Raw genomic sequence first — 72,089 nt, 5'->3', positions numbered from 1 at the left:
ACCTCAGATTGTTTGTCAGTGTCAGCCATGTGGATGAGTCACGGCCATTGCTTGGCCAATGTGCTCTCTGTGAAAGCCTGAGAGAGTGTTTTCTCCCCATGTGACTCTCTTTATTTATTTTTTTTGTGACTCTCTTTAGGAACACTCTACGTCATTGATAACTTTTCTCTTTGGCCCCATAATCTTCTTGATCAGAAAATTTGGGACACTACCGAGGTACATGTCATATCTCTTTTGGGTCTTGTTGTAGAACTGATAGTTTTCAAGGAGGCTGCCTCTGAGTTGAAGTTCGGCCCAACCGGAAAGTTGGGTGAAAGACCTTGGAGGGGGAGCCTCATCCCCTTTGTGGGGGAGCCTATTACATAGGTTCTTGGGATCTGGCTCAGAGTTGAGGGAGAATGAGTGGGAGCAGGGAAATCCAGTCTTCATGAGGCTAGAACATGAGCTTAGTGAGATAGGCCTTGAGAAGGCTATTATTTTTTTTCTACTTTTGTGGACAGTCAAGGCTACTAGTGGGTGTGGATATTTTATTGGACCCCAAGCAACTTAGACACCTCCTGAGTAATTTGACCAATGAAATCTCAATCACTGTTTTATTCAATAGAGGTGGAGAGGTGAGGTCTTTTCTCAGCCAATAGGAAAGGTTCATATACATCCAGTAAAAGTATCGACCCAGACCAGAAGACACCTTAAATTTTGCATCCACAGCATACAGGTGAAATCAACTTGCCATCCTTTGATTGAGGGAGGTGGAAGGAAGGCCTCACTCTTGATGTATAGAAAAGGGAGGATTAGAGTTAGGAGGTGGCATCTGATTTGATTGGAAGAAGGCTCTGGGGAAAGGGAGATGTGACTGTAGTGGCCACAACAGGAGGATTGGCAGGGGATCCCTGGAGAGAGCGAGGTCAGTTGGGTCTATCTTCAGGGAGAAGTCAGCATTGGGTGGAGGGAGCACAGATAGGAGGGAAAGAAGAAGGATTTGATAGAGAGGAGTTACAGGAGTAGCATGGGGTGGGAAGGTTGTGGACTGTGAAGAACACATGGACATAGGGTATCTCAGCAGATCAGGGGAGGGACAGAGAGCTTTTAGGCTTTTGAGGAGACAAGCTAGAGGGAAGGATGAAGAAATAGAAGGAAGGTTTCCTATGGAGAGCTGAGAGAGATAGTTGTCATACCTGGCTTATCAAAATAAGAGTGACAACAAGGTCCACAATGGATGTCTCCAGCTGGGACTCAGGGCTGTAATGAACTGTAGGTGAGTGGCCAAGGTAGGTGTCTTGTGATTAATCAAACACCAAGGAAAGATAGTTCTTCCCAAAGTGTGCTTCTTGAGCAGTGCTGGGTTTGAACAGCAAAGAAAGTAGGGCAAGCCTCTCTCTGTCCCAGGGGGTAGAAGGATGGAGAGTGTGATAAGTAGGAGGAAGACAGGAGTCCCTGAAGATTATGGGATGAGTAGAGGGTCGGTGGGGGCATGTCTAGTGATTTTGTTTCTAGAAATAACAGGGCATCTTTTTTAAATTTTAAAAAATGAATGAAGAAAGGTCTTGTGATCTAAAGGCTCAGTGTAGTCCCCTTTTACGAGCTTGTAAAGGAGTTTAGTGAGGAGAGCAAGGACAGGAACCCAGCAGAAGTATTTCATTACACAAAGAAAGGAGATGACAGTGAAGGTCAGGCCCTGTAGGCTATCTGGGAAGAACAATTTGGATAGTGAGGAGACCTGTACCAACCTGTTAGAGTCATCCACCTCTTGTACTAGGAGCATGGAGGTGTTGTAAGGGGAGTTGTTGGGGATGCAAAGACTGTGTCACAATAGGTAAGAAATAATAGGTTGTAGTCCCCATCAGGCAGGGTTGGGGTGTGGCATTGTCATGAGGCAGGATAGGAGTGGTTAGGCTTAAGAAAAATGGTAAGTGATTGTTGGAGTGAAGCCAGAGAGGGGGTAGAAGTGTCCCAGATTCTTCTGTGGTTGGAGTGAGGGGAAATGATAGAAGCCTCAATGGGGCAGGGACAGAAGGAGTCATTAGGGTGACTATAAGCAGCTAACAATTTGGTTAAGATGTCTTACCCTGAAAGGGGAATGGGGAAGGTAGGGAGGACTAAAAATCAGTGTGGCAACTGGCACCAGATTGGGGAAGTTTTTAAGGATCTGGAGACTTTACTGTCAATGCTCACAAAAGTAATTGGCACCAATGAGGTTGGTCCTTGGAATGAAGGCAAATTGAAGTGGCAGGCACTTATTTTGATTAAAAATGGGATGGGCTTACACTGCACTGTAAGAGTTACCCAGAGTTTGGTGTCTGAGATGTTCCAGGGACCTCCACAGCCTTTGGGCAGCTTCAGTCTTCAGTGGCCAGCCAAGAAGGTCTGGGAAGAATCCAGGGGTCTCTGAGTCTCCAGCATAAGCAATAATTGATTTGAGCTGTAATGGTCATTTTTAAAGAGAAAGAATTGGTAATAGTAAGGAGAAATCAACCATTGTTTTTATTTTTGTGTGAGAGAGAATGGGAAAATATCAAAGAGCAAGTTGGAAATACTTGGAGCACTTTTTACCCTATAGATGAAGTCACCTCTAGAGGTAGAAAGAAGCAAATTAATAGCTCCAAAGAATTCTTATCTGGGCCTGAGGGTGAAGAAGCTTCCAAAACATCTGTATTATATATCTAACCATCTCAGCAAACCTTTTTGCAGCAAGACAGATTATGTTTGTTTAAAGTCTGATCTAAAATTTCTGTGTTTCTGAAGCTCACACATTCAATTTATACTCACTGCTTAGCAACTACAATTTATAAATCAGTAAAATCACATCAGTTTCTACATGCACATGGAAGGAGAGAAAGGCTGAGCTGACAGAAGGGATTCTGTGATTTATTAATAGGCATGTATATTTTAAAAATATCAACTAGATTTAAGAAGAAGATCCATTTCACGGCATTTTCTAAAGTTAGAATCAAAGTCTACCAGATGGTATTTTTAAAGGAAGTTTAAATGTAGCATATATAAAGCAGGAGTATAAGACTTTGCCTGCAAAATGTTTACATTCTCTCTTGAGGAATATGTAGACCTGGCCCTTTTGTTGTCATCTTGAGGCTGGACTCTAATGCATCTCTGGCTGCAGTCGAGGTGTTTTCACCTTTTGTATTGACTTTCTGGAGGGCCTAGTCCCTCCTGACTGGCTATAATATGCTGCCTAATTTAGCTGCCTGTAATATTTCCCTTTCTGAAGAAGTTTCTCAAGCTGATCTCTCTAGTTCTGATCCCCTCTTTGACCATGAAGACAAGGCAAAAGAAACATTTAAATAAGCATGGGCTGAACAATAAGATCAACAGGCTATTATGAATAGAACCAAAACATATTTTTACCAGGAAGAACTAGTAATAGCTTCCCACAAAGAGGGTAAAAAGAAGGCGCAGGGAGTCTTATATTCTGATATTGCATTAACTTGTTGTTTTATATCTCAAATAGTCATCAAGATAATAGCAAAAGTATCAGGAATGTACATAAAATATTTAGCCTTTATAATTGTACAAGTGTCCCTTTGTCCTGCTGTTAGACTATCTAAGGCCATATGATTTTGGAAGATGGCTTGTCTCATTAATTCTTTTTTTTTGCAGAGAGAGAGAGAGAGAGAGAGAGAGAGAGAGAGAGAGAGAGAGAGAGATATTTATGTGTTCTCTACAGGGAATACCAACTCCTTTGGATGGCACATAGACCAATATTACAATTTTATCTAGCTCTTTTGATTATACTTTTCTTATGAGTGTTTAAGAGCATGTTAAAATGAGACCCAGGTTAATTAAAGTTGACCTCTTGCTATCAAGGTTAGGGATGCTTCTTCAGGCATTATTCTTAGAACCACAAACAGAACCTCTAATCTCCACCACTATTGTCAGTTGCTAGATGGGTTACAGTCTTGCTTGACCATGTTGCTTTCTCTTAAAATAAGGGAAATGTTTCTCTCTTGGTCACCCTCCTGTGGCACAGTGTACATTTGTTGATCTCTGTCCTCTAGAGTCCATCAATCTCCCTGCTCAGGAAATTGGGTGGCTCACCAAAGTTGTAGGATTCTTTCTTTTCTTTTTTTGTATTTAGTACAGGGTCTACAGGGTCTCACTAAGCAGATAGGACTCATAGTGTTTCTCCTGTTTGCAGCCTCCCAAGTGCTGGGATTACAGGCATGCACCACCATGCCTTAGTATTTGCAAAACACAAGTGTAAATTCCTTTTTGATAGCTTTTGTTCCCTGTTAAAGGCAAAACATTGTAAGCTTTGTTAATTTAATCTCCTGAAGGAAAGGGTGGTCTCCAATCAAGAGTTATAAAGTTAACTTTTGGCAAGTTAGAGAAAAACTGGAGTTTTAAGAGTCTGAAGAGAAAGAGTTTCAATGACCTGAAAGAATTATGACTGAGAAGAATATGGACTTTGAAACTTTGGATCAGATATGTTGCAAGGTGGGCATTGGGAGAGCACAGGGTAGAGGGCCAGAAGAGCAGTGTGCAGTGCATGTGGCCTGAGCCCATGGCCTGGGCCTGCAGTGCTATGAGCGGTGGCAGGCCCGTGGAAGGCAGTGCTGCATGGGCTCAAGACAGGGAGAAACCCAGCTCATTCAAAGAGCGAGGCAGACACAGTGTGCTAATAGCAGGGGTGGGGCAGCATGATGTGGGCTGGATGGGAGAGGTGTCATGGTAGGGGATACAGTGGGCATGGCCAGGTGTGAGGCACTGCACATGTGTGTGGGGTGTCTGATGGTGCAGAGCACTTGTGCGGAAGGAGAGTTGTAAGTGCAGGCACTATGGTCCTGCTGTGTGCACGAGTGCTGTGACCTCAGCTTCTATGGTGGTGTTCTGCACCAGCTGTGCACTGCTCGTAGGGCCATGAGGCAGCAAGCAGACTCAGGGGTGGGCAGATTGGGCCAGACAGGCTGGGCCAGGTGAGCACAAGCAGTTGGTGACAGGGCCACATGGCCTGGGACTCTTAGCCCAGGACTGGCAGACAGGAAGTGTGGCTGGACCCCAGGGGTATTCCTCTAGGTGAATTGCAGTGGTGGGAAAGAGGGAGTCACACAAGGGAAAAGTCTCTCAAGTCATTGCTACACAACCTGGACTCACACTGGGCTCTATACTCTCCACCTCTATGAGATAGAGGACTCAGGGGTGGTGGTACAGGGAAGAGAGAGACAGAGAGAAAAGTCTTAATGTCACAAAGTTTTGCTCAATCTGAAGCTGATGGAGAATCTATGGGGTAGGGTCTGAGAATCAAAGTCACAGGGTGTCCTCTGTAAGACACCAGGGGCTTGAGACAGGGCTGGAAGTCACTCTGCAGAGGGACTAAAGCTATCCCAGATTTTTGGCACTGCATATGTTAAGGGTGTAGAGGAGAGAGTGACCACCTGAGAAATCTCCGTAAAAGCAATTGTGGTGACTTATCACTGCCATGGGAATAGGCTGAATTTGGGGAGCAGAAGTAGCAATAAGCAATGGTAGAACAAAAGATTTAAAGGGAAGAGGAAAAGATTGCTTCCTTGAGAAATTTGAGGCCAGAGGCAGTATGGTTGTACTTCTCTGAATGGTCATGGCTGACGCAAATGGTGTGGTCACTTTTATGATGGATGATGCAGAGGGACATGGCTTTGTTCTTGTTTTGTGGTTTCCCATCATGCCTGCCTTAATGCCTGTCAGTTGTGGCAGTAGCTAGAGGCAAATCGGAAGAGAACCAGGCCTCAGGATGGAAAAGTCATAGCAAGCCCTACATACTTCCCTAGAAATAAACAGCCACTTTAGATTACATTGTAATTAACAACACCTGGTCTAATGGGCCCAGCTAGGCACCAAACACATAGGCTGTGTGACCAGAACATCTGGATCTATATTCCCCTCCTTTTCTAAGAATTCCTTTGGTTGGTTCATGTGCCCTTGCTTTGTGACTCATTTCCCTATTGGACCAATATTAGCCGAGCAACTATATTTGTAATCCTGTAGGTTGATTGTAGTCTGGCCCACATTGTATCCCCATCATGATTTTGCTATATAAATTACCCCTGACAAAAAGTCTCAGTAGCCACTCAGTTGGGACCCCTTCTGGAGATCCAGGAGGTATTCCCTTATCCCTATTTGCAGTTAAACTCTCCTTCTTCCTTTGATTCACAGCCTCATTCCTCAGTGTTGTGAGACCATGGTCTCAGCACATTTGACCTCTGAAAGGTTAGGACTAGTATTTTTTCCTACATCAGTACTAGATCACACATCTTAAGACAGCCCTTTAAATATATCCAGCTCTGGCTCAAAATGCATCTCCTTTCTCTGAGCACCTGCACTCTGTATCTCTAAGAAACCCTCTTACTGGTCTGTCCTAAAACGTTTTTCAATGATGGGAGTCAAATTTATTCTACAAGCTTATATTAGTTATACTATACTACAGACTTATACGGAGTTAAACTCCCTATGTCAAGCCTCAGAGACCCTCAGACCCAATCCAGTGATAGTTCTAGGATCTTACAAAATCAAGAAATAATGTCTTTTTTAATAGTTTTTAATAAGTTAAGCTTTAAGTTAAGCACAGTTTCTTTCAACTAGTGCTTTAGTGCACATGTAGGAGCTCTTACCAATTAACTGGCCCAGTTAGCTTTAAGGGAAATCCCCATATTTCCTTTATTCTTTGAGAGAATTTGACTTCTGCTCCTGACCCTAGACAAATGGCTTGTCCTCTTTAAGCTAAAGTGTCCTCACCTGGTCCAGCTGATCTTCAAATTTTCTTTAAGCTCTTATGTTCTTAAATCTATGGTTCCTTACTAGCTGATGGAACTGAAGTACTTCTCTAAGAAAACATGGTTCTGTGATGCTAACTTTGGTCTGTCACTGAGGAAATTCCTGTTCAGACACTAATTTCTAGAGCAACCCCTCAAACCCTCATTCAGGCATAGGGCTTTTTCAGAGGTGACTGAGTCTAAAATATGTGATTGATTCATACAGTGCTGGGATTAAGGGTAGATAACTGCTAGATAAATCCATTGATTGGATTGTCACCACCTTAATCCCAGTAGTCTGGATAAGATAAAAGGGGCAGAAAGAGGCTTGTTTCCTCCTTTTGCTCTTGTTGCTTTTGCTGTCTTCCATCACCATGAATGGTTGTCCCTCTGCCATGCACCCTACCTTGAAGCTAGACAATTAAGAAGTAAAACCTCAAACTGTGAGCTAAATAAACCTTTCACCCTTTAACTTTGAGTGTTGGATATTTTGTTTCAGTAATGAAAGAAGTAACTAAGGCAGAAAAAAGGTTTTTTTTTTTTGTTTGTTTTTGTTTTTGTCTGAGAAAAGACTCAGTAATGACCATCTCAGAGTGCAGATGTGTCTAAATAAAAACCATCAACTGGATTATCACATAAGACAGATCAGTGTCTCAGGAATGAACAGGAATCTCTTTGCCACTCTCAGGCATTCTCTCACTTCCATGACTCACCTCCTCTCATTCCAGAAAGTCAGGCACAGGAATTAATTTATGAGTCTCGTCCAGAGGTCTTTAAGTAAACAGTGCTAACAGTCCTTTCAGCTACCCAGGCCAACTTGATTTCAGGCCCCAGAGAGGAAGCCAATGACTTGTAGTTACTTCACTATTGTTTTCCGAAAACAATTTGACTTCCTTTTCAGATAGCCTCGGAATTCCTTCTTTACAAATTGAAGCACTGGCACTGAGCTAGCCAGCTCAGGAGCACAATGCTCTCAAGGCAAAAAAGAATACCTTTATTAAGAGGTTGAAGAGAAACCTAAAAAGATGGTGGGCAAGCAGCTATAGGGGGTTTTCATAACCCTGTATGAAAGAAAAGAACTATCTCTGATAGTCTCATTACCAGGAAGCCCAGTTCTGATGAAATGAGGAATTGGCCCCTCACTTCCTTGGTCTTCAGTTCTTTGTATCCTTGATGAAAGAATTTAGTCAAGACACAAAGACCATGCAAAAGTATAGTATAAGTAAAGTTGATATAAACAGAGTGTTTCACTTAACCAGGAAGGCATGAGGGCATTTGCATTGAGCACAAGTTTGGATACATGTTTAAATTTAGAATTAAAAAAAAAAATATTAGTACAGTAAAACCTTGGATTGCAAGTTACTTGTTTTGCGAGTGTCATGCAAGACGAGCAAACATTTCTAATAAATTTTAACTCGATAATAGAGCACTGTCTTGCAATACCAGTACGTGTGATAGAATGTCATATGATCACAACCGGGCCAAAGGTTCTCTCTCTCTCTGTGGGATTGTAAGTGATTGTTTTCCAGCAGAAGAGGTTGTAGAGGAGTTCTTATCTGCAGAGGAGGAGGAGGAGAAAAGAGTGGAGGAATATCACTTCAAATGAGATTAGGGAACTGTCTAAAATGTGGGAAATGGTGCAACATTTTGTATAAATTCACCACTTCAACAAGGTTGCAGCAGTGCAAGCAAAGAGTTTGCTTAATGATAAGAAATATCACAATTCTGTGAAATCCTCAACAGGAGGCTAATGTGTCACTAGATAGGTTCCTTGTTAAAGTCACATGAAAGGAAAGAATCCATGGAGCCAGTAGGTAAGGGATCCCCTTAGTTACAGTGAAAGTCATTTCACACAGTGCCTCTCCTTCTCTTGTTTCCCTTGGAGGTACGGAGGGTTTCAAAGGTAAATATAGGCTAATGAGTTTTTCTTTACATTTTGTATTTTCCTTATTATTTTGTGTGATATTACAGCATTGTAATCATTTTTATATGAGTATTTGTAAGCTTGCGGACTGAGTGATCTGAGTTTCCATTATTTCTTATGGGGAAATTCACTTTGATATACAAGTGCTTTGGCTTACAAGCTTGCTTCTGGAATGAATGATGCTCACAAATCAAGGTTTTACTGTACATGTTTGCAGTACATAATGTTTACTTCCCTTGTGCATTCGTACATATACATAACTCATCTGAATTCCTTTTTCTCATCCCTTTTCTCTTCTTGCTCCCTCTTCCTCCACTTCTTCTGGATTCCTTTCCATCTGAGAAAGATGTAACTCCCTACATCGTATTATTTTCTTTTTGGGGTCTTTATAATTTGAATTTCTTATAGAAGAGAAACTATGTGATATTTAGCTTGTGTGTCTGGTTTATTTCTCAACATGATGGTCTCAAAGTGTGTCTATTTTCTTAATTTCAGTTAATCTTTCTTTATGGAAGGACAGTACTCCACTGTGTATAAATACCACAACTTTTAAGCCATTTATGTTTTAATGGAAGTATAGGCTGCTCTCTCTTTTTTTTCTTCCTTCTTTTTTTTTTTTTTTTTTTTGAGACAGGATCTTTTTGTGTAGTCAAGGCTTGTCTTGAACACACTGTACCATTCGGGCTGGCCTTGAACTCATGGCAATCCTCATGCCTCAACCTCATGAGTTCTGGGATTATAGGCAAGGGTTACCACAGCCAGTGATTTCCACAATTTAGCTATTATGAATTTTGCTGACTTTTTTTTTTACATACAAAAGTTACTTCTAGGGTTCTAGGAACTAAGATAATTATTCTTTTCAACAACATTAATTAGAACTTCTTTTAGAACTGTAAAATGTCTTGTCTTTTTTTGATAGTCAGTGTTTCCTTGGGAGCTTTAATCAAGTAAAGAGTTATGAAAGAGAATCTGAGAAAGATAAGCGGTTAATTTAAACCAGGTCCCAGCCCAAAGCAGGAGGGAGTTAAACAACATTTGCCTCCCTGGTATCGTTGGGAGGTAGGCACATAGGTATGCTGTATGTCTTACTCTGGAGTTAGATAGCTAGGTAGCCAGATGGCAGAAGGAATGTGCAAAACAAATATAACTTTACAATGTTGTTGTGCTCAGTGGGATTGCCTTGAGTCCGATACCTGACAACTGATTATAAATGTGTTATATGACATTGTCTTTCTTTACTTAACTGGCAACATGTGCTATGTGGACCATTCCTCACCACACCTTGTCCCTCAGGCCTACTTAGGTCTAACTACCTGTCTGTCTGTCTCACCTGAGATCTCCTCTGCTTAGATCTCTGTACTGTCTTAGAGCACATAATAACAACTAAGGAGCATGGTGTACAAAGGTTAAATCTGTCAAGATGGTGTTATTATCACCATATTGTGGTCAAAAAAGGGTGAGGTTTAGTGACTTGCCAGAATCACATAATAAGTAGAGAATATGGTTGGGATTTCCTCTCAGACCTTCTAAATTAAGAGAAGAGGCTATCTAGATACCATGAGAGGTCACCTGTTCCTGAACTAGCAAACTTGGGTCTATCCCCAAGAAATGAGTCTTTTCCTTAAGAATCTGCACTTGAAATTCACTGGATGTAGATTTTTAAGTGAAAAATCTCTGTCCGTTTTCTCTCCCTTTTCCATACTCCAAAGCTGGGGTTGGATTAGGACTAGTAGTGGGAAGTTATCTCTAAATATTCCTTCTGTCAGAAACTCTTCTCTTAGAGGTTCTTGGAAGAGATGGCAGTCTCTTTTTGTTTCAAGAAAAGACTCTTTAGGGCTTTCCTTGGAAGCAGATTTAATCTTATGGACTTTTTCAAAATGATGTTAATGTTTCCTAGGCTGGCCTTGAACTCATGGTGATCCACCTGCTTCAGCCTCCCAAGTGCTGGGCTTTTAGGCATGCACCACTCCAGTCAGTTCTTATAAGATGAAATCTTCAGTTCCAGCACTTTCAATGAACTTGAACCCAGTTTCTACTTCATGTTCTGACTTCAAAGGAAAACAATCTGGCTTGCCCTCTGCTGAGTTTCTTCCTCTGCACAGCCCAAGCATACCACAGAGGAGTCCAAGATGGTGCTGTCTGCCATAAGCCCAAGAAGAGGTATGGAGATGACCTTGCTCTTGTCTTTAGGATTAAAACTTGAGATGTGACAAGGCTGTGCTCCAGACTGAAGCACTAGGAATGAGGGAATTTTATTTCTTTTGCTCTCTGCTTCTTGGAACAGTGTTCTTGCCCTTTTTAGCCACAATCTGGAATGTAAAAGTCTTAAAGGGAATGGGAATGCTTGCCACATGTGCATCTCAACAGCACAGAAGAGTGACCTCAGCCCACTAACTATGGCACCAATTATCTATGTACACTCTCCAACGAGGTACTGGGGACTCGTTGCTCTTGCAGTTAGATGTTGACGGAGATTATTTGCATGTGCTATCATGTAGGCTGGAAAGGAGGTAGCTGTGAAAACATCTGGACAGCAGTGTCTTGGGAAGAAAACTTGCAGGAGATTTACTGGTAAAGGAAGACATGGAAAGTTCTCATTTGCCTCCCTGCCTCTAAAGAGAAAGGAAAAAAAAAAAGTAATTTTCAAGATGCCATCATTAAAAGACTTGAAGAGAAGATGACTGTGCCTCTTATTTTTTAAAATAATTTTATTGAGAAACAAATAACAATGAGACAGTTTCAAAACCAATTAGCAGGATAGTTTCAATAATTAATACATTGCATATTGTTGTGTTTGTAGTGGTTATTCATAGTACAAGATGCAGACATGATATCCTATCCACAAACATTATTAGTACAAATCTTTCTATTCATTGAATTAAGGGAAAGTAGCTGTATATCTATCCTATTTTGAATATACAGATACAATATGGTCCTTCATTTGTATCCCCCTTTTTTGTTTAGCTTTGTCAGAGATGGGTATTCCATTGTGATTTAAATATTGTAGGTGCGTGAATTCAGCAAAATATTCCAATATAGTCCAGTAGTCCATAATAGTAATGGGTTATCTGTAAGATTGGCAATGTCAGAAGTTGCTGACTTGAGCCTTTTAGAGCTCAGCATATTAATATGGCTTTACTTTTTATATCTCATTTTTATACTTTTCTGCTGGATGGCTAAGACCAAGATAAAGAAAGACCTATATAACAAGAAATGTAACTTTTGTATCTGACAAGGTAAGTCACATCCCCTCAGGATTTATCCTGAAACTCTGTACCATAGTTTTTAGATCCTTTGTCAGTGTCAGCCATGTGGATGAGTCATGGTCATTGCTTGACCAATTTGCTTTGTGTGAAAGTCTGAGAGAATGTTTTTCTCTCCATGTGACTCTCCTTAGGCACACTCTACATCATCGATCACTTTTCGCTGTGGCCCCATAATCTCCTTGATCAGAAAATTTGGGCCACAACTGAGTTGCATAATGTTACAGTACAGGTTCTCTTATATCCTGAGTCCTCACTGACCTTGAAAGGCTAGGGCCAAAATGTTGGCTGTCCTTGCAGCCCTTCTTTTTCTCTAATTTTTGGTCCTGTGCCTCTTCTTAGAGATGTCAGAAACAACTGAGCCAGGCTGGCAAGATAGCTCAGGGGACTAAGTGCTTGTTTTGGCAAGAGCAGGGACCAGGGCTCAGTTCCTGGTCCTGCATGCTGCTCTGGTCTTGCTCCTGGGGCGTGCTGAGCTGGGGACAGAGTCTAGGCATGGTGGCGCATGTGCACACCTGTAATCCCAGCTCAGGAGAGGCTGAAAACAGGAGGATCACTATGAGTCTGAGCTGTGTAGTGAGACCCTGTACCAAATACATAAAATGAAAAAAAAGAAAGAAATAACTGAGCCATCTTCAGAATCATGGCCCAGTACAGCCTTTCCTCTAGGTCTGGGCACATTCTTATACTATCTGGAGGTGCATCTGCTCCTTCTCAGACTGTGCGTCTTCCTCTCTCATAGGCTGGTGGGTTTCATGAGAACTTCTTCTACATCTGGCAGACTTTTTCTGTAATTACTGAGTAGTCCAAGGCAACTTGCTGAACTTCTCTGAATCTGAATTTTCTTGAACAAAAAATGGACACAACCTTATGTATCTAGCAGTTATGAGGTGAACTTAACTAGCATATGTTCCAGTCCCTTTTTCTTTAGTATAGCACAACAAATCACTCAACATAAACCTATTTTCCAAATGATTTTTTGCTCATGTAATTTGGCATTTTATTATATAACATTATTATGGATGCAAGTACATATATAATATTGCATTTATACTAATTGTTTTGCCTAAATAGTTCCTTTATGTAACAAATTCATCATTCTCTGTGGTCTTTGTCTCTTCCCACTTAGCACAGGCTGAGCTCACAGAAATGTCCAGTGAATCCTTATTGAGATCTGGATGTCTGTATATAGCTCAAATGGTAATTATAAAATTATTTTATTCTTTTATTTCAAAGTAAAAGAATGTGAAATGTGTCTAGCACAACTCTTGGGACATAGTAAGTATTTGATAAAGTTTATTTTGAAATCCCATTTACGCTTTTTTTGTATGTATTCGGTATAGGGTCTCACTATGCAGCTCAGACTCCTGCGATCCTCCTGTTTCAGCCTCCCCAGAACTGGGATTATGTGCACCACCACAGGTCTTGGTGGCAGGCTAGCCCTGGGTAGGGCTAGCACAGTATGTGGTACTGGGAATCAAACTTGGGTCCTTGTGCTTGCCTAGACAGGCACTTAGACCATCGAGGTACATCTGTGCTCCTGAAATCCCATTTATTTATTTATTTTTAATTTTATCTACTTATTTTTTTGCAGAACCAGGTATAGAACTCAGGCCCTTGCGCTTGCCAGGGAAGTGCTTATGACACTGAGCCATCTCCTCGGCCCCTAAATCCCATTTTTTATGTGTGCAACACACACCCAATAACTCTTTCTAGGATTTCTTTTTAATGCTAAATGTGAGGATGAAGGAAAAGGTATGGTAGAACTTGTGACTGAAGTTCACTTATGAACTTATGACTGAACCTTGTCATAGCTTCTATTCTAGAACATCACGTATATGCTTACAGTATCTTTTTTTTTTTTTTTTTTTTTTTTTGCAGTACCTGGGACCAACTCATGATCTTGCATTTTCCAGGCAGATGCTTATGCTGCTGAGCTATCTCCCTGGCTCAGATGGTATCATTTTTGGTGACAGTCAAAATCGCCCCCTTTGGAGAATCATTCTACATCTATAACTCGAGTAACACTACTCTACTTGTCAGAATCCTTGCCTCAACCTGTGAGGGAATCAAGTAAGAAATTACACTTCCAAGGTCCTCCCCAGAGCAGTTTAGCTTGGGCCATCCAAATACACTGTCCTACTTGCCTAGCTACAGGAGACCTCAGACTTCCTGCTCTTGATTGCCTCTGGCACCCCATCCAGTTTATGCTTTATTCTTTACCTGCAAGGCATTTACTCTCTCTCCAGAGTAGTGGGTCTGCCAATCTGCAGAGGAAAATGGCCTTGTCCTGTTATCATCAATGATCTAGGAATTGATAATTGGCTTAGCCTCCCCTCTGGCAGCCCAATGATTTAGGAATTCATATTCTATTAAAGTCCCCACTTTCAGACCATCTTCTAACCAAGACTTTAAGGTTTATTTTACTTTTATTTTTTGCATTAGAGTTTTGAGACAAGGCCTCACTATGTGGTTCAGGCTGGTCTTGAACTCACCGTATTGCCCAAACAGCCCTTTAATAGATGGAATCTTCCTCTCTCAGTTTAAGAGTGCTGGACTAAAGGCATGTGCTGCAATGTCCAGCTGCTTGATGGGTTCTTTCACTGGCTTTTTCCTGGCTAGAGGCAATAAGGTACCTTATTTTTTAGTGTAGCTAGGACGTAGGAGCTAAGGGACAGTGTGGGGACAATCTCTGTTTTGGAAAAGAAATCTTGCATGGACCAGGCTTTCTGCTGGTTTCATAGGTAGAATTCTGTTCCAGCCATGCTAAGTATAGGCAGGAAGGAGAAAGGTTTTGCACTGTGTTGTGCTCAAGCTTCCATATTCCAGATGCTGTTCGCAGAGCTTGCATCCTCACTCGTCCTCGCCACAGCCTATGAGGTAGCTATTATTATCTCCACCTTCATCCAGAGACACTGACCTGCATGGAAGTGGACACGCCCAATGTCACACAGCTATGCACAGGGCCAGGGTTCAAACCCAGGCCAGCTGACTCAGAAACTTCTGTGATGCTGCATAGAAAAAAGAGGAAAATTGGCTAAAGAATCAAGAATCCTGAGGGTTTTTTTTTTACTTGTGCTCTTGCCTCAGTGACATAGGAAAAGTGGCTCTGTGTTCTCTCTCCTCATGCTGATTTTAAGCTTATTAACCTATGGAAAGTACACCTCATTCAAGAAAAAGGCTTGCAGAATTTTGGAATGTTTGTGATTAGTGTTGTATGAGAAAGGCTTGTTTCCAGTGACAACGGGGAACAACAACAAAAAGCCAGGCCCAGTGTGGCTACTGCACGTTTCTTACTCCTAGGAGACAAGCAGGCCTGACTCTGTAACCATCTCCGTGTTGCTCCAGCTGATCTCTGAGGCTTTCTCTCAGCTGTCACAGTCTGTGGGCTCCAAGTCACCGGTTCGCCTGTTCTCAGTCCACTCATACTCACCTCCATTGTTGATATTTATTGCACCCTGGCTGGGCCTGTGGCTAAAGGCTTAAACTGAGGAGCTGGAAGAGAAAGACTGAGGAGGGGACTTGAGGAGAGGTGTACCCCAGTTCCTGAATTTGCTGAATTTAGTGACATGTAATCTAACAAAAGATGACTTTATTCCTTCAGCAGTTCAGTTTGAACTGAGAGACCTATATGTACTTTAAAGGAAAGAGCAAAACTTCTCTTAGCTAAAACTTCTTCTTTCTTTAAATGTATTTAGTACAGGGTCTATAGGGTCTCACTACTTAGATTGGACTCATAGTGATCCTCCTGCTTTCAGCCTTCCAAGCTTATAGGGATGCCCCACCAAGCCCAGTCTCAATCGCTGTCTCAGCGTGGGGGCGGGGCCGGCAGGACAAGACGGGGATCAAACTCTGGTCCCTGCGTCTGCTTAAGCAGGTGCTTTAACGTGCTGAGCTATCTGGCCAGCCCCTTAGCTAAAACTTCCAACCCTAATTCGGCCACTTGCTCGCTGGGCTACCTTGATCATGTTACTTGATTTCTCTGATCCTAGTTTCCTCAGAAGTGAAAAGCAAAAAATGATTACCTCGCAGATTTAGGAACTGAAGTGGTTAAGTGAAATAAAAATAGGCTCTAGTCCACTCCCTGGTGCACAGAAAGTGCTGTCTTCTTGTTTGAAGAAAAGGGGGAAAGAATGTCCGAGGGGGCAGGGAATACCCTCTCAACCATTTGGAACTGAGAGGTCAAGGCCCTTTTCCTTTCTGGCTACTCCAGGCCCTGTTGTGGGTACAGAATGATTGTGATTTGTGAGAACATGTTTTCCTGTGCTGGCAGGTGCTCAGCTCACTGATGTGGGCATAATAGAGGTCCCCAAAGAGCTTGTTGTGTGAGTGAACACCCTTCTCTGCTGAGAGGAAAAGGGTGGGAAGAGGGATTTCTTGGGCACTACCAATCTTCCTGCAGAGGCTTTAGGAAAGCTGTGGCTTGAAGACTTTGAAGAGGCTCGGCAGAAGACTGGGTGGGGAAGACTTAGGGAGGCAGCACACCAGCCAGCTCAAGGAAGGGGGCAAGGACCAGCAAGCAAGGGACTGGCTGCTGCAACTGGGACAGCAACAGGGGCAGAGCTGCCAGGGAGGAGGGGGCTCTCTGAGGAGGAGAAGCTAAGGACATAGGTGGAAGAATTCCCTTAAAATGAGAGCAAAGATTCTAAGAGTGCAAAAAGGGGGGTGGGGAGAGACCAGGAAAGGAAAGGGGTGGAGAGAAAGGGGGAGGAAGAAGTGGGAGGAGGGAAGGCCACAGATACGGATTAAAAAGAGAGTGGAAGAGGAACAACTGACAGGCTCAAGAGCAGATAGCACTAGGCAGTTGAAGAGGCTGCCAGAGTGCGGAGAAGCCAACAGAAATTCCAGGGAGGAGGAGAAGAAGCAGGTAAGGGTGGACTTGAACTTTAAGAGTGAAGCTAGAAGTCAATAGGAAGTGGCCAGAAGAGAGACTTGACTTCAGAGGCCGAATAAAACAAAGCTATGTCTCTGTGTATCTCCCTGTGAGTTTGTCCCTTGCCTCTCTCACTATTTCTTATAATAATAATGTTTGGATATACGAAGGGTAGGACGTTTGGTGAAATGGCAGGTACATGACTTACTTGATTTATAAGGAGCTGAGGAAATCTGAGTAGGGGAACCCTCAGGGCTAGAGTCTGTGCCTGTGGAGTTGTCCTCGCGGAAATCTTAGAAGTGGTCAGGGGTCCATTTCCAAGAACTTTTAGTAAGAGGGAATTAGCCCTTTAAAAAAAAGACACTGTTTTATGATGTTTCCTTTAGGCATGGAATCTTTTCTGAAATGCTTTCTGCAGCATCTAAGGGAGTGTTTTGATTTTTTTTCTTTCCAAGGCATGCTGGATGGTTTAAAAATATTCTCTACTTAGTTTTCTGCAGAGTATCACATCCTCACTGTGCAGTGAGTGGTTACACAGGAGAATCCAGACTGCCTCTCAGAACCGATAAAAGAGACTGACGTGACTCAGACAGGCCGCCCAGGAGACATGGCCCTGAAGGCCTCCCGTCCACCTGGCTGCAGGGTGAGCTCAAAGACACAGGCAGAGAGGTTTCTGTCAGCTCCTCGGTGTCTTCTGAGCATGTGGCAATAAGACCCAGGCTTGGGATGGGGCACTTATGTCGGTCCTCTAGTGGCTTTATGACCTTTGACCCGACACTGCCCTTGCTGGGCCTCAGTTCTCTTATCTAGGGTGTGGAGTAGAGGGTCCCTCTGTGTCCATTCAGTACTAACATTACTGTGAGCTGTGATCTCACAGGCTCAGACAGGACTGGGATGCCCAACACAAGGGTCTCATTCACAGCCTTTTGCAGTTTGCTCCTTTCTTTAGATTTTTTTTTTATTTTATTTTATGTATTTGGTACAGGGTCTCACTGTGCAGCTCAGACTCATAGTGATCCTCTTGTTTTCAGCCTCCCAGTGTGGAAATACAGGTATGTGCCACCATGCCCAGACTCTGTGGCCAGCTCAGCACGCCCAGAGGCAGGGCTGGCGCAGTATGAGGTACTGGGGATTGAACCTCGGTCCCTGCTTTTGCTTAAACAGGCACTTAGTTCACTGAGCTATCTCACTGGCCCTCTTCAGTTTTTCCTTTATTCCCTTTCCCAAGAGGCCACCATAATAAAGGGATTCCTGGTTCTTACTCCTCACACCTCTGGGGTGTATGTTTCCTAAACAGGACTGTGGCACAATATGGTCTGAGTGGCCTGGAAGAGGGAAGGGCAGCATGGAGGCCACCAGGAAGGCACTCAGGAGACCCCAAATTGGAAGAAACTGAGCACAGAAGAGATGATGGCTAGTGCTGGAAGCTGTTTGCACGGCGGTGTGGCTAGAGGCATCCCAGCCTGAGTTTTGTATCTATTGGCCAAATGGCCTCCATCACCTCCACACACTGCCCCCAGAATACCACCCACCCCAGAGGCCGAATGAGAGCTCTCTAGGGACAAGCCTGACCTTTTCTTCCTGTCAGGTTCTGCAGGGCTGCAAAGGTGTTGAGACTCTGCTCCGCCACTTGTTCCTACAGCTTTTTACCTCACTTAGCAGCTGCCATTGACAAGTACCAGTGGCTGCAGTAGGCAGAGTCCCTAGCGGGATGCTCTCTGGCTTATGAGCTAGATCCTTTGAGTCTTCCTCAGACAGATGCAGGACATGCAGAGAGCTACAGTGGCAGCAAAATCAGGCTGCCCTGACTCACCACTGCCTTGTAACTCCAGAGATTACCTTGCTGGGCTCCTAAAATTGTTTGCTGTTCATATCTCCTGGCTGCCCCATTTCTGATCCCTTCTTAGTACTGGCCCATGGTCCTAGGACATGAGACCTAGAGAACAGAGTGTCTTAGCTGGTCAACAAACTGTTTCTTTTGGCAATAAGGAAAATGATACCTAGAAAAGGGGGTGATTTTCTGGTGAAGGCTGAGTCAAGATGACTCAGCTGGGAGACTCTCTTACTCTCACTCATACTTAGAGCTCTTCTTACCCCTGCCCATGGCTGCTTCCCAGGATCTGCTTCTCCCCTAGCCTCTTACTTCTTCCATTTGAGCATTTTTATAATCCTCTCCTTTGGCAGTGACACCCATCTGCTCCTCCTTATCTCTGCTGGCTGCCAGGGGCCACAAGCAGTAGAGGGGTTTAGGCTTTTGCAGCCAGGAGGCTATCACAATGCCTTCTGGTCTTCTTGGTACTTCTGGGCCCCATTTCTGGACACAGTCAATTAAAATAAGACAGAGGCCCGTGTGTATGGGTCAGCCAGGGCAGGAACTGGAAGACCCACAGTCCTCAGAGTTGGATAGATCCAAGGCCAAGCTCTGGCCCTGTGGTGGGAAGGAATTACCCATAGGGGTTTCCCCAGTGTTCTCCTGAACCAGCTCCCATAGGCATCTTCTTGGGCTCAAGAGCTGAGTTGGCCAAAGGGAGAAAAAGCCCATTTTCCTGGAAAGCTTCAGGACTCCTGAAAGAGAAGTTGACTTCCTTTCTATTGTTGGGAATGGCTGGCTGCTGGTGAATGACAGCTTGGTGCCACTTTGTGAATAATTTTTTTCTGACAGCAAACAATGGGCAAGAATTCAGTCAATCCATTCACTTCCGTAAGAAAAAGGAGCTATAGGGTCACAGAACTGGAGGTATTGAAGTAGCACAGGGAGGCTGTAGATATCTAATTCCACTGTAGGGCAAGAGAGTCTGGGCATTTGGTCTCACATTTGGTGGCTGTGGATGTGAGGAAAAGTATTTAATGGCTCCAATCCTCTGTTTTTTCACATGCTAACAAGGTTAATAGGATATTCCTGTAAGGTTTTATAAGGATTAAATAATTTGTTTCTTAAATGCTTGGGATTGAATTCAGGGTCTATGCACATGCTAGGCAAGTGCTAGGTAACTCTGGAGATAACTTGCTGGAGAATGTCTCTTGGGGATGTAGTGTCACTGAGCGCCACTGAGCTACATCCCCAACTTAGTATTTTTTAAAAATGGCTATCACTTAGCAAATACAATCCTGGTTACCTTGTCCTCAGCCCACGATTCTTTGAATTGCATCATATTTGATATAAAGTCCTTTCTAGAGAGAAAGCTAGCCACCACATAATTCTGAGAAGGTAATACTTGACTTTTATGACTATAGAATTTTTTCTGGGACTACTTTTGGTAACCTCTAAGCTGGAAGCCAGAAAATCTAGATTTATTTCTAGACTCTGCCAGTAACTTGCTATACTGTCATAACTGGACAAGCACAAACTACCCAGATGCTCTAACTTAGAGTTGGAAGGGTCTCTGCAACCATCCTGTCCAACTGCTTTGTTGACACTAAGGTTCAGAGAGGTCCCAAGAATGTCTCTTGTGCAAAGCCACAAAGATAGAAGTAGAACCAGAAAGACGCTCACTCATGAAATGGTAGCTCTGCATTTTCTTCTCCAACTCCTTACCTTTTTTGTTTTGTTTTTGGTAATGGGGATTGAGCCCAGAGCCTTACACTTGCTAGGTGGGTACTCTACCACTGAGCTTCATCCTCAGCTCTACATTGCATTTTTACAGGACTCTTGCAGAACCTCATTATAGAAACTGCACTGTGCAGAACTTGGAACTGCACAATAAAGACCTTTTCAAAAGGGCCCAGGTTGTTAGAGGTCAAGATGTCCCTACCCTTGAGATCACAGAGTACATAACTTCCTCTTTCTCTTTCAAAGAGAATTGAACCTATTTCCAACTTCTTTTGTGGTTATGCCTTTGGCTTTTGATCAGATTTAAAAGTGCCACAGCTCCTCAGAGAGGAATAATACCATGACATATGCTTAGGCTAGAAGCTTGAATTGAAATATGTTGGGAGTAGGCTGGCCCTGTGGCTGGTGAGAGGGGCTGATCCAAGCAGGCCCTGCACCGCCCTGCACTGCCCTGCTTCTCCAGCACTGACCAGAAGGTCTTCAGGCCTAGTGAACCAACTAATCTGTGACAAACAAATGTCCCTCTCATTGCTCATTTTTATCTATAGTCACCTTTCTGTATCTGGTGACACATGTTGATCCTTGCCAGGTCATGAACCAGCCTGTCACGCTCTGAAAATCTGCATCCAGCTGGATAGTTGGATTATGTCTGAAAGTTTTTATAGGAAAAGTCAGACCCCAGGTAGTAACATTATGGAGTGTCTTCTATGCACCGGATACTCTTCTAGGCACTTCCATATATTCACGTATTCTTTAATTCCCATGAATATCCAGTCCCACTTTTTTCAGATGAGTTAGAAAATGAGAGGTTAAATGATTTGCCTAAGGTCACACAACCTGAGAACATTGCCAGCAGGGTCTGTGCTCCTCTGTCCCCATGAGAGCCACCAATGACAATACTGTTTCTTTTGTTCTTGCTAATAATATGACATCAATGGGACACCAGAGCCTGCTGTTTGGGCAGCTGAGAACCCAGGGCTAGACACTGCTGCAGCCAAGAGCACTTACTGGCTAAAAAAGGAAATAACTTTCTATATGTGAGTTCTGGCCAAATGGTAGCAGATGCTGGAGAGTCTGGGAATCCTGACCACTGGGGACTGCAGCCCCCAATGTAATGATTAGCTGGAAGAACAGCCTATGTAACCATCAGCCAGCAAGCAACAGAAGCTAAAAGGAGAGACCCTGGGCCTCTCAAGGGACTAGGTAAAGTAAGAAAAGCCCTGCTCACCAGCTGAAATTGCACTTCTGCTTACAGTCATCATAATCTATCTGTCCTAGGACCTTTAATTTTTCATTTCCTTTCCAGAGAAATAAAGAACATGGGCCCAAGTGAACCATATTCAAGCCTGTTTTGTAGCATTTGCTTGTTGTGAGACTTTGTACAAACAACCTAACCTCTAAGACTCAGTTTTCCCTTCTGTGATATGGGACAATACTGCCTCCATAGCAGAGTTAAAGGCAGGGTGAGAAGGTATAGTTGTGAAGTGCTTTGTATGTGGAAAACAATCAACTTGGTGCTCTGTCCTTACTATTTCTGAACTTCTCTGGGCCTGTCTTATGTAAAAATAAGGGCTGAGTTGGATTGACCTCTCTTTCTTCAACTCTACTGCTTCATGAATTTACTAAGGGATGGTGAGAACAATAAAGAAATGGGAGCATTGTACAGCAATTAACCACTAAGAAGAATATATGCAGTGTATTATTTGTTGAAACTGTACTTCTGATTGGATTTGAAACTGTCTCATTGCTATCTGTTTATCAATAAAACTTTGAAAAAAAAAAAAAGAAGTCACCAAAAGAGTAAAAAGAAAACCTACAAATTTCAAAAAAAAAAAAAAAAAAAAAAAAAAAAGAAAAAAGAAAAAGAAATGGGAGCATTATCATGAACAGAATGTTCCTTAGTGTGGGTTTAATCAGTTCTCCTAAGGTAATTCATCAGGACCTCCCAATATTTTGTTGTAATTTAATATTTCTATACAGTACCGCCTTTCTAGCTACTATGTCTTCTTTCACTATTTTAAGGAAAAAATCTATTTATCCCAGCATAGTTTTTTCTCCACTTTGTCCATCCCTCTCTGCCTTCTTGGCTTTGATACAACTGCCTGCCAGCATGGTGTCTTTGAGAGGATCATTCTTGCCAGAATAAAATAAAGAGGAGTTAATTATCTGCTACTGAGTAGACTAGGAGGGAAATTGAAGCCAGTACTTTATGTCACCCACCTTCTCTTTCCATGTCTTTCATTTCCATTCTCCTCTCCCATCTGTGGTGGTCAAGGGTTAGGGTTGCAGGTCTGCAGTGGCCTCCTCCATCTGAGGAAGTGGCCCACAGTGCCAACTCAATAGCTGCTGCCTCTGTCATATGCTTGGTCATCTTCCCAGAGGCGTAAGTAGCTCCCTCAAACCTAAGTCAGGAAAAGAATGAATATCCTAAATGTCAGATTCCTAACCACTCATAGTCAGTGCGCTATCCTATCAATTATCTCATTAATTCTGATCCAGTCACCTTATGTTACAGTGGCCAGCCCTTGACTATCAAGGATTTGTCAAAGAAAGGAACTTCGGGCAAATTATCCAGAACTGATCACAGTGGTTAATGCAGGAGTACTGCCGTCAGACAAACCTGGAGCGAGGTTTGACTTCAATTCCACACTTTACTAACAGTGTGATTTTGTTCAAATTATCCTCTCAGCCCTATAAAAGGATGAGAAAAATCCCTACTTCCTCAGATTGTTGTGTGAGTCAAGTGAAAACAATTATATGAGAGAGAGAGAGAGAGAGAGAGAGAGAGAGAGAGAGAGAGAGAGAGAGGAGAAATGCAATGCACAGGGTATCTAGCTCACAGAAAGATCTCAATAAATGTTATTTTAGTGTTATTATAATTATTTCCTGGAATCAAACTCTCTTGTGTGTTACTCGGGATAAACTAAAAGTTGTAGCTGAGAGATTGAGAGAATAAGAAAGATTACTGAGATAGCTGAGGATCGAGACCAATTTTTCATGTAATTTCCCCCCCCCCATAGCCATTTCAGGGAAGTATTACTACAGCGAGGGGAAATCATGCGATTAAAGCACAAAAGAGCTCCAGGATGATGGCTACACTCATGACTTCAAAGCTCCCTTTAGTGTCTGCTACAGCCTAGGCGCTCAGTGAAGACTTTATGAGCTAAACTGCAGGGAAATGGTACTACGTCTAAGGCAGTCTTGAGGAAGGCTCTTTCAGCGCTTCTACGTCAGAATTCTCTGAATAGGGGAGCAAGTAAATCCTGTTGTACTCTACATTCCACTGTTTGTGACTGGAATTATAGTACGGGCCCAGGGGACTGTTGTTATTACTATGAATAACAGCTTTTATTGAGAACCAGAGATCTGCTAGATACTGTCAAGAACATGTGTCATTGTCCAGAATTAGACTCACACTCTGCAAAGCGGTTCTCTAATCTAATTTCGAAAAACTTGGAAAAGTTCCCCAGTCCTCTGAGGGAAGAAGGCGCTGAGGGAATAGTTCATGGTGACAGTATCTGTCCTGGATACAGTTAGTCCTGGTTAGCCAAGGAGAAGAGTCTCACTCAAGCAGAAACAAGACTCAGTGACTTTTTTCTTCCCCATTCTGGTCACCACAACTACACAGCAGGAGCCCCTAGGCCAGCCTCCTAGCAGGACCAGCTATTGACATTTAGTATGGGTCCCAAGGGTTGCTCACCCTCTGCGTACACCCTTTTCTCCAGCACCCAGGAAAGACCAGCTTCCATGAATTCAGCATTTGGTGTTCTGAGTGACCCACGTGCTATAATTCTCTCACTATTGTTGTTTTCATCAACTTTACACAACCAGGTGTAGGGGATGGTACTAAGCGCAGAGGAAGCTGTGGGCTGGAGAGGAATTCTGAGAGTGGGGAGGGGAATGAGATGATGCAGTTTGTCTTCAAGGAGTGCAGGGTTGAGTTAGACAGAATGCCTGGCTAGTAGAACAAATAATTCTCAATATATGTGTGAAATATGAATGGTTTTACTGTGTGACCTAAGGCCTAGCTGCTGACTAAGGGAGACACAGAAATTATCATGTTCTGTTACCATGTGGTTCCAGAGGACAGCACAGAAATCAGCAGAAGAAAGAGAATTTTAAGCTATGCCTGTGGTGGCATCTCACTCATATGCAATAAGCCTTCTTAAACAGACCGATGAGGGTACAGTTATATCAAGTGTAGGGCAGCACCTGTCACCTGCAGCCTATACAGTTTATTCTGAAGTCATTCCCAAAGGACTGCTACAAACGCGGGCATTGCTGATTGTGTAGTCTTCTGCAGTCTCAGCTCCATGTGAGGTCTGTCATACTAAAATCTGTCCTCACAAGGGAGCCATGGATTGTGCACAGTTTAGCCTATGGACTAGGAGCCACTCTACACTGCTAGGCATCAGCTCTACAAAGCCCTTCATAAGCTGCTCCTGCCTACTTGGCCTCCCTGCTCTCTGTTGGTACCTTAACTTCATCCTAGTTCTCATCCCAGTGAATTTGTGCATGCAGGTGCTTTTGTCTGAAATTCCCTCTCCTGCTGCTCCTACTCTGTGCCACTACAAGCATCATGAACACCCAACTCCTACTCCAGGTTGCTTCCTCTGGGCAGTCCTCTCTACCTACTGCGCACACCCACTCCCAGCCTGGGTCAGCGTGTTTTATGCATTTGTGTGACACACACTGCACCTCTATCCTAGAACTCATTATGTTTGGTTGTTTCTGAATCCCCCATGGAGCACTGAATTTCTTCATTATTGGTTTTTGGGATGCTCCAACTGTCAGCACAGACCTAGCATAAGAAGACACTTAGGATATGTTTGTGAAAATGAACTCAATTTACTTTTCCATACCCTTTTCTCCAGGGCTCTATATAGTTCAGGTCACATATGGGAGTGTAATAAATACTTGTTTGATTGCATAAAAGCTGACCCCTGGACTTATCAGTGAACAGCAGAGTCATGTCTCAAATCACTCAGTGTCCCTGGCTTAGCAAGAATTTGTGGAGTTCCAAAAGCGGAGACCTAAGAGTTGATGAGCTCCACCCTGGGAAGAGAGGTTGAGGGAAACTTACTGGCATGCATCAGATTCAGCCAGAAACTGGAATGAAGCCCTGGTTCCATTGTCCATTAATCTTTTCTTTCTTAAACTTTATTTATTTTTTCAGTAGTAGAGATTGAATCCAGGGTTTTCACAGTGAGCTACATCCACAACTCTTTTTAATTATTTTGAGACAGGGTCTTGATAAGTGACTAAATTTCCTAGGTTGGGTTTAAACTTTTCTTAAAAAATGTATTTGGAACAGTGTCTCACTACACAGCTCAGACTAGTAATGATACTCCTGTTTTCAGCCTCCCCAACACTGGGATTATGGGAGTGCACCACCACACATGTTTTACTGGGCTTAAACTTGAGATTCCCCTGCCTCAGTCTCCAAGAGTTGTGGGATTACAGGTAGTCTCTCTCTCTCTCTCTCTCTCTCTCTCTCTCTCTCTCTCTCTCTCTCTCTCTCTCTTTTAACAAGGCATCTTATTTGTACGTTCCCTCCTCAGCAAAACTGAGTTCATGACATTCACTGTAGAGTGTTTATGAAAATTCATCCACTGAATACTAAAAACTGAACATCTTTAATACTGAAAATATTCAATCTTGGACAAAACAAAATAGTCCTGTCCTCTTTAGGTCCTCAAGAAAATGATAGAGAAGTACATTTTGAAGAGGGTAAGGTTTTATTTTACTAGTAGTACAAATCTTGAGAAGAAAGATTTGAACTTTCTTAGGACCACTATGCAACCTTACTCCTACACCAAACATTTTCTTCAGTCACTAGGAAAACATGTCATACACCTAACAGAAGCTAAAACAAGGAACTTTTGATTATGAGAAGTTAACTTCTCATTTGAAAAGAAAGAAAGGCTGTTAAATCCTTGAGGGAAAGAATCATGCCAGATTTTGTTAAATTTATTTATTTAGTTGTTTGAGCCAGGGTGTCACTGTCTATTCTAGGCTAGCCTTGAACTCACAGCAACCCACTTATCTCAGTCCCCCAAGAACTGCGATAACTGGCATGCACCAGCACCCAGCAGATTTGCTTAATAGATGTCATCGAGGGCTTAACTTTCGTCGAAGCTAGCACCACCGAGGTATTGTTCTCAGGACTCAGAACTCTGTACTCAGAACGGTGGTAGGTGTAGGATAGAATTTCTAAGCAGCGCTTGCTCATTGGTGGAGGCAAAAATGTTTGGAGAACAAACTGAAGGCAACATATAACCAAGTGTGAGAGTGTAGCCTACAAGGGGATGGCACTGTAACTTGGAGTCCAGGAAGCAGCCAAGGGAGCCAAGGTCAGCCTTTCACTTCCTCCTACATCGGAGGGGTCAGAGGAAGAGGTCATAGCTGGCAGTTTATTACTAATGTGGGTTGTTTTGAAATGAAAACATCAGCTGTGTATGGGTATGATGATGTAGACATCTGGAGGAGCACTGGCTTGGAAATGTTCATGCCTGAGTTGCATTTCTAATCACATGAGTCATGAAGTCCAGCCATGAAATGATTTATACCCATTCTATACAGTCTGGCCCCTTTGTCTTTACGCAAGAACCATATTACTATCACTAAACAAATTCCCCAGTGACTCCCCCAATATTTATTTATTTACTTATTTATTTATAATGTATTTGGTACAGGGTCTCACTATGCAACTCAGACTCTAGTGATCCTCCTGCTTTCAGTGCTGGGATTACAGGCATGAGTCAGTGTGGCCAACTCAGCCCACCTGGGGGCAGGGCTGGCACTGGCCTGTGGTGCCAGGGGCCAAACCCTGGTCCCTGTGCTTGCCTAAGCAGGTGTTTAATCTGCTGAGCTATCTTGCCTTCCCCCCAAAAAATTTAACTTGTCTCAAGTTATATAAAAAAAGGATGCTGAAGCTTGTGAAGGGAAGAATGTTTAGAGTTGGTGTGTCTGCTTCCAAATTCAAGGGCCACCTCTTTCGCTGTTGGGGAGGGCTCAAGTCTGAACTTTAAAAGTGGTAAGAGAGCTGGGCAGATAGTTTAGTAGCATAAGTGCCTGCCTGGCAAGCACAGGGTCCTGAGTTCAATCCCCGGTACCAAAAAAATAAATAAATAAATAAAAATGAAAATAAAAAATAAATAAATAAAATAAAAGTGGTAGGAAACCAGTAAAAATTACAGCTAGAGCAAGGAGGGAAATCGCCATTGTATTTGACAGAATTTATTCATGCCAAGGGCAGCTTCCTCTGCCTCTCCCTAATACACTTCCTGCCAAGAAACAGATAATAATCTACAGAGAATTTTATGTTCTGTAAACTCAGTAAACTCACTCAGCTACAAATTTCTTTGGCTGAAGCTGAGTGGCCTACTGAGAGCCAACAGGACTAGAAAACTGGCTTCAGTTGTCAAACTTTTACATTATCAGCTGAGTGCCAGTACATGGTAACAATTTTAACCTTCCCTGACTCTGCTTGACAGTCAGTAAGAAATCGTAAAAGTCCTTTAGCCTACTTCCTCAAGTCTCCTAATGTTCCCTCTATCCTTTGCTTTCATTCATTTGTTGAAAATCGACTTTACCCCTATACCTCCTAAGTTAATTTCTATTGTTTGCTCCCTGTGAGAAACCCTTCCTATTACTGTCTTTCTGATTTCCAAGATATTCCTTTCCTGAACTTGTGCTTTATTTCTTGTAGGTGGGATTCGTGGACCGTAAGCAAAGGCGTCAACAGGCAAAACCAGATCAAAGGGTCATATTTTTTTGATCTGAATCTATTTTTATATACTTCCTTGGGGACTTGCAAAAAACAAATGACATAGATACGAGATCAAGAGAAATGGCTTTAGTGATTGAGTATGGAAAACTTGTCCCAAATCTTGAAAGAATATAACATTTATTTCTTTTTTCATTCCTTTGAATTTCTACTTGCATTTCTCTGCTTCCACTGTATTCTGCTTTTTTCTCTCTTGTTTTACCTTCACCCTTCCCTACCACTTATTTTGCTAGTAACAGCTGCCTTATATTCAATTCTTATAGGGTTTTATTTCCCTCATCTGTAAATTGGAGCGAGTTATGATTGTTTTGCTTATACAGTGCTATGAGGTGTAAAATGCAGATCGAACAATTTATACCAGCTCAGTGGACAGTAGCAGGGACAAGAACTCCAGTTATTTGACTCCCATGCCCATCTTCTTAAATCATCGCATGACTTTTTCAACTCTATTTTTAACTTCTTGTGTCATTCCTCTTTTTGGATTCTTTTCTCTTCCTATACTCCCCCATTTCTTTTCTTCCCCTTAGACACTTAAGGTCTTAAGGTCATCACCGCAGGTCTGTGGCTGAAACTGGAAGTGCTGGGCAGTGCACACAATACCCAGAAGAGACAACAGATCATTCAAATTCTTATCAACCGTCTTTCTTAAGATCAAATCCTCCAGCTTTTTTCACAGTTGGAGGCCCGGAGAGGGGAGTCTCATCACCTTCATAAAGGAGAAGATGTTTAATAACAAACTACAGGCAAGGCCTGAAGACCTGGATGGGTCTTTGATATGGAAGGGAGCAGAGATAAAACATTTTCTTCTCCCTCAGGGAATCCCTTAGTCCCAAGGACTTTTCATACTCTCAAGTTTGGAGAACTGGAGGCTGGAAAAGTTCAGATGAGGAGGCTGTCCTCTGCCAAACACTTGACTATGAAGTGCAACCCTCCCGCACCCCTTCTTGTCCTATTAGCATGAGCAATGTCACAATAAGAACAAGGGCTTGGGGCTGGTGAGATGGCTCAGTGGTCTAAAGCGCCCACTTAGAACAAGTTAAGCTTAAGCAAAGCACAGGGACCACGGTTCAATCCCCCAGCACCACATGCCAGCCAGCCCCGCCCCCTGGTGGGCTGAGCTAGCCACACACACACAAAATAAATAAATAAATTAATTAAAAAAAAAAAAGAACAAGGGCTTGTTGGCAGCATACATAGGAAGGGTAACACTTAAACTTGACAGTTTTTTTCCCCATAATTTTATTGAGAAACAAATAGCAATGAGACGGTTTCAAACCAAATTGGTAGGTCAGTTTCAATAATTAACACATTGCATACATTCTTCCTAGTGGTTAATTGCTGTACAAGATGCAGACATGATATCCTATTTACTATTAGAACAAATCCCTCTATTCATTAAGAGAATGTAACTATATATCTATCCTAGCCATTTTGAATACACAGATACAAAATGGACGTTCATCTGTATGCCCTTTTTTTGTTTAGTTCCGTTATTTGAATATTATAGGTGTGTAAACTCAGCAAAATATTCTAAAAGAGTCCAGTAGCCCATAATAGTATTGGGTCTTCCACTTGACTGGCAGTGTCAGAAATTGTTAACCTGAGTTCCTTACAGCTCAGCATAACAGCATGGCTTTACTTCTTTTTTTTTTTTTTTTTCTTGGCGGAACTGGGGATTGAACTCAGGCCCTTGCGCTTGCCAGGGAAGCGCTTATTCTGTTGAGCTATCTCCCCGGCCCCAACTTCTTATATTTTGTTTTTATAAAACTTGACAGTTTTTAAGGTCCCATCCAAATCTGATGTTTTATTATTTTAAGGAGAGAATATCTGTGTTCAGCTCTCTCCTCTGTGTCATCCTGCTGATTACAGTTGGTTACATATTTTAAGCTATAAAGGCATGTACTGTTCATCAAGCAAGAATTTTGGAGGCTTGGGTTTTGAAAGGTGGTTGAGATGCCTCAGAGGAACTGGTCAGCATTTCTGAGAGTGTCAGGGCAGCTTCAGGCATTTTGGCTTATACAGTCCTGTCCACAGGCAGGAAGCAGTGGGGAAGGTGGAGAAGGCAGGGCCATGAGTGAGGCTCCCTGCTTACTGGGAGAAGGGGAAGCCTTTTCTAGATCACTTCTTAAACTTTAGGTTCCTCCCATACCTCACCAACCTGAAGTTCAGTAGAGACCAGAAAAAGTGCTCTCTAACCTTTTCACTCTGCTAATGGAAGCAGAGAAAGTATAGGGAATTGGCTTGCCATTGTGTGGGAAATATCAGTGTTTCTTATTCCTCCCTTAATTCAACCAAAATCTGTTAGTCTGAGTTTCTGAAGACAAAGGTAAAGGTAGTCTCTTTCTTCACAAAGTCCATCCTGGAAGAACACAGACAGGCAGAGGACTACAAAGCCTGATGAAGGTACTGGGAAGAGTGAGAGAACACTCCCAGGGTCACTGCAGTAGCTGAAGAGGCAGTAAGGAGAGCTACAGAAAGCAATGACTAAGTTTTGGAAGGTAGATGGATTTCAGCTAGGAGTGAGAGGACAGGTAAGAGGTAGTTAGAAGGGCTTTGGGGAATCTGTTAGGACTTGGCATGATTGAACAACGGGAGCTCTTGGGTACCTTCTATGAGCAGAAAGTCTAGAAGGCCAAGCTGCATGTCTGGTACGGCTGTGTTGAATTGAAGAGGAAGATCAGTGCTGCCTGAGGCTTACCAGCTGAGAGAAGCCCACACTGCTCTGTAATACCTTTAGAGTGAAGCATGCTTTTGTTTACCACCTTTCCACACAGCGGGTCCATGTTGGATATTTCCGATCATGACACAGTGCTTCCTCAAAAGCCACAATTTCCACTCCCATTTTCACTCCTTTCTCTTCCACCTAGTTATATACCATAGAGGCATGATATTTTTCCAACAGTTCAAACATATAGAACACTTGTGTTACAATTTTCAGTGTATCACCTATCTCATCTCTTCCAAGTGTCCAAAACCTCTGGTGTAAGTACTCTTTCCCACACCCACCTGGAAGATGAGGAGACTATGAAGCATGTGCTCCGAGCCCGGTTGCAGAGTCCACTCTTGTATTTCTCTCCACTACTCCAGTGTTTCTTCCACTGCAGTTCCTGGACTGATCACACCAGAAGCACCTGGACTGCTTGTGGCAAAATTCAGACTCTTGGAGGCGGCCCCACCCTTCCTGAAGTAGAATCTCAAGGTAAAAGCATAGAATCCACATTATAGCATAGCACAGTAAAGTTCTAGATCAATTAGTGTGGGAGCCATGCTCTAATTTGGCTCTTTTTATTTTTCTGGGGGTGGGGAGGATAGGACAAGCTTTTTGGGTGTGTGTATTTGACTTGTAACTTGTAATTTGAAAACAACCCATTGGTATGGACTGATGTCCACAGCAGAATGGGACCTTCTAGACCTCTGGAGAAACTCCTCTTTCTCTCTCCCCTATTCGCAGAAGTCTTGGCGTCAGTTTCCTGCCTGTGCCAAGATGAGTGACTGGAGCTTCCTGGGAGCATTCCTGGAGGAAGTGCACAAGCACTCCACCGTAATCGGCAAGGTCTGGCTCACTGTACTGTTCATATTCCGCATGCTCGTGTTGGGCACGGCTGCCGAGTCTTCCTGGGGGGACGAGCAGGCAGATTTCCAGTGCGATACCATTCAGCCTGGTTGCGAGAATGTTTGCTACGATCAAGCCTTCCCCATATCCCACATTCGCTACTGGGTGCTGCAGATCATCTTTGTCTCCACGCCATCTCTAGTGTACATGGGCCACGCCATGCACCTTGTGCGCATGCAGGAGAAGAGGAAGCTACGGGAAGCCGAGGGAGCCAAAATCCACAGCTCAGGCTCTCCGTATGAATACCAAGTGGCTGAGAAACCAGAGCCATCCTGCTGGGAGGAAATAAATGGAAGGGTTGTCCTCCAGGGCAATCTGCTCAACACCTATGTCTGCACCATCTTGATCCGCACCACCATGGAGGTGGCCTTCATAGTGGGCCAGTACTTTCTCTATGGAGTTTTTCTGAGCACCCTGCATGTCTGCCGCAGAAGTCCCTGTCCTCACCCGGTCAACTGCTATGTATCCCGGCCCACAGAGAAGAACGTCTTCATTGTCTTTATGCTGGCGGTGGCTGCGCTGTCCCTCTTCCTCAGCCTGGCTGAACTCTTTCACCTGGGTTGGAAGATTAGACATCGATTTGTCAAGGCCAGGCCAAGCACGACTGGATGCCAACGTACTGGCCCATCTGCTGGCGTGGTCCAGAGTTGCACACCTCCCCCTGACTTCACTCAGTGCCTGGGGAATGGCGCTGGGGGAAAGTTTTTCAGTCCCTTCAGTAACAATACAGTCTCTCAGCAGAACACAGACAACCTGGCCACCGAGCAAGTGCGAGGCCAGGAGCGGATTCCTGGGGAGGGTTTCATCCATATCCATTATGGCGAGAAGCCTGACATGCCCAATGGAGTCTCATCAGGTCACCGCGTTCCTCAGGGCTATTATAGTGAGAAGCGCCGTCTTAGCAAGACCAGCAGCAAGGCCAGGTCAGACGACCTATCAGTGTGAACCTCCACCATGGGAGAACCAGGGCCAGGAGGGGAGAAAAGAGGCTCACAGAGAAGAAAATTCCTTCTGACCCCGCATTCTCATTCTCACCACTGCTCTGCTCCTTTTGGGCTGTGAGTCCCATTTGCATTGCTCATTAATTCTAGAAGGTATAACCAGAGTTCTGGAGAGCTTACTCCTGATTGCCACCCAGCAGGTGCTGTCCTTCCCCATCTTCTACTAGCTTACTTGGTCAGTCTTTCAGATTATCCAGTAAAGATGGTGGGAGAAGGGGAAGGGAACTGTGACAAAATCAGGCTGGAGAAGGATAGCTGTAAGCATAGAATACCAGCAACACAGCTGATAGGTTCTCAGTTTCCAGTGGCTTTCTTGACTACATCACACCCTCCACTCCCACCTTAAGAAAGAACTCAGAATTCTCAGGCAATAGGGGGCACCAGTCAAAGAACTTGATTATCTGTGCTCTTGAACCTATTGTTTCCTCTGTTGGGCCAGATCTTGGAGAGGTGGTGAGGCGGCCTATAACTGCCATTGGCTACCCCTGCCTTTACCCAGTCTTAAAAGGGAATCCTTGGAACTTGACCAGCCTCAGTTTTACAGGTGCCTTGGCATGTGTCTCAGGCAAATGTCCCACCTTGGTGATGCTGCAGCCTTTACTTCTGCCAGGATGTACAATCATGCCATGAGGGTGCCAACTCCTCCAGAGAGTCACTGTATACACAAACTGCACTGGAATTTCTAACACCACCTCTCATGCAGTCTTACAGTTCAGCCCAATGATAGAAGCCATTCTTGCACTTCTTCCCTTGGCTGTTCATCCAGTGTTTGTCTGAAGACCACTTTGTTAACAGGAATGCCCAGGAAGTCCTTTCCCCTCTCAGATGCTGAATAAATCACTAGCCACTGAGAGCAGTAGGATTTTTCTGGACTTTATTTTTAAAAAAGAAAATTGTCTTCTTAGATTCCCCTTGGGGGATAAAGACACTGGAAAAATATTTTCTATTTCTTTTATTGACTTCGAGCTTTTAGAATCAAGAGAAAGTATGATGATAGCTGTTGAGGTCCCCTGATCTCTCTCTCCCTAGAGACATCAGCAAGGACCTGCATGCAGTAGGGGAATCTTATCAAGACCCTACTTAAAGTGCATAGAGACTCCTAAATTTCCCTGACTCCCATGGGACTCAGGTAGAGGCTGAAGTAAAGCCTGGCCTTCCCCAAGGACTAGTTCATTGTCTCTACTGGGAGGATCCATAATGGGATGGGTGGCTGCCACTGTGAGTGCAGGGAAAAGTTGGTAAGAATTGGATATTAAGAGTATCAAGACATTATTACATTTAAAAGATGCTGTGTGTGTGCATGTGCGTGCGTGCGTGCGTGTGTGTGTGTGTGTGTGTGTGTGTGCACTGGTAATAGGGAGGGGAGTCACAAAATAAGAAAAAGAAGCTGTAGAGAACCTGTTTTCCAGTCGCCTTGCAGAGGACCTAAGCCTCATTGTCTCAGTGTTACTGGCCTGCACAGGTGGGCATGAGAGGCTGGAACAGAGGAGGCTAAAGATTCAGAAAGAGACGCAGTTCCTCCCTGACCTGCTCATTTCTAGAACATTCTGCAGCTATTTGGATGGTATAGGTGGATCCCAAGAAGGATTCAAGACAATAGATGGGGGAAAATACCTGGCTGAGATACCATGTAGGAAAGAATGGTAATTCCGGGTCTCTGAAGGGAACACATTTATTATCATAATGAGAATCTTAATGGCACTGGCATGATTCTCTGTTCTTCCATCTCTAAAATGCATATTGTGAGATGATTGTTTCTGTATTTAGAATTCTACGAGATCAGTCCTTGATGGTAGGGTTTTTAGGAAGGAAAAATATTTGAACAGTACATGTAATCTGTCTTAATAATAAAATCTGTCTCCACATTTATCTCTCTGTTGTGTGATTTTCATATTTTCTTTTTTTTTTAAATTTTCGTATGACTATAAGAGAAGTGTGGTAGATGTGATGGGGGAGTGTGGAGTGATGGAATCAGACATACAAATGTTAAAATTGCTGATGTTGATTTATCAGTTGGGTTCAGCAAGTACTTGATATGTGAGATTCTGTTCGTTCATCTGTAATTTGGACCTAGTAGAATCTAACTCATAGAACTGTTAAATGTTAAATGAGAGATTATATAAAGAATTTAAGCCAGCTGTGGTGGTACACACCTGTAATTCCAGCAATCAGGAGGCCAAGACAGGAAGATCACTGCAAGTTTGAGGCCAACCCGGGATACAAAGTGAGACCCTGAGCCCAAAATCTGAAAAAATATTCAGAGGCGTACTTAGGCTATAATAGTCCATCATTAAATGGTAATGGTTATTATCTTTATTGCTTTTGGTATTACTTTGAATGCACAGTATTTGGAAAACTTGGGATACTAAGGGATGATTCCAGAACCTCCACTTCTGAAACTCACAATTTAATTCACCGAAAGTGATCAAATTAACACACATAAAAGGAAACAAAGTAGAATTTAATGGAAATTAATTTATTATCAATTATTAGAACCATAAGGCTTTAGGAAGTGACAGAAATGGAAAAGGAAAGGCCTGACTGAACCTTAATGTGTAGCTAGGGCTTGGTAAGGTGGAGAGCTCAAGGGTGATTCTGTGAAATAGGTCTTAGCATCCCTATTTTATAGACAAGGAAAGTTGAGGTCCATGAAGGCTCTCCAACAGTGGAGCAGCTTCTTTGAAGCCTCTTTCATTGGAGGAGAAATGATTCTTACTCCAGACAAGGGTCAAGCAACTACCTATCCCTTCATCAATAAATAGGAGCCATTTTTCAGGATCTCAGGATATATCCTGAGGGGATTTCACTAATCTTATCAGACCCAAAAGCTACAACTCTTGCTGCACAGGTCCTGCTTTACCTTGGTCTTAACCATCCAGAAGAAAAGTATAAAAATGAAATATAAGAAGTAAAGCCATGCTGTTGTATTGAGCTATGGGGGACTCAGGTCATCAATTTGTGACATTGCCAGTTAAGCGGAAGACCCAATACTATTGTGGGCTGCTGGACTCTTTTTGAATGTTTTGCTGAATTTACATACCTATAATATTCAAATAATGGAACTTAACAAAAAAAAGTGTATACAGATGAATGTCCATTTTGTATCTGTGTATTCAGAGTGGTTAGGATAGATATATAGTTACATTCTCTTAATGAATAGAATGGTTTGTTCTTTTTTTTTTTTAATTTTTTTTATTTATTAGAGAGAGAGAGAGAGAGACAGAGAGAGAGAGAGAGAGAGAGAGAGAGAGAGGTGTGTGGCCAGCTCAGCCCACTAGGGGGCGGGCTGGCTGGCATGTGGTGCTGGGGGATTGAACCGTGGTCCCTGTGCTTCGCTGAACTTGTTCTAAGTAGGTGCTTTAGACCACTGAGCCATCTCTCCAGCCCCTAGAATGGTTTGTTCTAATGGTGTTTGTAAATAGGATGTCAGGTCCACATCTTGTACAGCAATTAACCACTAAGAAGAATTATGCAGTGTGTTAATTATTGAAACTGTCCTACCGATTTGATTTGAAACTGTCTCATTGCTATTTGTTTATCAATAAAATTATGGCAAAAAAATAGGGCCATTTTTAAAAGAAAGAAATACAGGCTTAAGGGCTGGCGAGATAGCTCAGCAGACTAAGAGCCTGCTTAGGCAAGCCCAGGGACTGAGGTTCGATCTTGGGCACCATATGTTGTGCCAGTCCCACCCCCAGGTGCACTGAGCTAGCCACTGGGTACAGGCGTGGTGATGCATGCCTATAATCCCAGCACTGGGGAAGCTGAAACAGGTGGATCACTATAAGGCCGAGCTACATAGTGAGACCCTGTACAAAAATAAATAAATAAATAAATAAATAAATAAATAAATAAAAGAAATACAGGCTTAAAACCAATAAACACAATGGCTTAGCAGGTCAAGGAAGCTCTTTTGAAGAGATCTTATAGGAAGATCACTATGCTCCTTGTGGCATCTGTGTTGAGATTCAGGTGTACATGTGGCACCTGTTCAAAAGTAAGGTGCTCAGCCCAAGACTCCTGAGCAGTTCAACTGTAATAAAGATTGGTACTCACGTTTTTCTCCTAGAAAAAAATGTGTACGGTGTATCTCCCAGCCTTATAAACATAACTACAACCTTTAGTAGTTATACAGTACTATGCTTAGACTGCAAAAGCTGAAGGGACTTCATTTATAGTAAGACTTCATCTTGTGCATGTCTACTCTCATTTTCTCTACTCTCCCCCCACATTCATCACTAAAGTCCATAACCTTGTTGATAATACAGTGAATGTATTCTGAATTTCAGGCCCCTTTTCGCTGCTATTCTTCATTTCTTTCCTCTAGTGCTGCATAAGGACAGAATTCCTACCACTGGCATTTCATTCCAATGGCTAAAGAATTACAAGTGGTTATGTGCTAAGAAAATGCCTATGAAGAATAAATTTTGGCTTTTTTTCTGCAATGTCTTTTTAAAAAATTTTTGTTTCTGAAGTGACTTCCATTCATTTTGATACGTCTTTCCCCCATGACTATTTACAGGATCTTCAAGCCAATATAAATATTTTATAAACATTTGAATATTTGTGTATATACTTGCACAATACCTCAGCAATATCTTTCAGCAAGAAAAACACTGAAGAGTAAAGACTAGACACAATTACTAGGTACAGTGAAAGTCTGCTGCAAATATTTCTGAAGTAAGAAGGCACCACATACCTGTTCAACTAAGAAAATCATCCTTACAACACAGGATGATTTTATTTTTACGTAAGAACTAGAATACTTAAGCTGCCAATTAGGTACTAAATGGCAGAGCAACATCCTCAGTTTATGCCATGAATTCATAGAAATAGGTTCCAACAACTCAGATTCCTTCCCATTGGTCCTCACAAAGTGTGCTTCTCTGGGAGGGGCAGGCTGGCACTTCAGTTGAACCCAGGTACCTTTCTCTTTGGCTTCCTTATTTTTCTGATCATTTTCCTTGACACATTTCAGGAAGCTATCATGACTTTTTGAGTGCTTAATATGCTCAATACACACATTAATCCTCTTGGCAAGTATCTTGCCCTTAACTTGCTTGTTTGCAACCATGCCAACAGCATGCTGGGTAACGTTGTAGACTCGTCCTGTTTTGCCATGGTAACATTTGTGAGGCATTCCTTTTTGCACAGTACCCATTCCCTTGATGTCTACAATATTACTCTTTTTGTAGATTTGCCTGCATGTGGCCAAAGGAACAACCCCATGTTTTCTAAAAGGTCTAGAAAACATATACCAGGTTCCCTTCTCTTGCCCTTTGTGTTAGTCATTTTGGCAAATAACTGGAAGATGGTGGTTCCAACATCAAGTTTTGATAGCAGAGAGAAAACTTTACTTACTTGCAGGTTGTCTGTAGGACTGTTTCCATGATTTGTAAGTGAGGAAAATGGGGTGCCTTGAAGAGGTTCTCAGAAATAATCCAGCACTTCCCAAGAGACCCTGGGAGATCCCAAAGTCCCCTGAGTCAGTCCATGTGCTGACCCTTGACAATAGAATTTTAAAGTAATAAACAGAATAGGGTTATTTTTTCTTCCTGTTGTTAGTGAGCACATTATCATCAGAGATTCATAGATTTTTTTCTATCATTATTTCAACTGAAAGAGAAAAATCTTCATTCAATAAATATATATTTCCTGAACAGCTTTTTGTTTTGTTTTGTTTTGTTTTGTGGTACCAGGGATTGAACTCAGGACCTTGCATTTTCCAGGCAAACACTTATTCTGCTGAGCTATTTCCCCAGCCCCTGAGCAGCCATTTGAACTAGGTGTCATGCTATACTTTAGGAATAGAATTTCATAAGCCAATCATAGTTCCTGCCTTTCCTAGCTTGCTGTCTAGGAGGAAGGCCCTCCTAGGCAAGTGAATGAGTCACATAATCTCAGGAGAGGGAAGGCATTTTTGCAAACAGCTTGAGTGGAAAGCCCTTTTTGAAGAGACAGCACTGAAGCAGATCAGATAGATATGAAGCCAGCCACTGTAGGCAGGTGAGTTAATCCAGGCAGGGGAATCCAAACTCTTTTTAGGAAGCTAATATAGCTGTCCCTTATCTCAGTCTTAACTAACAGTTTTGAACTGTTGAAAACTCACATGCATTTTTCTGCAAAAACTTCTAGGGACAGAAACCTTTTCGCTCAAGGAAGAAGGAGAATTTATAACAAGCCTGGATTAAAACAAGTAAATACCAGACATTAAGTTGGGAAAGACCCTCCTTGATGTTGCAACCATCATTTCCACCAGCATGGATCCTTCTAACACACTCATCACATTTTCTGGAGTAGGATGGGGAGAGGAGGAGGGGTTGCTCAAAGGCAATTTAGTTCCAGACCCAAAAGAGAGTCTGGGCTGCAAGGAGGAAGAGCACATCTAAAGGGTCTAGGAAAGAGCCAGAAAGGTGTGGTCCTGAATGGCCTTGGCACCAGAGAAGTCAAAGAAACAAGTGCACAGAGAGGCAGGTAGAGGGAATATGAAGGAGGACATTAGCAAGGAAGCCAGGCCACGGAGCTCAATGAGACACCGGGCAGGCAGGCACACTGGGGAAGCTGCCAGTAGGACCAGTCCTTGAAACTTCTTGGCTCAGGAAGAAGAGGGATGCAGGCAAAGCCTCACTTCATTGTAGGGGCTGGGTTACCAGGCAAGGCACCAGGGCAGAGTCCTGCACACAGTGTGAGGTGGGGCTCCTACCAGAACGATAATGAGATATAGGTGAATAAAGCTATTTCCAGGAATATATGCGATTTTTGCTGATACCTTCAAGCAAAGGAGTCACCAATAAGTGACAGCGTCAGCCACCTCATGAAGCCACCACAGCAGGTAGGGAGATGATTTTTGACACAGAATCTAGTACTATTCTGCAATCACTTGAAGCTGACACATATGTCCTTCACCTCATTAGAAAGGCAATGGCTTGGAAAAAAGACTGTTTTGTCTGCTTTTCTCTCATTGTTGAGGCAAAACACCTGATGCACAAAATTAAGGAAAGAAAGGTTTATTTAGCTAACAGTTTGTGAAGGTTTCAGTCCATACTCAGCTGGTTCCAAGGCAGGTTGACACATGGAGGAGGGAAACAGTTCATGGTGGAATAAAACAGCAAAAGTAATAAGAACAAAAGTGAGGGCAGCAGAGAGCAAGCTCCTTTTTCTCCCTTGTATTGTATGCAAGCTGCCTACTCTGGGGTGGGTGCAACACTCATAATCCTATAATCCCATAATCCCATAATCTCAGCTTTGGACCATGAATCAATCAAAACCTCTAGAATCCCACTCCATGACTGCATTGGGGTAGGGGAATATCTAGACACCAATCATAACATTATACTCCTGTCTCTGCAAAGACTCATTCACATCCTTCTATGCAAAAGACACTTTAGTCCATCTCCAAGAGTTGCTAAAGTCCTAACAGTCTCAGCATCACTGAAAAGTCCACCCAAGTCTCTTCCAAGATGTAAGGCAAATTCATGAAAAGTTAAACACTTCCAACATTCAATGGCACAAAATAAACATTGCTATTCCAAAAGGTACAAAGAGGGAGACGCAAACCATTAGGATCAAAGCAACCTAAAATCCAGCAGGGAAAACATTAAGTCCTGTACTTCCACATCCAGCATGTGAAGCAATCTGTGGCATATTATGAGCTCCAAAGGGCTTGTATGGCTCTCCCTTTATGGAACTTATGCTGGTTACAGATCCCATAGCTCCATAGGCCCACTTTGCCCCATCTCTTCAGCTTTCCTTAGATGATCTATTTTCCTGGTTTTTTCCAAACTTCTGTGGTGTGCACTGTACTTTAGACTTCTCACTCAGTTTCACACACTTCTCTCTCTGGGACACACTGCCTGGCCTCCCAGGATTTTTGAAATCTACATGGAAGCCTTATTAACCTCAGAACTCTTGCCTCCTGCATACTCCTAAAACCAGCAACACATAGATGATGTTAAAGTCTTCTGCCAGATGGAGCAGTAGCCAAAATTTCTTCTGTCTTATTTGTAGGGGTTGAGTGCCTGGATTGCTGAGCACTCTGAGCCTGATTCTGAGGAGCAAATTCTCTATGCTGCTGCCATTCTGGTACATGGTGTGATCTCTGCTGCCATCCTGAAACATAGTACTCTGTGGTTTTCTCCTCAAAGCAAAGTCTTTCATGTTTGAAGTTTTGAGGCTGCAAATGGTAGGGACTTTCTGCTTCTTGTGTTTCACTTAGGCCATCTTTTATATTCTCTTGTTCCTTCTCAGCAATCAATATCTCCTCAGCTCTATTTTTGAAATTCCCAGCTTTACTGGAGGTTCTTTGCTCTTGATTCTCAACATAAATCTTGATAAAAGCCCCCAACAATAGCCATTCCTCAACATGGTGAGGTACAATCACTGCAACAACCCCACTCCTGGTATCAAATTCTGTCTTGGTTACTTTTCTCCTAATGCTGAGACAAAATACCTGACACGCAAAGTTAAGCAAGGAAGGTTTATTTACGCACTGTTTGTGGAGCTTTTAATCCATAATCAGCTGGCTCTAAGTTAGTGTGGCATGGAACAAGAGCAATAGTCCAAGGTGGAAGAAGACAGCAAAAGCAGCAAGAGCAAAATGGTGGAGAGGGGCAGATTTCTTTTCCTCCTTTATATTGTAAGCTGGCTACCCTCACTTAGGGGAGAAGTGTATCACTCACAGACCCTGGCTCTCTGCTGAATCACTTAGGTGAACTTTTAAACTTCTCAAGTTGACAGAGTGAACAACATCTAGAGCAGTTAGGGCATGTCCTTTCCACCCCAGGATGTAGGACAGCTGAGTTCTCACAGCTTAACTAAGTATAGCTGAGCTTCTAGACTCCTCAAATTGACACAGTGTATCAACCATAACAAGACTCAAGTTCCCTCAGGCCCTTCAACATATTCAGAGAGTTTTCCATTCCCTGATTCAAGGCCCTTATGGGCCTGGACACATTGGTTTGCTCACAAACATGTTCTCAGAATGAAAGAATCATACATGACACCTTCCAGAATTGCTCATTACCCTGAGTCCTGCATCCAACCCAAGGCTAAAATCCCTTCCGGAATCAGCTGCAGTTCAACAATGGCAGGATTCAGGACAAGGAGAAAACGTATTTTATGCTTTCCTGGAATTTTTCTTAAAATAGGATGAAATATAACGTTGAGTAGTTTAAACTTATAAATGTTTGGTTTAAAATTGCAGATTCAGGAACCAATATAAAAACTTATATAGATGCCTGGGACGAATCAGTTTTAGAAATTCACCATTTTGGGCTGGGGAGATAGCTTAGTGACTTAAGTGCCTGCTTAGCAAGCGTAAGGCCCTGAGTTTGCTCTCCATTACCAAAAACAAACAAAGAAATAAATATCATTTTAATAGTAATAAAAGCATCTCAGAGCTGTTGAGTGCTTACTCCTTCATAGGCATTGGGCTACGAGATTTTCCTGAATTTTCCTCCATTGACCTAATTTCCTCGTCATTATAGATAAGGAAAATGAGACTAGAAATATCTAGTAACTTAAATAACTAGTAAGTAGTAGGGATGGCCCTTTTCTTTCCACTTGTATTATGTCTCTACTAACTGCATATCATATATTCTTAACTAAAAGGAAAGGTTCAAAAGTGTATGTACACTATGATTATGATGTACAGTAATATGTATTTATAAGAACAAAGACTCACAAGGAACAAACAAAATCAAAGCAGTTGTGTCTGTTTATTAGATCTCTTGGGGATGCACTGATTCTTTTTGTTTTGTGAACTATTTTAATGTTATCATGTTATTTTTAAAGTTTAAAATTTAAAAACGTATTTATATTTGATCTTTGAACTAAACTTGGTGTCCCCCTGGGATGGCTGCCAGAAGCTGTCTCTATTTCTGCAGAACTCATGCTTTGGAAAAATTTTTGTTTGGGCTGTGACTGCCATCCTTAAATGGAATGAAGTTAACAGGAGGCACCCATTTCAGATCCAGGCTGCTGACTGTCATAGCAAGAGGCCTGCCAGTTGTTTCCTCTGGAAATGGAGAGGAACTGGAGTGAGTGTGGTAGGCACAATGTCCCCTTGAGCTACTGCCTAACTTTGTTAAGGAGAATGCCCAACCCACATGAGTGAGACCGGGCCATAGGGTGAGAGAGATACTCCTGAAGGAAGGGATCCCCTCGTTACCCCCTCAATTATTATTATTTCTTATGTATTTGGTACAGGGTCTCACTATGAGGCTCGGACTCATAGTGATCCTCATGTTTTCAGCCTCCCCAGCACTGAGATTACAGGCATGCGCCACCATGCCTGGGGACCAGGCCAGCGCGGCCTGTGGTACCAGAGATCGAACCCTGGTCCCTGCACCTTTCAAAGCAAGCACTTAGTTTGCTGAGCTGTTTCACCAGCCCTCTTTTTTTAATTAATACATGTTTGCAGAACATAATGATTACATTCCTTGTGTACATTTGTACATGTACACATCATAATTCTTTTTTTATCCCTTCCCCTTCCCTTTTCTCTCCCTCCCTCCATTTCCTGATCCCTTTTTCCTATTGCAAAAGGTCTATTTCCTTATCTCATATTATCTAAATTTTACTTTTTTTCTTTATTTTTAGGTTTCTCATATAAAGGAAATCATGCTATATTTAAGTTTATGTGTCTGGTTATTTCACTTGCACTATAGTCTCCAAATGTATCCATTCTCCTACACATGACTCGAGTTTATCTTTCTTTACGGCAGAGAACACTCCACTGTGTGTAAGCATCACTCTTCCTTCATCCATTCATCTGCTGGTGCACACATAGATCACATCCAAGATTTATTTACTATGAGTTGTGCTGCTATAAAATGGGTATACATTTATCACTGCAATATGTCCTTTTTTCCCAGGAATATTCCTAGAAGGGGAATATCTGGGCTAACTGGAATTTCTAGTTTTACTTTTTTGAGGAATCTTCCTACTGATTTTCATAATGGTTGTGCTAGTTTACATTCCCACCAGTAGTGCCCTATTATTATCTTTCTGTAGCCTCATCAGCATTTTTTAAAAGTTTTTTAAAAATTTATTTATTTGTGTGTGTGTGTGTGTGTGTGTGTGTGTGTGTGTGTGTGTGGCCAGCTCAGCCTACCAGGGGGCAGGGCTGGCTGGCATGTGGTGCTGGGGGATTGAACCATGGTCCCTGTGCTTTGCTAAGCTTATTCTAAGTAGGTGCTTTAGACCACTGAGCCATCTCACCAGCCCCTTCTTCAGCATTTTTTATTGTTTCATTTTCTAATAATAGCCATTCTTTCTGAAGTAAGATGAAATTTCAGCGTACTTTTAATTTGCATTTCTGTAATGGCCAGTCACGTTGAATATTTTTCATGTATTTGTTAACATTTTTTACTTCTTCTGAGTAGTATCTCTTCATTTCAGTTGCCCAATTTTTTGTCTTATTTATTTTTTAATTTTGGGGGTTCTAGTCAAATTCTATCTGTTAGTTTTCTGTCTGAGGAATAGTGGGCAAAATTTCTTTTCTCATTTTTTTTGGTTGCATCTTTGCTTTATCATTTCCTTTGCTGTCAAGAAGTGTTTTAATTTGATACGATCCCATTTGTTGATTAATGATACTATTTCCTGTGCATTTGTAGTTTTGTTCAGAAAGTTCTTGACTATGCATAGGTCTTCAAGAGATTTATCTATTCTGTCTTCCAGAATATTGTTTCTGGCTTAACATTCGGATCTTCATGCCATCTTGATTTTAGTTTAGTGCATGGTGAGTTATAGGGGTGCAGATTCAATTTTCTGCATGTTTGCTCAGCACCACTAATTACAGGTGCTATCTTTGGGAGGGACACTCCTAATACAATGGCACCGTAACCATCACACACCGAACCAATCAGAAACTTGCTATTTTCAGTTCTTCTCTCAAATCTGGTGCTGCTTAAAAGATGCTATTTTCAATCCTTTATTTGGATGTGGACACAACAAACTAAAAGAGAGTAACTTTAATTCTTCATTTACATGGAACAGGAAACTGAATGAGTTTTTTTTGATAAGACAGTTTACACATGACATGATGCCAACTGAGCATTGGACAGAATGACTTTCTTAATGCCTAACTTATATAAAAGAGACATAACCTGGGAAGTTTAGATTCCCTCCCCACAAAAAAATCCCTTCCCCTTCCCCGTGGGGCTGTTGTGAGCCCTTTCACCAGCCCACACATGCTTTGCAGAGTGTACTTCTTTTGTGCCTTCAATAATGCTCATCTTACCTTTACTGTGAGTCTTGGCCAATTCTTTGCTCAAGTCACTAAGAACGGGAGCTTTCATCTGTGGCCAGAGCCTTGGGCAGGGGCTGTGTAGGATAAGTGCTCCATGTGGCAATGGGAGGAAAGGGCATCACAGGCTGTCAGGTCGTGGGGAGAACTTGGAAGGGAGCAGAGCTCAGGAAGAACTTCCTAGAGGAGCTGTGGTGAAGGAGTAAGCTTTCATTATGGTAGAGGAGACTTAGGAGAAGATTTTTTAAAAACCAAATAAACAAGTACCAGCAACAGAACTGCATGGTTTATTCCAAGAGCAGAGAGCAACCCTGAGGGGAAGTTGTAGGAGGTAAGGCTAGGAAGTAAGACAAACAGACTTTCAAATAATTCTGAAACTGATCTTCTAAGGGTAGAAGGGAGCTGTGTTTCAAACCGACTAAGAGTGACAGCAGTTGAAAACCAGAAGACTGTGAGAGTGGTCAGCCACGAGCTAGGGACACAGGTAGAGCTCCAAGCACTGGGAACTGGGACCTGCTTACCTATGAGGGTGGAGGCTGGTGGTAGAAGGAAGTCAGGAACAGTAAAAGGTTTTAGGCATCCATGACTATTTCTTTATTTATTTATCTACTTATTCAACAAAACATATTCCATTTATTTATTCAACAGAAACAAGGTGGAGGGCTGTTCTGTGCCTCATGCAACACCAGGACCAGAGATTCAGAGACAAAAGGTACAGCAATGATCAGTAATGAGGCAGCACAGGGACTATGGGTTGATCAGGCCCCTTTTAAGCCTTGCTTCAGGTCCTCTCAGCGTTACCTGCCCCTGTTCAGTACTGTAACAGTTCAGCTAGACTAGCAACTTGATTGGTTTGCAAGCCATCTGGGGGATGAGTAAAGTACACTTCAGTTGCATCTGAGTGGCCCATGAAGGTGTGACCTTGGGTTCTATGTTCGGGTCCCTTCCTGTCAGGCACCATCCAGATGCTCTGCTTCCCAGCCACAAAAAGTGAACTTTGTTTCCCCATGTGCCTCTCTGCCATAATGTTTCTGCCTTGGAACCAGTTGAGCATACACCGAGTCCTCAAATTGTGAGCCAAATGAAACCTCTCCTCCTTCAAGTTGTTGGTTGGTACTGGAGATTTTGTCCCAGCAGTGGGGAAGCCAGCCAACACAAACATGTAGTGTGTAGATTTACAACGGTTTATCCAAAGAGCTCCCCTAAAAAGCAGTAGATCTGCAGGTTCTGCTTTGTAAATAGCCAAGCTTGCTGCTCTCACGGTCACCATCTGAGCACATTCTAGCCTCATACTCCCACCCACACTGACAATCCTGCCAGCCTCCTCCTAGTTCTGTTTGAATTTACAGTATCAAAAGAAATTAAATGTAGAAAGAAATGATTCTTTCCCAGTTAATCAAATACTTCACTGTCACTAAATGGTTTCTCTTCCTTCCCACCCCTAAAATAATCTTAAGATTTTTAGTAAGACTAAAAATTAACATATATACACACACATATTTTGAGCCCTTTAACATTGATAGCCAATGTAGCCACACACACTGATAAGCCTAGGACTTGGGAGGCTGAGGCAGGAGGATTGCCACAAGTTCAAAGCCAGCAGAGGCTATATAGTAAGTTCAAGGCTGACCTGAAACACATGATGAGACCTGTCTGAAAAAAGAACCCATTTATCACAGTTATAGAAACCCTTTGCCAAAATGGTACTCTGGAGTTGGGAGGCAGCTGTAGTGATGGTGGCCTTTCTCACCCATGCTGGGCTCAGGCAAGACAGCTGAATGGATGAAGTGTTACATTCAGGACAGCAAGGGCACTTCAACTAGTTTTGGAAAGCAAAAGCTGCCCTCTGACAGCTGTGCTGGAAGCTGTCAGGCCATAGATAGAGCCACTCTGTGTGGCAGCTTACTGTTCAAAGTGAAACACTCTGGCTTTTCAAACACACACTCTTTCTGCTTCCTTTTCTTGGCACCTACTTAAATCTTGCTGTTCCAAGCCTCAGTTCCTTCCCACCAGCAGAGCACTGGGTCATGGGTTATACGTGCAAGTCTTGTCTTCCCAAGTAAACCCTGGAACATCAGAGAATACATCTGATGTTTCTTTCCTTTTGTCCTCCCTCCATAGCACATGAGCCATAGATTCTAGAGCTAGGGGGAAAAGCTAGCAGTAACATTTAACTCTTACTTTCAGGGCAGCTCTACCAACCAAGATTCCTAGAACCTCGGGGCTGAGCAGGCCTCCAACTTAAGTTCTCAATTGATTCTCTGATCGTCTTTGCATTGCTTGGCAGTGGTTACCCAGCTTTTCCTGAGGTTTTCTATTGGCAAAGCAGCAAAGTAGTCATGCTTAGTTAATCTCCTTTCACAGCTCAGGGGTCAGAATCAAGCTTTGTTACTAATATAACCTCTTCGGGTTCTTGTTTCCTCATCTGTAAGATGGTAAAAAGGTACCTTACTCAGAGTTGCTGTACGAAATATTTAGCCAAATAAGTAGTATCAATTGACTGTTCAACAAATGATGGTTATTCTTATGCCATGCTCAGGATAGCCCAGCCTATCCTCAGAATGCTTTGTTAAGTCAGACAGAGGAGTAGACACCCATAATCCCAGCACTTTGGGTGGCTGAGGCAGGAGGACCACAATTTCAAGATGAACCTGGGCAACTTGGTAACAGCATGGTTTTGTCTTAAAATGAAATAGAAAGAGGGTGGAGATGTAGCTCAATGTGGAGCCCTTGGGTTCAATCCGTAACAGTAACCCCCACCAAAAACAATGCTTTGTTAGAAACCTTTCTTTTTTTCGTTTTTGTTTTTAAATCTTTTTTTGTGTGTGTGGTTGGCTCAGCCCACCCTAGGGGCAGGGCTGGTACAGCCTGTGGTGCAGGGGATTGAACCGTGGTCTCTGCACTTGCCTAAGCTTGCATAAGCAGGTACTTTAGACTGCTGAGCTGTCTCACTGGCCCCTTTTAAAATCTTTTTATTTATTTATTTACTTGTTACAGGTTCTCACTATGCAGCTCGGGCTCATATTGATCCTCCTGTCTCAGCCTCCCCAGTCCTGGGATTACAGGGGTGTGTGACAACACCAGGTTTCAGTGTCCTTCTCAGTGTGGGACCTGCATGGCATCTGGTACTTGAGATCAAACCCAGGTTCTTGAGCTTGCCAGGCAGGCACTTAGACTGCTGAGCTATCTCTCTGGCCCTAGAATATTTCTTTATTTGAACATTTTTTTTTAATCTTTGCTCCTTTTTGTAGTTTCCTTCTTGCATGAGTTACCTAGAGTCATCCATTGGGTTGAAGAACTTGATTGTTCCAGCTGCCTTCTGAAATATCTGCTGCATGAATGAAACAACAGCAATCTGCTATAATACATTGCTTTTGTCATTATTCTCATTTGAAAAGTTGAGAAAACAAAATGATTTTCCCAAGGCCTCAGTTCGTGAAAAAAACCTATAACCATCCCATATCTCCTCCCTAACCTTATGCGCTGCTCCACAACAGGCCCAACTTGAATCAGATTCTTTCTGCTTTTTATGTGTTAGCAGCTCAGAGAATGGAGGGTACATATCTGTAGATGAATGTGGCCAGTAGCCTGCTGTGAGAGGCCTCCAGTTTCCCTGGCACACTTTTTCTTATGCCATAAGAGGAGGGTTCAAGAAGAGCAATAGTATTGACCTATAAGTATATTGTAGAGACAATCTTGATCCTTCAGTTCTATACAATGTCTTACAAAAGAAGCACATATTCTGCAGAGAGTTTGTCCTATAGGGTTAATAGCCCAATGCATGAAGTGTGTTAATGGGAGCATCTAGAGGAATTGAGGACAAAGCAAGCACTCTGAGCATCTGTGGATACGAAGGGAAGGTCCTCATCAGTCCCATGGGAGGATGGAGGCAGCATAGACAGAATCTTGCGCTTTCATGCCATATCAGATATGATATACAGAACACTAAAATTTCATCATCCATAAAACATTAGAAGAAGTCTGTGTGAATTAAAAATAATCTTGTCACCTGAAAAGGAAGGAGAAAAGACAAGGTACAGAGAAAGTCTGTAACCACAGGCAAGTACTGGAACCTCATCATCTACAAGAGGAGGAAATATATGAACTTCATCAGGGCCACAGCTTAGGCTGATAGATATCACGGTTTGTCAGTAGCCAGGATATGCTTGAGACTACTGCTACTGTTAACTATACTAGCTAGGATGCCATACCTGCTATAATTACTTTTTTCTCATGCATGATAACATTCTGATTGTACGGGATCATTACCATCATCATAATCCAGTATAAAAGGACAGGGTAACAATTTCTCATCCTTAACACATCTGAAAAGTAGATTCTTCAGCCATACACAAATATCAAGAACCACCTACATCTAGAAAATATCCCTGTGGAACAGCCAATTCCTAGAGAAGCCTCAAATTAGGGATAAAGCTACTACTATAAGAAACCTATAAACATCAACACATAAAACAAAGCAATACAAAAAAGACAAAACAGAAAATGAAATGACATAGAAGCAAAATGCAACCCCACACCCTCAACTCATCCAGGATAAGCTCAATAATATAGAGGAAATCAGAAAACTACTGGAAGTTTCTGAAATGATAGTAACAAAACTGAAAAAAAAAAAAACAAATGGGAGAGGCTATAGAAAAAATAATCTCTAAAGTATCAGAGAAATTGATGATAAAAATGAATGACATTGAGAGTGGACATGGTGGTACATGCCTGTAATCCCAGCTCTTGAGAGGTTGTAAACAGGTGGATTGCTATAAGTCCGATCTAGTAGTGAGACCCGGAACACCCTTCCCTAAAATACAAAAAAAGACCAAAAATGAATGACTTTTAAAAATTAATTTTATTGAGAAAGAAATAGTAATGAGACAGTTTCAAAACCGATTAGTAGGACAGTTTCAATAATTAATACATCGCATATTGTTGGCTTCATAGTTGTTATTCATAGTACAAGATGCAGACATGATATCCTGTCCAAACACTATTAGTACAAATCTTTCTTCTCATTGAATTAAGAGAAAATAGCTGTATATCTAGCCTATTTTGTATATAGATACAAAATGGTCCTTCATTTGTATCCCTATATTTTTAGTTTTGTCAGAGATAGGTATTCCATTGCCATTTAAATATTGTAGGTATGTGAATTCAGCAAAATAATCCAATATAGTTCAGTAGTTCATAATGTTAGTGGGTTATCTGTAGGACTGGCATTGTCAGAAGTTTTTGACTCCAGCTCAGAATATTAATATGGCTTTACTTTTTATATCTCATTTTTATACTTTTCTGCTGGATTGTTAAGACCAAGATAATGCAAGATCTATATAACAAAAAATGTAACTCAAAAATGAATGACATGGGGCCCGGGGAGATGGCTCAGTGGAATAAGTGTTTTCCTGGCAAGCTCAAGGGCCTGAGTTCAATCCCCAGTTCTGGAAAAAAAAAAAAAAAAGAATGACATTAAACTAGACACAGATAAAAATGTAGAGGATCTCAGGAAAACAATGAAAAGCATGAAAGCACAACATAGGAAAGAAATATAATCCATGAAACAGAAACAGAAGTTCAGGAGATTAGAAACCCCATTGAATGTATACACAACAGACTGAATGAAGGTGAGGATGGAAGATCAGATCTAGAAGACAGGACTGGAGCTAGTGACTGTGAAAAGAAAGAGACCTGAAAAATAGCAAGAGACCCAGAAAAATCATTCCAACATCTATAAGACGAAGCAAAGAAGAACAACATAAGACTGAATGGAGTCAGTGGGGAAGCTGGAGACAGTGTAAAAGACATCAAATGAGCTCTTCATGGAAATAATAGAAGAAAAATTCCCAAACATGGATAAAGAATTTGACAAAAAAATTGCAAATAAATGAAGCACATAGAGCTCCAAGTAATCAAGACCAAAATAAATCTACATGAAAGTATATAAAACAATCAAGATTCGAGAAATTCAGGGCAAAACCACAATACTAAAAGCAGGTAGAGAAAGGAAAAAAAAATCAACCATAAAGGAAAGTCCATCAGGATCACAGCAGACTTCTCCACACAAACCCTCAATTTCAGCAGAGCTTAGAGTGAGATATTTCACTTCCTAAAAGACAACAACCTTCAGACAAGATTGTTGTACCGCACAAGATTATCCTTTCAATCAATGGAGAAATAAGATATTTCTATGACAAAGAACAACTGAAGAAATTCATGAATACCAAACAAGCTCTACAGAATGTTCTGAAAGATGTATTAGAAAGAGATAGTGAAGGCTTCAAACACATGAACACCAATAGAAAGAAGCAGCCAGGCAAGAGGAGAAAGACAAGGAACCAACCACAGGAAAATAACATGAAAAAAATAAGCTAATACATATCAGTTACTACCATCCATGTACATGGTCTCAACCACTTAAAAGAAATGGATGGGCAGAATGGATCAAGAAACAAGATCCAATAGTAGGCAGCATTCAAGAAACACACTTAAAAAGAAATTTGGGGCTGGGGAGATGGCTCAGTAGAATAAGCACTTGCATAGCAAGCACAAGGACCTGAGTTCAATCTCCGGTTCCACCAAAAAAAGAAGAGCAAAAAAAAAAAAAAAATCATGGACTAAAAGTCAAAGAAAGAAAAATAATTCTCCACACCACAGAAACCCAGAAGGAGACAAGAACAGCCTGTCTATTTGCAGACAAGGTAAACTTTAAGCCAAAACTGATCAAAAGAGACAAAAAGGTCACTGCATACTTATTAAGGGAAAATTCCAAGAGGCAGAGATAACAATAGTAAATATGTATGTACCAAACAACAGTGTACTGAACTACATAGTACAAATATTAACAGACAAGAAAAAGCCAAATAACACTGACACAATTGTGGTGGGGTCCTCAAAACCCTCAATAGTCCACTATCACAAACAGTTCAATCATACAAAAAAATCAACAAAGAAATATCAGAGCTGAAGCAAACATGTCACCCATATCTATCACCATGCACTAAACTAAAGTCAGTATGGATCAGAGATCTAAATATTAAAACAGAAATACTAAGTTTACTGAAAGATTAAATAGGCAGAAATCTTGAAAACATAGGTGTAGGCAGAGACTTCATAAATTAAACCTGTATCACACAGGAAATATACTACAAGAACCAGCAAATAAGACCTTATTTAAAAGATTTTTCACAAGAAAAGAAACTAACAATACAATGAAAAGACAACCTACTGAATGGGAAAAATTCTTATCTGGTGGTCTGTCTGACAAAGGAATTCTATTTATTTATTTATTTTTTTCAGACTTCTATTTAGAACATATAATGAAATGAAAAAATCAGACTGCCCAAATTCAATGACTCAATCCAAAAATGGGCAACTGAGATAAACACACACTTCTCAAATGAAGAAATACAAATGACAAATGAATATATAAAAAATGGAGATCCAGCCCAGCGCAGGTCCTGTGAGTATGTGAAAGAGCTTCCTGCTTCCCTGAACCTGCAAGACCTCTCTCGACCAAAACTCAGGCACGCTGCGTGAGTGAGACCTTCTACAGCATACTCAGGACCCCTCCAATCCTCTGGAGTCCCCACCCCCAGGCCCACCATGTGAGTGCGAACTTCTGCAAAGCTCTTGGGACCTCCAGATCCAGCCCAGCCTAGGCCCTGTGAGTGCGTGGAAGAGCTTCTGGCTTCCCTGCACCCCTGTGACCTCTCCTGACCAAAACTCAGGAACATGAGTGAGACCCTCTACTGCGCCACTGGGGCTCCCGCAACACTCTGGAGCTCCTGACCTCAAGACCGCCGAGTGAATAAGAACTTCTGCAATGCTCTTGGGACCCCGAGATCCAGCCCAAGCCCAGACCACGCTAGTGTGTGGTAGAGCTCCTGCACTTTGATGTGCCACCTGGGACAGGGGCACAACAGAAGGCGCAACAGATTCACTTCCAAGGGCTGCAGCAGGAAGGAGCTGAACACAACAGCTAGACCCAGGCCAGGCATAACTGGATGAACTCAAACTTAGTAGATCTGTACCTGAATTTCAGTAGGTGCTAAGGTTATAACTTTGCCAAAGCTCTACACCAAAGGTCAGAGGTCAGTGCTTTACGAAATGACAAAGACAAGGAGCAAAATGCAATCTCAGGCCTCAGCCCACCCAGAACAAGTGCAGAGGACACAAGATCAGCTGAAATGAATGAATTAACACCATCAGAAGTAAAGAAACAACAGCAGAAAGGTATAGAGGAACTCAGAGCAGAATTAATTTCTGAAATAAAAAAAGAAATCTCTGAATTCATAGCATCTGAAGTAAAGAATCAAACACAGAAACATATGGAGGAAACCCAATCTGAAAAAAACTCTACAGTAAAAGAATTTATAACTGCTTCTAAAGAAGACATTGATTTAAAAAAATAGGGATTAGAAATATGATGGATTCCTTGAATGAGCAATACAGTAAAGAAATAGATCGCATGAAACAGAGTCAAAGAGATATAGAGGAACTTAAAATTTCAATCACAAGCTTGCAAAACCATTTGAGTGAAAGTGAAGACAGAGTTTCAGATCTTGAAGATGCTGGTACAGCTAGTGAAAAGGTAAGAAAGGGTCTCTTAAAAATAACTAGAATGCTTGAAAAAATAATTCACCACCTGCAAAATGAAGCAAAGATGAACAATATGAGATTAAAAGGCATAAATAAAAAAGATGGAGTTAATACAAATGATATAAAAAGAATATGGGCAGAAGTAATAGCAGAAAACTTCCCAAATATGAGGAAACAATCTGATATTCAGGTAACCAAAGCATAGAGAATGCCAAACAACTTCAACCCAATTAAAAACACACTGAGACATATAATAGTAAAGATTCCAGAAATCCAGCACAAGAACAATATAATAAAAGCCACTAGACAAAAGAAGCAGATCACATTCAAAGGAAAACCCATCAGAATTATGGCAGACTTCTCTTCACAAACCATGAAGGCAAGAAGAGCATGGTGCAGAGTACTTCAAGTCCTCTATGAAAACAAATTCCAGCTCAGACTACTATACCCTGAAAAACTCTCTTTCAAGTTTGATGGAGAAGTGAAATACTTCCATGACAAAGAAGAAGTAAAGAATTTCATGATGACAAAGCCAACCCTACACAGGCTATTGAAAGATGTTTCAGAGAGGGAACAAAATGATCACAACTCCATGAATGAGAAGAGAAAGAACCCACTAAATAGGGCAAACAATTAAGCACAGGAGAAAAAGGAGTAAACAACAGCAGGTAAATAACATGTCAATCATAAGTCAATAGTTCTCATTTATAATTATCAATGTAAGGGACTCAATTCATCAATTAAGAGAAATAGACTGCCACAGTGGATTAGGAAACAAAATCCAACAATATGCTGTATACAAGGAACACACTTAACTCATTCAGACATTCATAGGCTGAAAGTCAAAGGATGGAAAAAAATACTACATGCCCCAGAACCTCAGAAAAAAGCAGGTGTAGTGGTCCTGTTTTCAGACAATCTCAACTTCCAATCAAGAATGATCAAACAAAATAAAGAAGGCCACTATATACTGGTTAGGGGAAAAATTCAAGAGGAAGAGGTAACAATCATAAATATATATGCACCAAACATGGGAGCACCCAGTTGTATAAGAAAAATATTAATGGACATGAAAAATCTAATATCCAATACAAAAATCTTAACAGGAGAACTTAATACCTCCTTATCCCAAAAAGATAAGTGTACCAGACAAAAAATTAGTAAAGAAGTAGCAGAACTGAACCAGAGCTTGTAACAAATGGACTTAGTGGACATATACAGAGTGTTCCACCCAACCACAGCTGAATGCACATTTTTTTCAGTTGCACGTGGATCATTTTCTAAAATAGACCACATACTAATTCATAGATCATGCTTTTTTTTTAGATCATGCTTAAGTATATGCAAGAAAACAGAAATTATCCCATTCATATTATCTGACCACAGTGCAATGAAACTGGAAATAAGTGACAAAAGAAACCAGAAAAAACTCCTAAATAGATGGAAATTAAACAACAACCTACTCAGCAATCAATGAGTCACAGATGAAATTAAACAAGAGATTCAACAATACCTATAATTCAATGAGAATTCAACAACAACTATTGGAATTTGTGGGATGTGATGAAGCAGTTTTCAGAAGGAAATTCATAGCTGTGAACTCACACATTAGGAAAACAGAACAGGAACAAATAAACACCCTAGTGGTGCACCTCCAACATCTAGAAAAGGAAGAGCAAACCAAACCTAGAGCACAAAAACAGGGAGAAATTATGAAGATTAAAGGAGAAATTAATTCAACTGAGATGAAGAAAACAGTTCAAAGAATTAATGAATCAAAAAGATGGGTCTTTAAAAGACTAAATAAAATTGATAAGCCCCTAGGTAACCTCATCAAAAAAGAGGAAAGAAAAAATTCTAATACAAGCAATAAGAAATGAAAAGGCTATAATCACCACAGAACCAGTGTAAATTCAGAAGATTGTCAATAGCTACTTTGAGAATCTTTACTCTCACAGAGTAGAACACACAGATGAAATGGACAGATTCCTAGAAAGGTACAAATTACCAAAATTGAATGAAGAAGATATAACAACTCTCAATAACCCAATAACAACCAATGAAATACGAAATGTAATAAAAAGCCTGCTGACAAAGAAAAGTCCAGCTCCTGATGGATTCATAGCTGAATTCTACAAGAAATTTACAGAAGACATAATCCCCACACTCCTCAAACTCTTCAGTGGAATTGAAAAGGAAACAGTTCTCCCAAAATCATTCCTGAAGGCAAGTGTTATAATGATACCAAAACCAGGGAAAGACATAACTAAAAAAGAGAACTACAGGCCAATCTCCCTCATGAACATAGATGCAAAAATCCTCAATAAAATGTTAGCAAATAGAATACAGCAAATCATCAAGTAGATCGTACACTATGACCAAGTAAGATTCATCCCAGGGATGCAGGGATGGTGCAACATACACAAATCTATAAATGTAATACACTATATCAATAAAGCCAAATCCAAAAACCACATTATCATCTCAATTGATGCAGAAAAGGGTTTTGACAATGTTCAACACTCATTCATGTTCAAAGTCCTACAGAAAATTAGAATAGAAGGCCTCTACTTCAATTTGATAAAAGCCATCTATGACAACACAATTGCTAATATAATTCTAAATGGTGAAAAACTGAAATTTTTTACTCTCAGATCTGGTACAAGACAAAGATGTCCTATATCACCCCTCCTATTCAATAGAGTTTTGGAATTATTAGCTAGGGCCATTAGACAAGAGGGAGAAATAAAAGGAATAAGAATAGGTAAAGATCATTGCTATCTGTTTATCAATAAAATTTTGAAAAAAAAAGAATAGGTAAAGAAGAAGTTAAATTATCATTATTTGCAGATGACATTATACTTTATTTGGAAGACTCAAAAAACTCCATGAAGGGGCTGGGGAGATGGCTCAGTAGGATAAGCACTTGACTGGCAAATGCAAGGATCTGAGTTCGATCCCCGGTTCAGAAAAAAAAAAAAAAAAAAAAAAAAAAAAAAAAAAAAAAAAAACACACACACAAAAACTACATGAAGAAGCTACTAGAGTTGATACACAAATTCAGTAGCATAACAGGATAAAAAGTAAGTACTCAAAAATCAATAGCATTCCTCTACACAGATAACAAACACACTGAGAAGGAAATTAGAGAAACAATACTTTTTACAATAACATCATGGAAAATGAAATACATTGGAATTCACTTAACTAAAGAAGTCAAAGATCCTTTCAATGAAAATTACAGTACTCTGAAAAAAGAGATATTAGAGAATTTTAGAAAATGGAAAGATGTTCCCTGCTCCTGGATAAGAAGAACCAACATCGTGAAGATAGCCATACTCCCAAAATTGTTGTACAGATTTAATGCAATCTTTATCAACATACCACCAACATATCTCACAGACCTAGAGAAATCTTTCTTAAAATTTGTTTGGAACCAGAAAAGACCTAGAATAGCAAAGGCAATCTTGGCCAACAAAGACAAGGCAGGAGGCATTACAATTCCTGACTTGAAATTATACTACAAAGCTACTGTGATAAAATCAGCATGGTACTAGCAACAAAAAAGACCTGGAGATTATGGAATAGATTAGAAGATGCAGATGCCTCTATGAACACACTCAGCCACCTGATCTTTGGCGAAGGAGCCAAACATGCTTACAGGAAGAAAGATAGCCTCTTTAACAAATGGTACTGGAAAAACTGGCTCTCTTAAAGGCAAAAACTGTAACTTCACCCAGATCTATCACCATGCACCAAGCTAAAGTCAGAATATATTAAAGATCTGAACATTAAAACAGAAACACTAAATCTCCTGAAAGAGAAAGTAGGAGGACCTCTTAAAGACATAGGGGTAGGCAAAGATTTCATGAACAAAAATCAAATTGCATGGGTAACACTCAAAAAAATTAACAACTGGGACCACCTCTTATTGAGAAGTTTTTGATCATCAAAAGAAATTACCAACAAAGTGAAGGGACAACACAGATATTCTGAAAAAATCTTCACTTATAAACACTCAGACAAAGGTCTGCTCTCTAGAATTTATAAAGAACTAGAAAACACTAGGGCCCCAAAATTTAAAGACCCAGTCCAGAAATGGGCTTCCAAGATGAACACACACTTCTCAGAGGATGAAATTAAAGAAGTGAATAAATATATGAGCCAGGGAGATGGCTCAGTAGGATAAGCACTTGACTGGCAAATGCAAGGATCTGAGTTCAATCCCCGGTTCTGAAAAAAAAAAAAAAAAAGTCAAGCGAATAAATATATGAAAAAAATGCTCCACATCAGTAGCCATCCATGAAATGCAAATTAAAACAACATTGAGATACCATCTCACCCCAGAAAGAATGGCTATCATAAAGAAATCAACCAACCACAAATGTTGGGTTGTGGGGAAAAAGGAGCCCTTCTCCACTTCTGGTGGGAATGTAGACTGGTGCAACCATTATGGAAAGCAGTGTGGAGACTCCTTAAGAAAGTTGGACTGGAAATCCCATTCAAGCCAGTTATTCCCCTACTGGGAATTTTCCTGGAGGAACTGAAAACATTATATCATAGTGATGTATGTGTACCTATGTTTATAGCAGCACAATTTGTGATAGCCAAATCTTGGAAACAACCAAGATGACTGTCACATGAGGAATGGTTGAAAAAGATGTGGTATTTTTTATTTTATAAAGAATGATAAACTTGAAACATTTATATTTAAATGGATGCCACTTGAAGATATACTCATAAGTGAAATTAACCAGACTGACGTGTGTAAATATTATATAGTTTCCCTAGTATAAGAACTCAAAAGAAGAAATACAAATAGAAAGGTATAACACAATTTTAAAAACTTGAGGATTGGACAATGAGGAGAAGGCAAGGAGAAAAGCCGGGAAACAGGACAGGGACAAGATGGGCAAGGCAATGATCCTGAGAAAAATCAGCAGGTTTTCGAAACTAGCAGTTAATTGGTAGGATTCTCACCCTAACTATACATGCTGATACCTGTAAACCAAGCAACTGCACTGAAGATAGCAATGTGTAAGAGAAGTGTCATGCTTGGAATGCCTGTCATTCTGGTCTTCTAAATACATACTTCTTATCATGATATACCAATTATTACCATACTGTCTCACAAATAAAGTTTTTTTAAAAATGGGTAATAAGTGAAAATAAAACACAAGAAAAAGAAAAAAAAGTCACAGGTCTGTCCTGCTACATTGCAGTGGATGGTTAGATTTCTAAATTTCTGTGTAAAAATATGTAATTGTTTATTTGTATTCTTTAAATATTTTTCATTTTTTAAATTTTTGTCCACATACTCTGCAGGGACTTAATGTTTAATATATCAATACTTGATGGAAAATACCTGTTCCATGTTATGCCTAAGACGTTTGATATTCAGACAGATAGCGAAGTTAAACCCAACTGCATAAGATGTAAGGTAATAATAAGCCTCTCTTCTGGAGGGTTAACAACCTAAGTTTGCACACAAAAAATTAGAGAAATTGAGGACTGCAAGGACAGCCAACATTTTGGCCATAGCCTTTCTAGGTCAGTGAAGTCTCAGGACATAGGAGAACCTATACTGTATCAATTGTTTCCCAAATTTTCTGATCAAGGAGATTGTAGGGCCACAGAGCAACATGATCAATGATGTAGAGTGTGCCTAAGGAGAGTCACATGGAGAGAAAACATTCTCTCAGGCTTTCACAGAGAGCACATTGGTCAAGCAATGGCTGTGACTCATCCACATGGCTGACACTGACAATGGATCTGCAAACTGTGGTACAGGGTTACAAGATAAATTCTGAGAGTACTTCACTGACCTTATCAGATACAAAATTTACATTTTTTGTTATATAGGTCTTGCTTTATCTTGGTCTTAACCATCCAGCAGAAAAGTATAAAAGTGATGCATATAAAGTAAAACCATGTTGATATGCTGAGCTGTGAAGGGCTCAAGTCAACAACTTCTGTGGATAACCCAGTACTATTGTGGATTGCTGGACTGTGTTGAATTGTTTTGCTGAATTCATGCACCTATGGTATTTAGATGCCCGTGGAATACCCATTTGTGACAGGACTAAACAAAAAAAGGGGGTACAAAGAAGGATCATTTTGTATCTGTATATGCAGTATAGTTAGGATAGATATACAGCTACTTTCACTTAATTCAATGAGAAGAAAGATTTGTACTAATAGTGTTTGGACAGGATATCATGTCTCTATCTTGTACTATGGATAAGCACTAAGAAGATAACAATGTACAATGTATTAGTTATTGAAACTGTCCTATTAATCAGTTTTGAAACTATCTCATTGATATTTGTTTCCCAATAAAATGAAAAAATAAAAAAGAAACAAAAAACCCAAATCTGTTGTTCAGATATTAATCTGTGTATGCAAAATTGATTAAATAATGAATCATTAAAGCTTACTTTCAATAAACTTTAAAAAAAAAAAAAACAAAATGTTCCAGTAATCGGATGTGAATCTGTCTCATTGCTATTTGTTTCTCAATACAATCATTAATAAATAAATAAATAAAATATCAATAGCTAAAAAATGTTTCTTGATTTTGGCACAGAGTGAACTATTATATGACTGATCTGTGAATTCGTTCTTCTTCATTTTTATTTTGGACAATTTTAAACATTATATTCATTTAAGTTTGTAAATAATTTATTTACAGTGTGCAATCTATTGTTAATCTCCTGCTATGTATTAATTTCAGAAATATTTCTCTAAAAAATTAAAAAATAAAGACAGTGAGATGGCTCAGTGGAATAAGCACTTTTCTTGGCAAGCACAAGGACCTCAGTTCAATCCCTGGTTCTGCCAAAAGATAAAAAAAATTCTCTAAAATGCATTCTGCCTACATCTTATATCTTTCAAATTTCAATATTTGTCTACAATTTTTAATATGCTATGTGATTATTGATTTTCAATAAAGTTAATAAAAAGAATATATAAAAAACGGTCAATATCATTGGTCATTTAAGAGACAGAAATTAAAATTACTCTAAGATGCCATCTCATCCCACAGTGAATTACTATCATCAAGAAATCAATGAATATCAAATTTTGGAGGGGCTTTCAGGAAAAAGGAACCCTTCTTCACTGTTGGTAGGAGTGCAGCCTGGGGCAGGCACTGTGGAAATCAGTATGGAGATTTTTCAAAAAGCTAAGATTAGAGGTCCTGTTAGATCCAGCTAGTCCCCTTCTGGGTAACTTCCCAAAATTAAAAATATCGTACCACAATGATACATGCGCAACCACATTCATAGCAGCACAATTTGTAATAGCTAAATCTTGGAAAAAACCAAATTCCCATTATCCAAGGAATGGCTAAAAAGGTGTGGATTTTTCAAATATAATGTAGTAATACTCAGCCATAATGAAGTATAAATGTGAGACTTTTACAAGTAAATGCATGCAACTCAATACCATACTCATAAGTGAAATAAATCAGAACCATATTTGTAGACATTGTACTGTCTCACTACTGTTAGAAACTGAACAAGTAAGTAAGATCCAAATGTACAATATATATTGTGAATTTTGAAGAAATGGTTCAAAAGAAAAGAGAAACTGGGATGAGACAAAGGGGGAAAGGAAGGAGGGAAAGCAGAATATATATTGTTATATAGGTAGTTTCTTTTAGTTCATTGAAAAAAAAGAGATTTGTACTAACATTGTTTAGACAATGTTCCTTGCCTGTATCTTATACTTGGAATAACAGAGATTGGGGTATAAGCCTTTCTTAGCCCTCATCCCTTCAATTCTGCATGCACCAACACCATGTGGATGATACCAAGGTCTGCTACCGGTTGGAGTGGAAACCAGGCTTCCCTCTCTTTGGTGTATGGTATGAGTTGAGTGCCTGTAATTCTGAGCACTCTGAGCATGACTCTGAGGAACAAATTCACTAGGCTGCTGCTATTCTGGAACATGGAGCTCTACAGCTTTATCCTCAAAACAAAGTCTTTCACATTTGCAGTTTTGAGGCTGCAAAGATGACTTGCCAATTCTTGTGATGCCCTCAGACCATCTTCTACATTCTCCCATTCCTTCTCTGAAATGAAGGTCTCCTCAGCTCTATCTTTGCAGTCCACAGCTTAACTGAAGCTTTCTTTCTGGCCCAATTTACAATTTTTTTTGCCTTTTTATTATTTTTAGCACTAACTGCTCCTTTCAATAGACCAGAAGTCAGCAGTATAACTATCCAAGCATAGATAGATAGATAGATAGATAGATAGATAGATAGATAGATAGATAGATAGATAGATAGATATCTGTTTGAAAGCTCCTAACAATCACTATTCTACTGAGACATTTGATTTCCTTGAAATTTCTTCTGCCAGATTAATTAGTTTACTATCCTTAATTGCAATCTCAGCCAAAGTTTCTAGACACACGCAAAACTCAGACAAACTTTCTTCCAAGCTATAACACACATCATCTGGAGTCCAACAGCCAATTTAGTCTTTTTTGCCACCAGAAACCTCTTGGGCCTGGTCTTTACCAGATTTCTCATCTCTGAGGTCTGACCAGAATCTCCAATACAAAACAGTCTGAGGCACGCAGCTCTACTTTTTAGCCAGCATCTCAGTATCACTACAAACTCTTCCCACAAGCCATTCCCAAAGACTCCTGAGCCATATGAATCAAGTATAGTCCTAGCACTTCTGGTGCTGTAAACAACCCACTTCTGGCATGAAATTCTGGCTCCTTTATTTTTCTCATTGCTGAGAAAAAATACCCAATGCCCAAAGTTAAAGGAGAAAGGTTTATTTAGCTAACATTTTGTAGAAGTTTCAGTTCTTAATCAGCTGGCTCCATGGCCAGTTCCATGGCCAGAGGGGCAATAGTCCCTGGCAGTGGTAGACAGCAAAAGCAACTAGAGAAAGAGAGAGAGAGAGAGAGAGAGAGAGAGAGAGAGAGAGAGAGAGAGAGAGAGAACTCTTTTGTCCTTTATGTTGAGTGCAGACCACACTCTTAATTTTATTGATTAGACTATTAATCAGTCACAAACTCTGTCTTCAGTCACTTCTGAAAAGCCTGCCCCCTATGACTGCATGAAACTTTGAAGAAGGTGGGCATCCAGGCACAAACCATACCAGGCAAGGTAAACTGCATTATTAAACAACATGAGTGTATTTCTGCAAGCATAGTTCTGTGGAAATAAGGTTTTAAAAAGAAAAAGAGTGAAGGAAATCTTAATAGACCACTGTTACACAAACTTATTTTGCATCCTACCTCCCATCATTATAGGTCTCAAAGATCCAACTCTTGCAACACCACCCTGGTTTCATATTTATTACTCCTCCCTCCTTTCCCTTCTGCTTCACCAACAGAATGCATATCACATGGCATACCAGTGTTCACTTGTGAGGCATTTCTGTTATCCTTATATACTGCCTGCCTCCCTGTTGCAATAGAAATTCCACTGTAGGAAACAGTTCTTGCTTATTACACTACCCCATTGCCTCAACCAGTGCCTAGTGCATAATAATATAATGTATTAAATAAATATCTATTGAAAATGATGGGATAGGGTAGTGCTATTCTTGAGAGATGTTCTAGGAAATATGTTCTCCTTCATTTCATGGCCTTTAGTGTAGCTTAGAGCCCAGTGAGGTTTGAGCCGGGCCTGTAAGTGGCATTTTGGAAAACAGCATGCTTGGCTCTTGCTTCATACATTCACTACTTCAGCATGGCTTGTGCTTCGGAGAAGAAGCAGGAATCACACAATGGGGGATAAGGCAAACCCAAGCCTGCCAGCTAGACACAGCTGAAGTGGAGTGCTCCACTACTGCCAGTCAGTGAAGACAGAAAACATCAGCTGCTACTGCCCCTTCGCACAAGTAGCCACACTTCCTTTTGGCCCAGTAAGAGACAGGCTGCCTGTCTCTGTCAAGATGTGGGAGAAAAGGGCGTGTGGCAGTTCTAGGTGTTTCCCTCTGATAAGACAAAGGCTGGGGCCTGATTCTGCTTTAATTCATCATGTCCTTAGATCACTGCCAAGGGTAGACTAGGGTTAGGTGGCAGCTAAATTTGGCTAAAAATAACCCCTGAAACAAGCTTGTTTGTCAGTAACAGATGCTTTAGAGAAGTAGAGTTTGACTTCTGAAAACAAAGAGTGACACAGAGGACCTTTGCAAAGTGAGACTGGGCCCCTGGGGGCAGCCATAAACGTCATTTTCTTGTCCCAGGTCCACAGAAGGAGGGATATCCAAGCCTTTCATCCTACTTCCTAACATCACCACGTAACAGCCCCACCATGACTTTACTGGGTTGCTTGACCACTTCCTGCCCAATATAGATTCACAAATCCACCACCTTCTGACTCAAGGATTACAGAGTTTCTCAAAATAAATTTCACTGGACAACTGTTATACCCAAAAACAGACTGAGTGGAAATTCCAAGACCCCAGGATGAGGTTCCTATTCCTTCATGCTTAGGCTCTTGTTTCTATGTCCCGGTAGGTGCCTGACCAGGAAGCAAATGGAAAGAACAGATCTTTCTAAGTTTGTTCTCTACTTTTACATCAAAGATAAATTGGTCTAGGTCGGTGCATTCAAAGCCTTTTTGTAGCAGTGAAGTGCTTCAATGCAATCTCCTATAAGCTCATATATAGAAGTGGCCAAACTGAGCAGGCAGACCTGGCTTATTGTGAGGCACGAAGAGGTATGTGGCTGAACCTTGCCCACTTTGTTCTAACTTGGCCTTATTCTTATGTGCCTAGGTGAACTATAAGAATTTCTTCTGTCACAGCTCAGGGCAGAGCAGTGCAAGGACCAGAGGGCCCCAGAAGGATGGGACACACTGAACAAAATCAGGACTTGGGACTAAATTAAACATAGGGCTTGTCTCCCTATCTTATATCACTTTTAAACGAAGGAGAGAGGGTCAAAGTGAGCATTCACATCAGTTTCCAGTCTCTCTCTCTCTCTCTCCCCCCCCCATTTGACTGTCTGTCTGTCTGTCTCTATCTATTTGTCTCTCTCTCCCCTCTATCCTCCGCTCCCTCTCTCTCCCCCTCTCTCTCCCTCTCCCTCCACTCCACCTGTCTTTCTTTCCCTCCTTTTCTCTCTTTTAGGGAAGGAGTATGTCAAGTTTTCTCAGCTGAAAGGGAAGAGTCATTCAGAGCCAGGAATCCAGACAAGGCCAGAGACCTTGAATGCTTTGGCCTGGTCCAAAAGGAACAGTTTAATGCCAGGCTTTGTAGATGACAGCAGAAAAGAAGCCATGCACCAGCCTGTTCAGGGATCCTTGAAAGTCAATATGGGAAGACTGGGCTGATACAATAGGCAAGAAGGAACCACTACAACTTTCTGAGCAAGGTAATACCTCCTTGAAAGACTGCCCTAAAGAATAATGTCTGTGTTCCCAAAAGCCACCTGAAGGAGGCACATAGCTGGATTATAAAAATCTTTCATTGGAGTTTCATCCTTTTCTTCTGTCATCACTGCCCTTGTCTATGTGAAGATGCCTGACTTCTGCCTAGGCCTTTATCGAGCCTTTCTCCTGGCTTCCTCTTCCCCATCTCTCAGCAGAAGTCTGTCCTCCACCTTGAGGCCCTAACGATCTTCCTGAACACACTCCTGGTATGTCAGAGTGCTTCTACCTTCAGCTCCTTCAGTGGGTCCTTTCTGGAATGAAGTCCAGGCTCTTCAGTCCACCTTTCTAAGTCTTCCATAGTTACACTTTCAGATCTGTCCCAGTGCTGCCTTTCACTACACCTTTCACTACAGATCCCACCCATTCCCCATCTCTGGCTGACCCATGGTATGTCCATACCTCCTCTCATGCCCCTCTTCCACCTTCTTTACTCTCTCATAGCCTTCTCTGAAACCTCTTTTATTTTTAAGCCCAGCCTCCAATCTCAGAGCCCTTGAAAAAGCTCTGAAGATCCTCTAGTTTGAAAATCTCTAAAGGCATCATATTTGCATATGGCGTATCTGTTCTAGCTCTTATCTTTCTGCCTAGTATCAGAGTTACTTATAAATGTTTATTTCTCCTATTATATTGTGTGCTCTTGGAAAGCTAAAACAAAGTTAACAAAACAAATACTTGATGAATTTCTTGTATTTGCTAGGAAAGTTTATGAAACTGTTTTTGGAATAGTTCTATAAATATTCAAAAAATAAACAAAATCATCCTTAGCCCACAGCATGCTAATTTTTTCAAGACCAGCACAATTTCTACTCCTTGTTTTATGGTAGGTGAGGTTAGAATAGGTAAGAAATGCCACCCTAAATAGGCCAAGCACTGCACCTGGACCCCAGCCCACTGTTGTTTCTACTACTGGAGGCTGGCTGGTGGTTTGCGGAAAGGTATGGCCTCAATGTCAAAACACCAGGACTTAATCCTTTGCTCCTGCTCTAAAACTCAGGACCCATCATTGGAAGCTAACAGGCTGCTTAGTCTGTGAGGGCTTTGGAGGAACGCAGGCACTTAGCAATGGAGGCAAATGATGATTTAAGAGACAAAGAAGTCTTCTGACATCGTGTGCCAGTCTTTAAGCCGGATAATTCAGTGACATAACCCTGAAGCCTTGTGTTAGGAAGGACACTTAAGTACATGTGACAGTCTGCAATGTACAAAGATCTTGGTGTGTGTGTGTGTGTGTGTGTGTGTGTGTGTGTGTTTTGGGGAACTGAACTCAGAATCTCTCCATGTAAGCATTTTGTCCTCAAGCTTAGTTTATATTCTTGAAATGTAAAGTGTTTGCTTTAGAGAAACATCTGAACTGGAGGTGGAGGCTTCTACAGAAGCATATTTAACTCATGATGTGACTAACCATAATACTCCAGCACTATAGAATTCAAGTTCCCTTTAAAATCTGATTCCCACAGAAAAAACAGCATTCTTCATTCTAGTTTGGAACTCCATCTCTTCCAAATATAGCCAGGCCACAGGCTCGAGGGTCCCTTGCTTGCATGAGATCACTGTACTGGCAGAAGTTTTGAGTTCCTTATGTCTTTAGCCAGTATAAAATATAGGCAGGGAGGACAGTCTCTGAAGTTTATAGTGTCGAGTGGGTACCTAAGTGTCTCAGAGGAAGGAGAAGAGGAGGGTTTGAATGTTTCCTTCAGAGATGAATCCTGATTGGAATGGTCATTTCTGTGGAATGGAAGTTCATCAGGCATATTTATAACTTGAGGTCTATGTGCTCAATTAAATGAGTTGGAGAATATAAGAGCTAAAAAGAGACATGGTGTTCCATGCCTATAATTCCAGCACTCTATGAAGTTGAAGCAAAAAAATGGCAAGTTGAAGACCAGCTGGGGCAACATAGCAACTTAGTGAGATCCTGTTTCACAGATAGATAAGAAATGTGGCTCAGTGTGAAGGCTCTGAGTTCAAATCTCAGTACTTCTAAGTAATTTAGTAAATAAGTAAGCAAGCCAGCTAACCCAACCCTCTGTAAAGTGTAACTTTAGATAGGTGAATGTGCTAAATATGTGACACAATCTGATAGTTTTATTGCTGTTTTTCAGTGCTGAGGATTGAACCCAGGAACTTATGCATGATAGGTAAGGGATTTATCACTGAGCAACAACATCGAGTCCAAATTTCTTCATCTAAGTGGGAATGACTGAGTTAACACACCTATAATATTCAAATGACAGAACTAAACAAGAAAGAGGATATATAAATGAATCTGTGTTTTGTATCTGTGTATTCAAAATAGTTAGGATAGATAGATATCGTTATATTCTTTTAATGAATAGAGGGATTTGTTGTAATAGTGTTTGTAGATAGGATATCATGTCTGCATCTTGTACAGCAAATAACCACTAGGAAGACAGTATGCAATGTGTTGACTATTGGTACTGTCCTACCAATTTGATTTGAAACTGTCTCATTGCTATTTGTCTCTCAATAAAATTATGGAAAAAACCCAAGATAGTCAGGATAGATATTCAGCTACTTTCTCTTAGTTCAATGAGTGTAAGGTTTGTACTAATAATGTTCAGACAAGGTTTCATGTCTGCATCTTGTCCTCTGAATGACAACCAGAAAGACAACAATATGCAATGTATTAATTATTGTAACTGTCCTACTAACCTGTTTTTGAAACTGTTTTATTGCTATCTTATCTTTTTTTCTCATTAAAATGAATAAAAATTTAAATAAAAAAATAAAATTTTTAAAAAGTGGGAATGACCATGTGTCTTCTATTCTCAGGGAGGTTGAGAAGTTCAAATGAGGTCATGCTTATGAAATCCTTATAAATTGCAAAATGCCATGTACATGGAAACTCTTTTCCTTTCTAATTGCAGCTGCCTTATCCTCTCCTCTTCAGATTCAATGATACAGAATCCAGGATATGAAGTGGCAAGATTCTCCCAGGATAGCTGCAAATCCTGCTGGCCTATCAGCATTAGACTCTAAAAGGACTGTGGATGCTTGATTCTTGTTCTTTCTTTTTACCCTAAAACTGATGTTTTTCTTTGGACAGAAGGAAAAATTGCTTACTCTTTTGATCCAAGCAAGAGGGACCCAAACTCCTGGAGATTTCCAAGCTTGTATTTGTGCTTGGGCAGGACGGCACCAGAAACACCTCTAGGGGTCTGTCAGTGTGGCATTAGAAGCCCTCTGACCTTGCTCAGTGCGATGCAGCAGGGAGCAAGGGGTCCAGCAGAGGCTTCTTGTGAATCAAGCAGCTTTACTCCAAGTGCCACCTTTCTCCTTCTAGTTGCACTCTTTGATTGTCTACTGCTGTTCCATCCCCACTTGCAGACAATTTTGCAACAAATTAAATAATACTTTGTAATTGTTTGGTATTGATGCCATTTGTCTTTCAGTTACTTGATGTCCCTTTCAGAAGTGTTCCATCAACTATCACTACTCAGTTATGGTGTTCCGGTAGCTGGTGTGAGCCCACACAGCTAGGTGCAAGTGGCTCATGAGGAAGGTCTTGCTTAGTTCTGATTGGTTGGCTTTCCTCAGGGCCAATTGATTGCAACATCTCTGTGCAGCACATTCTCAAGATTGCAGGCAACAGAAGCCTCTCTAACAATGGAGTACCATGTCAAGTATATTACCTCTTAGCACCAAAGAGCTGTATGTGAAAATCACAATGGAAACTAACATTTAGTGCAATTTTCAAGCTCTGTTCTGACCATATCACTTGAATAATCTCAATCCTCACAACCCTCCTCTGAGGTGGACTGATTCTTGCTGTTGGAATTTTACAAATGGAGACATTGAGATATAGACAAGTTATACGACTTGCCCAGAATCTCACTGAGAGTAACCAAAGGTAGGACCTGGCAATATTCATCTAGGACAATGGGTTTGGTATTTAAAATCTTCAAATAGGGCTGGTGAGATGGCTCAGTGGTCTAAAGCACCTACTTAGAACAAGCTTAGCAAAGCACAGGGACCACAGTTCAATCCCCAGCACCACATGCCAGCCAGCCCCGCCCCCTGGTGGGGTGAGCTGGCCACACACACACACACACACACACACACACAAATGAATAAATAAATAAAATTAAAACCTTTTAAAAAATAAAATCTTCAAATAATTTAAAAATACATTTATAGTCAACTACATATTTTATGAAATGTGCTGTTGAATTAATAAAATGGAAAAATGTTCTTAACTCTTGTTTCAGGTTGGAAGGAGATTACTGTGATCTGATATAAGTCCTATGGTCCAGAAAGGACATGTGGGCAGCTGCAGATGACAACTGAGCACTGATACCCCTAGAGTTGACTCTGTAAGCTGATCTGAGGCATCTCCAGAAGGTAGAGCTGGAACTCTACACAGAGACATATTGCTCTGAACAACAGGAACGAATTTCAGCAAAGGAGCACCATCCACCCTCATCATGACTGGCTTTTCCTTGTGCATGTTGGTTGGCATGGGCTGTGCATTGCCTGTGGGTATGGTGCCTAAGCCAGCCCTGGACACTGCAGCACCCCAGACAAGGCACATTTTCTTCCTCATCCCTCCATATTTTTCATCTCCTCCAAGAGGCCATAAAGTGAGATTTTGTGTTAGTCTGCTCAGTGAATAAGGAAAAGACAGGCTAGGAAGTGGGTGGTGGTCATGGCAGTTCTCCTTGCCATCACAACTACAGTTGAGCTTGCGCCCCTTGCAGCCATACTCTGACAGCAGCTTCCCCGGCAACCACAGGCTCAGCTTACTTTCCAGGAATCAAGCAGCTGTGCCAGTGTCTCCTGGCAGGTTGACAGATCTGAAAACAGACCAAAAAATGACTCAATAGAAAATTCACTGAGTCAGAACAACTCTGTAGCCCTCAGCACCACCCATTTCTGCTCCTATTCCTGCTGCATGTCACCTGCAGGGGGACAATGCTGCACATGTACAATGATAATGTCCTGATGGTCCTCTGGAAAGGGTCTCCACAGACATGTGCTGGAAATATGGGTAGGCCCAGAAGTCACAGGCTGACGTTACGCAGTTTGGGAATTCCTATGGCTTCTGCAAAACTTTGAATCCTGTTAAATATTATACAAAAAAAAGTTTATTTTTTCTTATCTGGGGATATCATGATAAAAATCTGGCAAGACAGAAATATGGAAAGAAAAATATTGCCAACTCTCAACTCAAAACCTTTCACTTCAAACCAAAACCACATGGTCTCCTCCACTGCTTCAGCCAACCCCACCACCACTGTCTCACTTGGTGTTAGTACAATCTTAATTCTTCTCTAAATAATTTCATCTCTAACCTTTGATCCTCTAGCCCATGAGGGGACAAAATCCCTGAAGCCCACAATTCTGACCTCCTTGAGATGAGAACATGACCTACTTTATGTAATAATTGCACGAAGAGTGAACTGAAGGACACACATTAAAATGCAGGGCCAGGGCTAGTGAGATGGCTCAGTGGTCTAAAACACCTACTTAGAACAAGCTAAGCCAAGTAAAGCACAGGGACCATAGTTCAATCCCCCAGCACCACATGCCAGCCAGCCCCGCCCCCTGGTGGGCTGAGCTGGCCACAAACACACACACAATAAATAAATGTAATAAATAAATAAATAATTAAAAAAAAAAAGAGTTGTAGCTTAAAAAAAAAATAAATAAATAAATAATTTAAAATAAAATAAAATGCAGGGCCAGGAACCTATTGGACAAGAAGGACAGAGAGAAGATGGGAAGAAAAAAGAGAATACAATTTTAAAAGCCTCCTGAATAAATCCGTAATCATGAGGAGCCATGAACTGAGGAGTATGATAGCTCAGTTCACTATACTGAGAGGCTTCTGTAAATTTTAAGGTGTCTTTCAGAATGAAATTTGGAAAGAGTGTTTTGGATTGAAGCAGAAAGATGGTACCATATATAAAGTATTTATTGGCTATTTGGGGAAAAATTACCCATATTTCCCCCGGATCTGAGTTAAAATATACCCTCATGTGATTAATACATAGTACAGTAACACAAACTCCAAACTGTAGAAAATTTCACGTTTTTCTTCCATTAAATGCATAGAGATGTAAAAAATGTCTAGAAAGATACAAATAGTATGCATGTCCCTGGCACACAGAAAGTGTTTAACTAAAATTTATTGCGTAAATACATAAAGGCAACAATTTATATTTGCATATTACACATACTGTACTATGAATATACACTTGTGTGTGGTTTATGTGTAAAAGTTCACTTGCATTATCATTCTTACAATGCTAAAGCTTATTTATTTATTTACTTATTTATACTGTGAACTGAACCCAGGGACTTCAAACTGAACTCTGCTTCCAGTCCCCTCCCCCTTTATTTTTGGCTGGCTCAGCCTGCTCTGGGGGCGGGGCTGGCACAGCACATGGCACAGGGGATCGAGCCGCGGTCCCCGAGCTTGCCGAAGTGTGCCTAAGCAGGCGCTTTAGACCGCTGAGCTATCTCGCTGGCCCCATCCTTTTTAATTATTAGTGTTTTTATTTCTTGAGACAGGTTCTAAGTCTCTGGGCTTGAACTTTCCGTCTTCCTATCTTAGTCTTCCAGATTGTGAGGATTACATGTATGTACCACTATAACTGGCTGTCTTCATTTATATAACTCATAAAATCTACCCTCGGTACCTTTCTTGCTTTAGCTCTTTAGTTGGCATTTGTTGTCAGAAAATAATATCAAAGAAAGTTTTCTATTTCCTGTTTCTCTTCTCCCTATACCTTTGTTACATTTTCTCCCTTTCCTACATACGCACAACAGTTTATTCTCCTGATTTAACTACCTGTAAATTAACTCATTATATAGTTTTCTCTAAGAATTTCTTTTTTTCTTATTAATTTTTTGGCACGTTGTAGGTATACATAAGGATCACATACATCATAGAAAATTTGTACCTGTACATGATATAATGTAATTCTTATTTCCCACCTGCCTATCTTCCCTAAGACTCTCCAGTCCCTCCTGTGCTCCTCATTTACCCTTCCTTAGTTTCCTCCTTCTTTCATTTTTCATTCTTTTTTTGGGGGGGCCTGCTCAGCCCACCCTGGGG

The 72,089-nt window shown here is 41.3% G+C and overlaps 1 protein-coding gene across 4 annotated transcripts; it reads left to right on the top strand.

Annotated features, from left to right (window-relative positions):
- Positions 1-16,712: 16,712 nt before the first annotated feature.
- On the top strand, positions 16,713-34,622 carry Gja5 (gap junction protein alpha 5). 4 transcript variants are annotated; one of them, XM_023708125.1, is made up of 3 exons: positions 16,719-16,794; positions 31,244-31,338; positions 31,591-34,622. In XM_023708125.1, the coding sequence occupies exon 3, from the start codon at positions 31,624-31,626 to the stop codon at positions 32,695-32,697; it is 1,074 nt and encodes a 357-aa protein (XP_023563893.1). In that variant the 5' UTR covers positions 16,719-16,794; positions 31,244-31,338; positions 31,591-31,623; the 3' UTR covers positions 32,698-34,622. The 4 variants fall into 4 exon arrangements, 3 of the variants coding, with proteins under 3 accessions (XP_023563895.1, XP_023563893.1, XP_023563894.1); XM_023708126.1 differs by lacking the exon at positions 16,719-16,794 and adding an exon at positions 16,831-16,909; XM_023708127.1 differs by lacking the exon at positions 31,244-31,338 and having other exon boundaries at positions 16,713-16,794.
- The last annotated feature ends 37,467 nt before the right edge of the window (positions 34,623-72,089 follow it).

This window comes from Octodon degus, unplaced genomic scaffold (assembly GCF_000260255.1).
Source record: "Octodon degus isolate 3935 unplaced genomic scaffold, OctDeg1.0 scaffold00331, whole genome shotgun sequence".
NCBI lineage: Eukaryota > Metazoa > Chordata > Mammalia > Rodentia > Octodontidae > Octodon > Octodon degus.
This window is presented reverse-complemented; position numbering and strand designations above follow the sequence as displayed.

Excerpts from the sequence above, each read along its gene's own strand:
- Gja5 (XM_023708127.1), top strand. The coding sequence starts at position 31,624 with ATGAGTGACTGGAGCTTCCTGGGAGCATTCCTGGAGGAAGTGCACAAG.